The sequence below is a fragment of the Solanum stenotomum genome, chromosome 4, assembly GCF_019186545.1.
Source record: "Solanum stenotomum isolate F172 chromosome 4, ASM1918654v1, whole genome shotgun sequence".
In the NCBI taxonomy this organism is placed as follows: domain Eukaryota; kingdom Viridiplantae; phylum Streptophyta; class Magnoliopsida; order Solanales; family Solanaceae; genus Solanum; species Solanum stenotomum.
Genome location: NC_064285.1, coordinates 20,916,551 through 20,988,639, shown reverse-complemented (window position 1 = coordinate 20,988,639; position 72,089 = coordinate 20,916,551). Strand labels below are relative to the sequence as shown.

At 33.9% G+C, this 72,089-nt stretch overlaps 2 protein-coding genes and 1 pseudogene across 2 annotated transcripts in view; 2 read left to right on the top strand and 1 right to left on the bottom strand.

Annotated features, from left to right (window-relative positions):
- Window positions 1-32,098: 32,098 nt before the first annotated feature.
- LOC125861346 (uncharacterized) lies at window positions 32,099-32,917 on the top strand. The gene has a single exon (XM_049541266.1). It carries the CDS (start codon window positions 32,099-32,101, stop codon window positions 32,915-32,917), a length of 819 nt encoding a protein of 272 aa, XP_049397223.1.
- A 15,875-nt stretch (window positions 32,918-48,792) lies between these two features.
- LOC125861345 (peptidyl-prolyl cis-trans isomerase CYP59-like) lies at window positions 48,793-55,771 on the top strand (annotated as a pseudogene).
- Window positions 55,772-70,098: 14,327 nt separating this feature from the next.
- LOC125861207 (actin-related protein 4) overlaps window positions 70,099-72,089 on the bottom strand; it is a 16,701-nt gene continuing 14,710 nt past the window's right edge. Inside the window, exons 15-20 of the mRNA XM_049541152.1 lie at window positions 71,955-72,017; window positions 71,757-71,819; window positions 71,232-71,294; window positions 71,039-71,103; window positions 70,584-70,652; window positions 70,099-70,452 (exon numbers count right to left, since the gene is read on the bottom strand). Coding sequence (XP_049397109.1) covers window positions 70,407-70,452; window positions 70,584-70,652; window positions 71,039-71,103; window positions 71,232-71,294; window positions 71,757-71,819; window positions 71,955-72,017 — 369 coding nt within the window. The 3' untranslated portion in view covers window positions 70,099-70,406. The remainder of the gene's footprint in view (window positions 70,453-70,583; window positions 70,653-71,038; window positions 71,104-71,231; window positions 71,295-71,756; window positions 71,820-71,954; window positions 72,018-72,089) is intronic.

Here is a 72,089-nt window from a genome sequence, read left to right as displayed (position 1 = left end):
AGATACAGGTAACCAGGATCAACATCCAACGCATCATTGATTTTAGTTGAGCTTCAGAGTTTGTTGATGAACCTCCTTGCTTCCGTAGGATCCCTTTTTATTGCTTTTCAGTATTTTAGTTCATTAGGATGTTGTGGGTCTTGTCCTGACATCCATCTCAGTTATTAGAGGCTTCATAGACAGTTAGTTAGTTCATTTGTCACTATCTTGTTATTGGCTTATGTTGAATCTTGAGTTGTCACTTTGGCTAAGTTGAATGTTATTTAATACATTCTAAGTTATCTATTGAGCAGTTCAGTTTAATTTTTAAAGTATTTTATCATGAGTAAGTCTTCCGCTAAGATTTAAGCAAGGACAAGGGTTAGCTTGGGGCCAGCAATGGTTCTCGAGTGTCAGTCCCGCCTAGGGTATAGGCTCGAGGCGTGACAATACATATACAACAAGGCCTCAAACCGTGGCCAAAAGACTTTGAAAGTATGTAATCACCCAATTCTATTTAATAGTCTACGAGGGATTAAGTCATTTGAAGAATCATCAGAGAGTCTCTAAAGCGTATCGACTCCATTAAGTAAGCCTTAGAAATAACTAGCCTATAGGCTAAGACCAACAACAAGCTTCCAACAACAACAATACAAAAACTATGAAGCAAGACATTATCACACCATAATACTAGGCGTGCTTGAACACCCAGAACTACCTGAAATAGACCTAAAACATGAATTCTAAAGAATAAACATGATTCAACTATAAGCCCATCCCAATTCTAGCTATTCAATGTTAACAGTTAGAAGCTCAATCTAAAGATCAGTAAGACATAGCCTAGATCAATGCAAACTTGCACACTTTAAGTTTATAATGCTGGAGCTTTGCCCTTCTGAATGACCTCTGATCACTACCACACTACCAAAAAATGATTGTAACATCAAAACAGATGTTTATATACTAAAATCACAATATTTGGTGACAGGCACAAAATTAAGTCAAAATGGAATTAAGGGACCCACATCTAAAATCCCAAAATTGACTCCTTTAATGGGTGCTAATTAGCTTACTGAACTTGTGCCTCTGAAACGGGTACAATTCAAGGTTTGGAAACAACCGGCAACCAATCATGCAAGAAATTAATATAAAAACCACAATTAAAAGGGCTTGGATAGTCCTTCAGAAAGGAAATGTAATGACCCTAAAAATGAACTAGTGAAACTAGAGCCTAACGTGTGTGTGTTTGAATTTGGTGTGAGTGTGTCTTGAGTTTTGCAGTGGTTTAAGGTTGTCCCGAGCCATGGTTTAGGTGTTTAGGGGTTAGACTTCAAGGTAAGGCCTCCCAGGGACCACCCTGAGGGTCCTTGAGAAGGACCCTAAGTCTAAACCCCAAGACCCCAAGGAAACCATGGGGCTGCCCAAAATGGGGTGACCTACGGAAGAGGTCCACGCCCCGTGAATGGCCTTCGTAGGTCATGTACCCCTAATCCAAGCCACAACCTCAGTTGATGGATGGACAGTACAGTTTGTGACCCCATCCACGGACCGTGGATAAGGGTCTCGTGAACCATGTCTGCAATCTGTCAAGAGGCACGACCAAGTGAAGGGTGAAGTTGTAAATTCACCCTTTGCTTAGTTAAGTGTTTGGACGGTTATTTTGTGTTTATTAACATATTTTTAGAGTATTAAAACATTAAAATTCTATTTTAGATTTCATTATTTCAAAACCCCAAATCAAAACCCTTCCCTCCCAAAAGTCTTCTCTCTAGAAACTCGATTGGAGATCAAGGTCAAGATCAAGCTAGGGTTGGGGATTCCAAAGTGTTTCTTCTTCAATTTTAGTGGGGAATCAATAGAAAGGTATGGTGGTCTTGATCCTTGTCTAATTTTCCATTTAAGGAGCCAATTCAAATGTGATTTCAAATCATGAAAATCTAGGTTTTCACTCAATCTCATGGGTTCTTTCATCAAATGATTTTAAACATTTACTAATGTCAAATTATGATTATATTGATGTTTAATTGATGATATTAATCTATGAACCCATGATTCCTCTCAATTTCTAAATTGTGTCTTATGAAGTGGGTTTGTTGATATGAATGACTATTGAAGAATTATGCCTAAATTGATTTAGATTATTGAATTGTATCATTATCTATGCCTAATTATGGTGAATTGAGGGTTTGTGATCATAGCCTTGAAAGGTCAAGTTTGACCTAATTTCATGTTAAGTAGAATTGTGCTTGAATTGTTGATCCACTTGAAAGGTGGAGGTGTTTACTTACTATGTACATTGTGATCATGGCCTTTAAGGCATAGTGTGAGGAATTGAAGTATTATCATGATGTTGTATGTATGAATGTTATGTGAAGAATGTGTGTGATCTAAACGAATGAATTATGATCATGTTTAGGATTGAATGTTATCTCTCTATTAACACTTGTGGATGATGGTGATTATGTGAAAGGTTATTTTGACATACAAACACACATGAATGAATGAATGAATAAAGTTTAATGATAATGTTAATGATGAAGTACTATTTGAAAGGCTATTCTCATATTTTACTCGAACGAATGTTAATGACTTGTTGTGAAAGTAATTCCTCACAATAAGAGGGTTCTTAGGTGAAAGGCTATTCTAATCTTTGAATCTATGAGCTTTCCAATTAATGAATGTTGGGATGGGATGGATGCTCATCCGGGAGTTAAGGCAGAGAATCTAGTAACAATCCATATATCTTGTTTTAGTGAATGTTGGGTTTGGTATGGATGCTCATCCGGGAGTTGAGGCGGGGTATCTAATAGCAATCCCTTATCCCATAATGAACTAATATAATGAATGTAAAGTACTCTGTGGGGAATAATGCCAAGCACCAAGTATATATGAATTGGGGTGGATGCTCATCCGTGAGTTGAGGCGGGGTATCTAGTAGCAACATTTTGAGATGGATGCTGAACCGTGAGTTGAGGCGGGGTATCTAGTAGCAATATCCCTATCCCTTAACTATGTCCCCACATAGGTATAGCTAGTGGATCAAATTAAGGATAAACAAATGATGGTCCTACCTTAGGAAATTAGGAATCCCTTTATCAGGTGAGGATGACAACGGGATTCCATGTTAATCTCACACGGTCTATGTCGATTAAGGCTTACCCCCACAAAGAATGTTAATGAACTATGGCTTCTTAAGGGTGTACTACTTAGTGTGGGTGGTGGTATGGGATGCCATCTATGCATTACACAAGTAGGAATTTGAGAGAGGTCATGGTGTGTTCCTTATAATGTTAATGAATGAATGGGCTCTTGTGATGATGAGTTAATGAAGAGTGTTGATCTAATGTCTAATGAATGAAGGTGCTCTTAATGTAATGTAGCTAATGAAGAAGGTTGAATTAAATGTTTATATGCTTAAATGTAAAGATGCATGCTATACTTGGAGTGTATTTTGAGTTACTTCTTTGTCATGACTATTGTATATGAATGTGCCTTGCCTATGGTGACTTCAAAGGAATACTTAGTGTGAATAGTAGTATGGGATGCTAATTGCACATTGCACAAGTATGACATAGAGTTGTCTTAGGTGTTGGTCTTAATGTGATGATGTGATTCATTTGATGTTGCTGTTTCTTATATGTTTTATTTTGTAAAGGTGGAAAGAATGAATGGTAAGTTCACTTTTGGTGACCTTAATATGGTATCTTGGTGTGGATGGTGGTATGGGATGCTATCCATACATTGCACAAGGTATAGCATGAGAGTTACTTGAGGTGAAGGCTTAATGTAAAGGTAATGAGTTATATGGTTGATCATGTTCTAATGNGAATGGTAAGTTCACTTTTGGTGACCTTAATGTGGTATCTTGGTGTGGATGGTGGTATGGGATGCTATCCATACATTGCACAAGGTATAGCATGAGAGTTACTTGAGGTGAACGCTTAATGTAAAGGTAATGGGTTATATGGTTGATCATGTTCTAATGTGGTTAGATGACTTGTATGTTGCTTATGTCTAAATGAGAAAATATGACTTGCATGTTGGTTGTGATATATTATGCCTCTTTTTTCAATGTTCATCAACTTTTACTTAAATGGCATATATCATAACTTTCAAACAAAGATGCCCGTTTTAAGCATGTTTTTGCATGGCTTCCATATTTAATACATCTAATATTCCAACCCATATTTCTTCTCCCTTTTTACCAAAGTGTGGGGTTTGGAGATATTGGTGTTCTATGTTTGAAGGATAGGTTTCTAAGGTTCTTGAAGATGAAGACTTGGTAAGTCTTCATAGTTTCAAGGACAAAACCCATTATGTTCCCGTTTTATGTCTTTAGTTTATGTTAAGCTTTTGTATGGGCTAAGTCCCAATGTTGTATTCAAAGTATTAGATGGTTTGAGACATAGTATATAAGGTCTAGAAAGTCTTCTGCTTGCTTTTAATGAAAGATGTTTTCGATTGTAATGAAAAGTTTTAAATTCTTCTCTATTTTTCCTATGTTCTTATGTTGAAGAATGCTCTGAGGCTTGTATTAGACCCCTTCGGGGTCGAGTACCCCATGTTACGACTAGGGGTGCTCTCGGGTCGTGACAAATATGATATCAGAGCACAAGATTTTGGAATGGTCTTAGGATGTCTCAAACCATATCTAGTATAGTCTTGTTCATAATGTTAAGCGCGCCACATTATTAATGGGAGGCTATTGTGTGTTAAGAAAGTTTCACTTCTTCATTCTTCAAGTCGTGCCATAGAGTTTAGCTTTATAATGTCTCTCTCTTGTTCCTTATTCGATGATCTTTAGTGTGTGACCACTTGAAAGGAATATGTTAGAAGAGGTGAGGGAGGAAGGTTTAGTGATGTTTTGCTCTTATCTTAGAATGGAAAGAAGTGAAATTTGAAAGAGCTAGTATAAGCTTTCTCCTAAGTGGGGGATAATGTGCTTAGAAGGCCTTTGAGTGTCCTTGGTGTTCATGAGTTAGGCTTGATTTATGTTCTGACCTTAAGAGGCGTAATGAGTTTGAGGAGTTTAGCCCCGGTGTGGTAGACTTATATGAGACCTTGAGTGATGTTGGTAAGGTTGTATGTGGGCAAGGGTTGCTTAATGAGAACCTTTCTAGTTTAAAAACATCGGTATGTTGATGGTTTCTTGTAAGTTGTGAATGTCTTGATTGAGGTTCCTTTGTTATGTTCATGATTAGCCCTAGTTAGGTGTACTCCTAAGTGGGGGATAGTATGTTAAGTAGTAAGGTTGTTGAGATTTCTGATATCCTTACCTCTTTCTTTATGTGCTTAATCAAGCCTAAGACAAAGAGTTCCTTTTTGTCTTGTTTCATGTTTTGGGAGTCATGCGTGATATGTGTTTCCATGGTCTCCTTATATTATGCATGTTCTAATTGGATTCTAGTTTAGTTGAGAAAATGAGTTTCATGATTTATTGTTCCTCATGTTGATGTGCATTTAGTTTAAGTTGTCTATATGCTTCATGAAGTTAAATGTTGAACATGCCTAAATGTGTTTTTATGAAGAAGTTGCTTAATGTGCTTTTATAAGAAAAATTGCAAAATGTGCATAATGATGTTGTGATGAGCATGATGTGATTCGGATAACGAAGTTCCTCCAATGAAATGAAGAATGTGATGTTTTAATGCATAATGAGTTTGTAGATGTAGTTCCTACTTTCTTGTTGTGTTTTGAGCTTATTGATGTGGAGTTGATGTTTCCTCCTAATTGTGTGAATTTGATTATGATGTTGCATGCTTAATGAGATGCTAGTCTTGAGTCGTTACCCTTAATGTGTTTAAAGTGTCATTCGAGGACGAATGTTCCTAAGTGGGGATAATGTAACGACCCTAAAAACGAACTAGTGAAACTAGAGCCTAACGTGTGTGCGTTTGAGTTTGGTGTGAGTGTGTCTTAAGTTTTGAAGTGGTTTAAGGTTGTCCCGAGCCATGGTTGAGGTGTTTAGAGGTTAGAAATCAAGGTACGACCCCCCAAGGACCACCCTAAGGGTCCTTGAGGAGGACCCTAAGTCTAAACCCCAAGACCCCAGGGAAACCATGGGGATGCCCAAAATGGGGTGACCTACAGAAGGGGTCCATGCCCTGTAGTCCATCCACGCCCCATGGATGGTCTCCGTAGGGCATGGGACCCTAATGCAAGCCACAGCCTCAGTTGACGGATGAACAGTACGGTCCGTGGCCCCATCCACGGACCGTGGTGGGGGTCTCATGAACCATGTCTACAATCTGTCAAAAGGCACGGCCAAGTGAAGGGTGAAGTGGTAAATTCACCCTTTGCTTAGTTAAGTGTTTGTACGGATATTTTGCGTTTATTAACATATTTAAAGAGTATTAAAACATTAAAATGCTATTTTAGTTTTCATTATTTCAAAACCCTTCCCTCCCAAAAGTCTTCTCTCTAGAAACTCCATTGCAGATCAAGGTCAAGATCAAGCTAGGGTTGGGGATTCCAAGGTGTTTCTTCTTCAATTTTTATGGGTAATCAATAGCAAGGTATGGTGGTCTTGATCCTTGTCTAATTTTTCATTCAAGGAGCCAATTCAAATGTGATTTCAAATCATGAAAATCTAGGTTTTCACTCAATCTCATGGGTTCTTTCATCAAATGATTTTAAAGGTTTAATAATGTCAAATTATGATTATATTGATGTTTAATTGATGATATTACTCTATGAACCCATGATTCCGCTCAATTTCTAAATTGTGTCTTACGAATTGGGTTTGTTGATCATGAATGAATGTTGATGAATTATGCCTAAATTGATTTAAATTATTAAATTATATCATTATCTATGCCTAATTATGGTGAATTGTTGGTGAATTGAGGGTTTGTGATTCATAGCCTTGAAAAGGCAAGTTTGACCTAATTTCATGTTAAAGTANATATTGATGTTTAATTGATGATATTACTCTATGAACCCATGATTCCGCTCAATTTCTAAATTGTGTCTTACGAATTGGGTTTGTTGATCATGAATGAATGTTGATGAATTATGCCTAAATTGATTTAAATTATTAAATGATATCATTATCTATGCCTAATTATGGTGAATTGTTGGTGAATTGAGGGTTTTTGATTCATAGCCTTGAAAAGGCAAGTTTGACCTGATTTCATGTTAAAGTAAAATTGTGCTTGAATTGTTAATCGAACAAGGTGGAGGTGTTTACTTACTATGTACATTGTGATCATGGCCTTGAAGGCATAGTGTGAAGAATTGAAGTATTCATGATGTTGTATATATGAATGTAATGTGAAGCATGTGTGTGATCTAAACGAATGAGTTATGATCATGTTTAGAAGCTAATTGTGTTAGGATTGAATGTTATCCCTCTATTAACACTTGTGGATGATGGTGATTATGTGAAAGGCTATTCTCTCACACACACATTAATTAATTAATTAATGAATGAATGAAGTTTAATGATAATGATGAAGTACTATTTGAAAGGCTATTCTCATATTGTACTCTAACGAATGTTAATGACTTGTTGTGAAAGTACTTCCTCACAATAAGGGGGTTCTTAGGTGTGATATACCGTTAGTTTACGGTATTTTTAATACATTTCACTTAAGAGTTGTGTGTGTCTAGGGCCATTTTATATTAATACTAATGTGTTTTTATCATGTTTTCAGGGAATAAATTCGGACGCAAAAGTTGAGAGACACACTACAAGAAAACAGTCTCTAAGGAAGGGAAATCTAGTCCCTGAAAGTTCAAATCTGGTCTCAACTGAGCAACTGAGACTAGAAAAACCTGGTCGTCACTCGTCCTAGAAACTACCGTCACTACTGGTAAGTAAGGACGAGTTCAAAAATCTTGTCCCTAAATGGTTTTGAGACGGGCCAAAACTCTAGCCGTGAGAACCTTTTAGCGACAATATATCTGGTCTCAATTAGACCATTTATATCATGGTATTAATGTCGTTAAACCTCTTTGCGACTGTACGCAATATGGTCCTAATATAGTTTTAGAGACGAGTGTGACCTGGTCCTAAAATAGCATTAGAAACCATCAAAAATCTGTTCCTAGAACATCTATAACGACCTTAATAAACTTGTCCTAGAGTAGTTTTAAAGATGATCAACAATCTGGTCCTAAAATAGATTTACGACAAGCATCATTTCTAGTCCTAGCTTATACATTAGAGACGAGCAACAACTTTGGTCCTAGATTCACCATTAGAGACGAGCAACAACTTTGGTCCTGGATTGACCATTAGAGAAGATCAATAATTGTGGTCTCTAACCGACCACCTTTGATCCTAGAGCTATTATTCACAATAATCTAAATTCATCAACAAATACCAAAATGATTACTACTAAGAACATAAATACAAAAATATCATATTGCAAAAGGGGGTAGGAAGATAGAGATAACCATGCGATTGATAACAATAAATTGGCTAACATCCCATGATGTTAGTTTTGATATTTGTTTAACAAAAAAACTTGGATAACATCAAAAGTTTTGCAAAACATTCATAGCAAACTAATAATGAGTTAGTGCATCTTCTAAACTTGCAGAGTTAGTGCATCTTCTAAACTTGCATCTTCACTGAAGAATGAACAAAAGTCTGGCAAAAAACTTAAAGATTTCAGTCTTTGTCAAGTGATATCCAAAAATGTGTCAACCTAAACTGCAAGAAATAAGAAAAATTTATTAGAAAACTATGAGATACATTAGTCAAGAATCCAACATCTATTTTAAAGAATCACAACTAAATAACATTTTGTAGATACTAGAAACAAATGGAATGAATTAGCATAAAAGACGAGCTAGATTAACAACACCACGAAAAAAAGCATTAAAACAGAGTAGCTGGCAGCGATATTGTTGAAGCATAGTAGAAAATTTCAAAAACAAATTTATGCCATTATGAAGTTGTGTAGAAAATAAAAAATAGAGCAAAGATATGTACAGTTGTGGTTAATTCAAAAATTAATGTACTATGTTCTAAATGTTGCGCCTTCTTATCTCTCAATTCATCTCGTATTGTCTCATCACCTCACCTCAACTCGTCTCCTCCTCTAACATACTTTATTTAAATAAATTAAGAGTTCAAATGTAACTCCAACTATTCTCTAAATAATTACTAACTTTGCATACAACTATAGAAAAGTATGAGTAGTAATGCTAGGTGCAACTAAAGATGGGTACTGCCGGAGTCGAGATACAAATTAAACACAGATGGCTCTTACAACGGCTCTTGGATAATAGGTCTCTCAGCAAGAAATGTTCTCAAGGCTCTACATTCGGAACTACTAGCTCTAGTAATAGGACTGAAAATGGCAGCTCGACAGAATATCTCCAATCTACAAATTGAAACTGACTCAACAGAAATAGTGCAGATGATTCACAAAGGTCATGATTCATACACTAATATAATTTTTGGATGCAGGCAGCTACTCCAGAAGCCGGGGAACCCAAGGATCAGCCATAGTCGCAGGGAGAAAAACATGGTGGACTGTAGTATTTCTATTGAGTCGATTTCAAACGGACTAAATGAATACCTTAAAAGACAAGCTAGAGTAACAACATATTGGCAGAAAACATTAAAAAAGAGCAGGTGGCATCAATCTTGCGGTAGAGCAGAAAATTAATGTACTATATATGTTCTAAATGTTGTGCCTTTTTATTTTTATTCGAAGGCAATGCATCAGTCTCTCGCCTTACCTCGTCTTGTCTCGTCGCCTCTCTTCAACTCATTTCCTCCTCTAACCAACTTTGTTTAAAGAAATTAAGAGTTCAAATTTAACTCTAACTATTCTTTAAGCAATCACTATTTTTGCATATATTTATAGAAAAGAATCCAACATCTATTTTTAGAAAACACAACTAAACAACATTTGGAAGGAAATAGAAACAAACAGACTTAGTGAATAACATAAAAGACGAGCTGAAGTAACAACATATGGGCAGAAAATGTTAAAATAGAGCAGCTGGCAGCAACTATTTCCTCCTCTAACCTACTTTGTTTAAAGAAATTAAGAGTTCAAATTTAACTCCAACTATTCTCCGAACAGTCACTAATTTTGCGTACAACTATATACAACATTGGTCAAAGAACTCAAATTCCTGTAAGCATAAACTAATTCTGTAGGGACACTGAATGTGATAGATATATACATGAAAACATTAAAACAGAATAGCTGGCAGCGATATTGTTGCAGCATAGTAGAAAATTTCAAAACAAAATTTATGTCGTTATGAAGTTGTGTAGAAAATAAAAAACAGAGCCAGCAGAAAAGATATGTACAGTTGCGGTTAATTCAAAAATTAATGTACTATGTTCTAAATGTTCCGCCTTCTTATCCCTCGACTCATCTCGTCTTGTCTCATCACCTCACCTCAACTCGTCTCCTCCTCTAACTAACTTTATTTAAATAAATTAAGAGTTCAAATGTAACTCAAACTATTCTCTAAATAATCACTAACTTTGCATACAACTATAGAAATGTATGACTAGTAATGCTAGGTGCAAACAAACGTGGGTACTGCCGGAGTCGAGATACAAATTAAACACAGATGGCTCTTACAACGGCTCTTGGATAACAGGTCTCTTAGCAAGAATAAATTTTCTCAAGGCTCTACATTTGGAACTACTAGCCCTAGTAATAGAACTGAAAATGGCAGCTCGACAGAATATCTCCAATCTACAAATGGAAACTGACTCAACAGAAATAGTGCAGGTGATTCACAAAGGTCATGATTCATACGCTATTATAATTTTTGGATGTAGGCAGCTGTTCCAGCGACCGGGGAACCCAAGGATCAGCCATAGTCGCAGGGAGAAAAACAAGGTGGACTGTAGTATTTCTATTGAATCGGTTTCAAACGGACTAAATGAATAACATAAAAGACGAGCTAGAGTAACAATATGTTGGCAGAAAACGTTAAAACAGAGCAGGTGGCAACAATCTTGCACCAAAGCAGAAAATTAATGTGCAATGCATGTTCTAAATGTTGCGTCTTTTTATTTTTATTAGAAGGTAATGCATCAGTCTCTCGCCTTACCTCATCTTGTCTCATCGCCTCTCCTCAACTCATTTCCTCCTATAACCAACTTTGTTTAAAGAAATTAAGAGTTCAAATTTAATTCCAACTATTCTCCGAACAGTCACTAATTTTGCGTACAACTATATACAACATCGGTCAAATAACTCAAGTTCCTATAAGCATAAACTAATTATGCAGGGACACTGAATGTGATAGATATATACATGAAACAAGGCAACAATTATAAGCTATAAGAATTCACTGACTTTTTGATTTATATACATAGAAAGAGGTAAACTATAGACTACACCTCAAGCTTTATAGAGGACTATAGGACATCAAGAATTATAGACTTTTTGAAGGCGACTAGAAAAAATCCTCACACAATGTAAGATCCACCTATGAACTTAAAGGTTCCTTACAACAAATCAAAAGTTGTCCAGATATTTCATCAATTAGATGAGACCAAGATTCATTTTCAATATTGTATCTTTTTCTACTACACAATTAACATAACAGGAAACAAGTTTGTTATTCCATATTTCTTGTAGTTTTCTGGTGTGACTAGAAATATTTCCTTTTCACATTGAAAGACCCGTATATTCATATTTAATCACACATTGATTATGGTGTTACATTTCAACAAAATAAATTAAAAAGTTGGGTATATTGTTACTAACTTTGTTAGCTGAAAAGGTAGTGGTCATTCAGTTGAAAAGGACGATATTGTAGCTGGAACATGTGATTGATGAGCTAGGAAGAGTTCTTTCATTTTCATTACTTCTATCATCTCATCTTCTAAGGTAGACAAGCGATTGTTCAAGGATTTGTTTTCCTCAGTCAAGGATTTGTTCTCTTCATTCAAGGATTTGATATCCTCTCGCGTTGAACGTAGCGCAGATAACAATTCAGCTTTTGAAGAAGTTCCACCTTTCAAGTCTTTTGCCTTTACTCCACCCCCAAATCCAAATACGTGGCTACGTGTTTGAGGTCCACAACATTTTTCAACAATCTCTATGGTAGGTAGAGATGGATCTGCTTGAACCATTTCTTCGAGTTGAGCCTACAAAATAGATCAAAGAACATTTTCTATTATAACATACAACAATTTTAAGTAATTAACATATTTAATTTACAAAACGCACATGTTTTTCAATTTCTTCAGGTTCAACAAGCTTGTTATATTTCTTACGAGTCTCAAAGAAAATAGTTGCCAAATCTGGTGGATTTCCATCTTTCCCGCCCTTTACATCAAAGTCAAACATGTCAAATAACACACACCTCATAAATATCACATTTAGAAAACTAATTTTATGATAATACCTTTTGATAAATAATCTCTCGAATAGGCTTGCTACCAATATGATGAAGCATCTTCAACTTTGCTCGATTTGCTGCATTCCTAGTGCTTCTTGCTTGTATTTGTTCACAGTAAGCTTTTAGTGCAAGTACTTATAAAATGTAGATCACCAATCTTATGATCTTGAAAGTTGCTTATAAATGAAAGAAGCAGCGAGTTGATCCTAAGAGGATCCATGGAAATAATGAACCATAGATAGCTAGTACAATTGTGAATATGCTCTCATAATGGGGCTCTGCTCTTGAAAAAATTGGTCTATACTTCATACAATGAGTTGATAAATGTGGCTTTGCTAGATTCAAGAATAATAAATTAGGCATGGATTAGCTATTTGGTGTATCAAGAATACTAAGACACTACATAGTAGAAATGTTCTATACTTAGGTTTGTTTTTTAAGGTCTATTAGGTGCTAAGGAGGGAAATCAAACTGTAGAAAAGAGTAGAAAAGCAGACTATTAACTCAATATGCATACCTGAAAATTTTCAGAAGCAAAATGTTCCTTTACTAACCATTCCCATTCTTTTTTGTCTACTCTTCTTGGGACATTCTTAAGAGACTGTTGTATAGGCTTGTCCTTCACATATTTTGCATGCAAATGTCCTCTCCATTTGTTCCATAACTCATTCATCCATCCCAAGATATGATCACGATGATCATTCATATCAACACTCTCAAATTTGTGCTACAACAATTGAAACATGAGTTGAATTATTATTTTCAGAAAAAAAAAAAAGAGTCATCATAAGATGTACATCCTGTTATATGAACAAGTGCACATTACATTTAAAACTTCAGTTAATGAATGATATAAATCAGAATCAGGTGTATAATGGATTCAAGATTTGTACAGCAACTGCTATATTGACAAGAACATTGATGTAGCAGTTAACACTGCAAAATCAGAATCAAGTGTATAATGGATTCAAAAGTTGTACATTAAGTGTATATTTGTTACCTCAACGGCTATGTCACGCCCCAAACTCAAGGGGGCGCAACTGACTCCTAATGCCAAAACCCAGGCCCAAGCCGACCCTGCTGAACCATTTGCTACCAGCGCATGGCAGTCACATGCAATTAAGAAAACAAACAAGTATATCTCGGCTTAAAACTAAGCCCTCGGCCGGCAAGGCCCTTGTCAACAGATCTACAAAAGAAACAGCTACTCCCAAGAATTCATATAAAGAAATTGTCAACTAGAACAGAAGTCCTGATTGGGCCGTCAAGGCCACCATGATCTCTATACCAAAACTGAAAGTATGCATATAACAAGACCACGCATCACACAACCAGCAAGCTTCAGCAAACCAACAAAACTAGGCCAGCATGGCCATAACGTAGTTATAAACCCCACACACTAGTCTGCAAGCCTCTAAGAGTAGTAAAGATTGGTGGGACAGGCCCCAGCCTACCCATGAGACTATATACAACAAAAGGTAACAAACCTCCCAACTCTGGCAGCTCCGGAGGAAAGAGGCTGACCAACCGGATAAAAGTCAATCCTGCTGATAAGGAGGTCTACTCGGTCGTCTATCAGGACCTGCATGCATGAATGCAGCGCCCCAAAGCAATGGGGCGTCAGTACAAAATAATGTACAGAGTATGAAAGGCAATAGACTATGATGAGGTATCTTGACATACTTGAATAATCTGATAAATAATTTAAGGATAAGATAATTGTACTGACCTGCTTCTAAATCTAAATTTATCAAAAATAATAAAACAACAACCTAACCAAGCCCCCACAATCTCGGTAGGTACAAACAGCACACAAAACCACCTACTCAGGCCCCCATAAGCTCGGAAGGTGCCAATCAGCTTGTATACCCCTATCGATAGTCTCCTAGCCCCGCAGGCAGTCACATAGCCCTCTTAGGCATCAACATAGCTTATAGACAACTCATAGCCCTCTTAGGCAACAACATGGCCCTGTAGGAAGCACATAACCTTCTTAGGCTTCAATATATATCCCTGTAGGCAACTCATAGCCCTTCTAGGCATCAATATAGCCCCGTAGGCAACTCATAGCCCTTCTAGGCATCAATATAGCCCCGTAGGCAACTCATAGCCCTTTTAGGCATCCATATAGCCCTGTAGGCAGAACATAACCCTGCTAGGCATAGATCACATTCCTGCAGCTAACCACAATAGCCCAAAGGCAACAATAACAATCCAACAACTAAAAGTGAACAATTTAGTTATAGGCAACCTATACAAATAGCCTCTAAGTCGTGTCCAACATACGAATGTTACTACAGAATAAGAATCTCGATAAGAGAGGATTATACGCACTCGAGCAGCCAACAATCAACAATAATGGCTACAAGTATAACAACGATAACAACTCAATTACATTGCTCCTAAGCTTTAAGGAACATGCCATAGGAAGAGAATAGCCTTAACATACCTTTTTCGCTAAATTCACGTGGCCTAACGACTTTAACTCATAACTCCCTCGATACTACAACAAGGTAGGACCATAATCAACACACAAAATAAAAGATACCATGACAATACGATAAAAGAGATGTATTTCCGTCGCAAATTGCTATTTGCTGCTTATAAAAGCTAGAGTCGATGAAAGAAGGGTCTTACCTCGATCTTAGGTTCGTAATTCACATCAAAACCTTCAAATATATTCGAACCCCTGCTGTCCCAACACTAAAGTGTGAAATGCTACGCAATCGATAGAACAAATTATACCACGATGATGAGCTCAACGCGTAGAACAACTTTCGTCAAGGACTTAGGTCGAGAAAATGTATACTCCACTTGATCCTAGAAATGGGTTTCTATGTTTTCTCTGTATATTTAGCTTAAAATGAAGAAAAAACTCGAAGAAGAAGATATATACAACTTTCCACCGACCTAGGGCCCCACCTCACGTGCTTGCTTGCGCAGTCCTACGAAAACGCGAATATCTCTCTATTTTGAAGTCATATGAACAAATGGTTTGATGCGTTGGAAACTATACTCGTAGACCTTCGATTCGATATTTTGTGGGCCCCATAACTCTTTATAGATTGGGAGAAAACCTCCAAGACATTTGACCCAAATTTCAGAGAAATCTTTAAGAAGGAACTTACGATAACTTCCGCCAACTTTTATTTTGCCACTTACCTAACTTCAAAACTTGAGATGCAACACTTGAACACTTAAAATAGGACATACCACATCATTCTTAATTTATTACCCACCCTCCTTGTCTTTCCATGGAGATATGAGTTAATTTAGACGTTTTGAAAAGTCGAAGTGTTACAGCTGCCCACATGTGATTCAACTTTTCTTGCTTAATATCATGCCATGATGATACCCCCAAGGGACAAATATTACGATCACGCAAAATTTTTCCCAAATGCCTCGAAAAAAGATTGCTATTTGTTCCAACCGTTCGATTATTGTAAAAGGTAACTTTTAGCTTTTGTCCAATTTCAAGTGAAGCAACTTGTTTGCACATGTTACTTCCTCGAACTCTTCTTACCTTTGTAGGATTAGATGAACCTACAACCACATAATTTGATAAAAACTATAGCAATCAAACTCAGTTCTAAAACTTAATAACATATGAATTCAAGTATCATACCTTTTTCTATTTTTTTAGAGTGGTTCATAACTTGATCAACAGATAGAGGTAATGTAACATTGGTTTGCATATCCTCTTTCTCAAGAACAATTTTTTTCATTTTTTGTATTTCATGATTAGAAGACATGTTAGAACTCAACTTTGTGCACTTAGAAGGAGTTTCCATATGCTGATTATCAAAATCAGCACTCTTGTTGAAAGATCCCACCTCATATTCAGAAATTCCCAAGGAGGAGCTCAAAGATCTAGTTCTTTTCTCTAGTCCCTTTCCTATAACACATGGACTCACTTAACATGATATTAAAGTTTACCAAAAAAATTGAAAGCACAGTATATTTGTAAAAAGTATAACATTTCTTTAAAAATCTTACTTGTTTCAACTTCTTGGGTGTATTTCTTAACTTGATTAGTAATAGGAGATGAGGTATTAATTTGCATATTCTCTTTCTTAGGAGCCATGGAGTTCTTATGCATCATTCGTATTCCTTGACTAGTGGACATGGTAGAGTTTTTATGTCCTTGTCCTTGGCCCTTCCCTATAGAACCTGAAAAAAAATAAATCATACAACCAATATTTTAGCACTGTATTTTGGAGAGCAAGAAGCTGAAAATGATTGAATATCAATAGGTTCAGCCCTTTTCGTGTAAAATGATTGACATTCTAAATCTTCTCCTCCAAGACAAAATACAGAAAGTTGAAAAAGATATTTCTTCTCAATACAAATAATGATTTTGCTATGCCTTGAAGTGAAAAAAATACAAAATATCTTACTTGCTTCAATTTCTTTGATGTACTTCTTAACTAGATCACTTGATTGAGGCAATAAACTCTTAGATGGCAAACTTCCTTTCTCACCCAAAGATTTAAGCCCTCGTCCTTGTCCCTTTCCAATAGCACCAGGCACAACAAATGTAAATCTTATAGTACTCTTCATATTAGAATCAGCCTCATTTTCAGTCTTCAATGATTTCATCCTGAACCTGCAAAATGAGCCAAAACATTAAAACTTAAACCTAAAAAACGTCTAATTATGTAGTAATAAAAGAAATTGTGTCATCATAACGTTGAATAATGAAATACTAATTCATAAAACATACTTCACCTCATTAGTTCTTTTTCTTTTCTTTTGGGAAGGACTTCCTAACTCTATAATATCATCATCCATTTGTTCCACAATCTCAAAAGAATCACGAGGTTGAGTCTTCCTCACTACTTTCCAACCTTTGTTGGAATTATCATTAGCATAAAACACTTGAGATGCTTGATTCGCTAAAATAAATGGCTCATTTATTTTCAAAAATCTACTTGGATTAACACTCACAAATTCATACTCATCCTTTTTAACTCCTTTTATTTCATCATACACATCGAACCAATTACATCGAAATAAAATCACTCTTCTATCCATGACAAATTGCAACTCAATCACATCTGTTAAAACTCCATAATAATCAAGGTTCTCACTGTCTTCATCATTCTCACCCAATACAACAACACCACAATTTTGAGTCCTTAACTTGTTATCACAATCTTCTACATGAAATCTATATCCATTAACGACATAACCATTAGAACACATTGAATATTTAGTGGGACCACGTGAAAGTGAGAGTAGATCTTCCATGATCTGACTATCATCTTGTTTGTGCAATTGTGCGACCTATCAATAAGATAACATTTAATATTTTAGAATGAGTATTAGAATATTAAAATATCTACTTTTGATAATTATGTATTACTTACCCTATCTTTAAACCATTNCCATTAACGACATAACCATTAGAACACGTTGAATATTTAGTGGGACCACGTGAAAGTGAGAGTAGATCTTCCATGATCTGACTATCATCTTGTTTGTGCAATTGTGCGACCTATCAACAAGATAACATTTAATATTTTAGAATGAGTATTAGAATATTAAAATATCAAATTTTGATATTTATGTATTACTTACCCTATCTTTAAACCATTCAATAAATTGTCGGCTCCATTCTGCATCAAACAAGTGTCGTGCATTCTCATGAGTTTGTGCAAACTCTCTACAAAATTGAAGTGAACCATAAGTCTCGTACTGAAAATTAACTAACCTAAAAGAAATAAAATTAATGAGATGATATAAAAGAAATCTTCATACTTGAGATATGGTAAAACTTCTTCACAATTCTTCAATATGTATATATATGCTTGTTCTAGTTCATATGTTTCAAGCTCACATGGATCTTTAGCTCCTAGAGTTTTTCTAGGTTGACTAAAAATAGATTAACCACCATTCGATTATTTTAAACCACCATCATAAGTTCGTTCAGGACGATTGAATCTTGTGTCAACTCTATGCAAATACCTTGAACATAAAGTCATACATTCATTTGCAATGAGCCCTCTGCAATACAACCTTCTGGATATGCCCTATTACCAATGAGAGATTTTAAAAAATATAACCATCGCTCCACAGGATACATCCACTGATAATGAATCGGTCCAGCAATCTTAGCTTCAATAGTTAAATGAACAGGTAAGTGCACCATGACATCAAAAAATGAAGGAGGAAAGACCTTTTCCAACTTGCAAAGTGTTATGGGTATTTGTGCTTCAATATGCTCCAAGTTTTCAATTCTCAACTTTTTTTATCCAAGCACACTAAAAAATATAGACAATTCAATAAGAGGTTCCCACACTTCTTTGGACAACATACCACAAAGTGCAAGAGGGAGTAGATGTTGCAAGAGAACATGACAATTATGACTTTTCAATCCAGATATCTTGTGATCTTTCAGGTTCACACATTGAGAAATATTGGATGAAAAACCATCAGGAACCTTTAGATTCTTTAAGAAAAGGCACAATTTGTGCTTATCTTTGGGAGACAATGTGTAGCATGCTTTTGGAATTTCAATTTTCTCCCCTTTTTGGATAGGGTGCAATTCTGGCATAATGTTCATCTCTTGTAAATCTAATCGAGTGTTAATTGTGTCCTTGGTCTTTCCTTTGATATTCATAATTGTCCCCATGATATTATCACATATGTTTTCTCAATATGCATAACATCCAAATTATGTCGCAATAAGAGACACTTCCAATATGAAAGTTCAAAAAAGATACTTTTCTTGTTCCAATTATCCATTCAATTTTCATGTGATATCTTCTTTTTTATCTTAGGATCCTTTGATAACTGTACCCCTTCAAGATCTTGCACTTGATTAAGTATCTCAATACCGGAACACACTTTTGGTGGAGGCCTTTTCTCTATTGTACCATCAAATGAGCCCTTCTCACTTCGCCATTTGTGATTTTGAGAAAGATAACGACGATGACCCATAAAACACTGCTTCTTACCCTTAGATAATCGAATTGAGGAAGTGTCTTTATTGCAACATGGGCATGCCAATTTTCCTTTTGTACTCCATCCCGATAAATTTCCATATGCTGGAAAGTCATTGATGGTCCATAATAAAGAAGCATGCAACTTAAAACTTTGCTTAGTTGATGCATCATAGGTCTCGATACCAACTTCCCACAACTCCTTCAATTCCTCTATTAAAGGCTGAAGATATGTATCAATTGCATCTCCTGGACCATTTGGACCTGGAATAAGCATTGACAAAATAAATTTTTCTTGCTTCATACACAACCAAGGTGGTAAATTATAAGGAAGAAGAACCACAGGCCAAATGCTATGTGAGGTTTTTGAATTTCGGAATGGTTGAAATCCATCACTAGCAAGTCCAAGTCAAACATTTCGAGGCTCGGCCGCAAATGAAGGATGAAGTTCATCAAATGACTTCCATGCCATTGAATCAGCCGGGTGCCTCATCATTCCATCTTCAACTCTTTTATCCTTATGCCATGTCATCAAAGTAGATGTCTTGGTAGACATAAACAATATCCGAAGTCTATACTTTAAAGGAAAATAGTGTAACCTCTTTAATGCTATCTTTTTACCTTTTTTATTCCTTGTTTCCCCGCTATGTGTATTTATTTTCTATCTCGACGCACCACAAACTTTGCAAGAGTCAAGTAAGCTATCCTTCTTCCAGTATAACATGCAATCATTAGTACAAGCATCAATCTTATCGTATGAAAGACCAAGTTCTTTAATTATCTTCTTTGCCTCATAATATGAATTTGGCAAATTAGCACCATCAGGCAACAACTCCTCTTTCAACATTTTCAATAGCATTGTAAATGATGCATTACTCCAACGACCCATACTTTTGATATGAAGCAATTTGATCAAAGTGGAAAGCTTTGAAGCTTTTGAATTTTGGTATAATGGCAACTCAAAATCCTTCAATAGGCTGTAAAACCTTTTTGCTTCATCATTTGGTTCCTCTTCAAGTAAGTCATCAGTATGTGTAGTTCCTCCATCAAGATTAGGATATAGGTCTCTCAATAGTTCTTCTACTTCATCTTCACTCTCACATTCTTCTATTGCATCATCGTCTTGTTCTTCATCTTTATATTCTAATTCTGATAATGGCTCACCCAAACGTTCTCCAAGATGATACCAAAACGTATAATTGCGAATTATTCCATGTACTAGCTAATGTGTCTCAACTGTTTTACAAGTTCCTAAAGTTGTATTGTAACATTTGACACACAGACATCGTATTTCATATTCTTCTCCTGTTTTTTGAAAAGCATAATCCAAAAGCGTTTGCACACCGATCAAGTAGATTTCATCGAGACGATTATCAACAAGTTACATCCACTGCTTACTAGGTGCCATAACCTTTATGAGGACATAAAAAATTCTTTTAAAAATATGAAGAATAACAAAAAATATAAGATGCAAACAACTTTTTACGATCAGATAAACACAATAGGGTTGAAATCTAAGGATAGATGTCACTAAGAATTATAAAAGATTATAAGTTTACTTATAGAGCTAAGATGTTAGTTCCTAAAACATGATTTTCCTTTAAGCCTACCAAAGATTGGAGCAAGTAATTACACAAAACAATATATATTACGACATAAGATTATCTAAATAGTCATTTGATACTAAGAAAACTACTTGTTTATAGTTACTAAATAGTTAGTTTACTTGAATCTTCAAACAGTACATGAAGAAAGGACTAAGAAAATTACAAAATCACTAAAGATGTGAAACTAGTATGTTATTCATACAATAATTAATTTTTTTAAAAAAATTATATGCACTTTACATAAAATAATTGTCTATAGATAAAACCTGCAAAAGCAATCATAAAAGAGATGAATATAACTTGAAAAAATGATAGGGAATGTTATCCTATATACATCGTTACAAGCTACAATTTTTTTTTTACTTCCTGAAACACATAATCGCTAAAACCCCACATGGAGTTAGTCTCTGGAAACTCATAAGCAAGACTTAATAGAGATTAAAATCTCTAGTTCCCCACATACATTTAGCTGTCGATATTCATAAACAACAGAAACATTGGGATTATGCAAATATATGTTATTCACAAAATAATTAGGATTTTCAAATACAACATACTGTCAAATCGGAGGGTCAATGCCTTGGAGAATGTTGTGAAGCCTCGGTTGGAGAACATGGTTCTTTACATCAAGGGGGAACTTAATGAACTGGAAAGGGAGAATTTCTTCCGTTTGAAGAAGATACAAGGTTACAAAAAGAGGGAGGTAGAGAAACAGATGGCTGCTGCCAGGCTATATGCAGCAGAGAAGGCTGCTGAAGATATTTCTTTGAAGAGAGGTATTTCGCTTGGTTCAGCCCATAACTTACTGTCCCATGTTTCACAGAAAGATGAGGATGTTGTTTTCTGATATAAAGGTAAGTTTTTATTAGTCGCATCTGTTGTCAAATATAGATGGATAATATAATTGTCAGATGGAGAGATTTTTCCTGTTCAACAAGAGTTCTGTGCATGTTTGTACTTAAAAAAAACACTGCCAAATTATTAGTTCAATTGCTTACTCCTTATACTCTGTTTTAAAACCATTCCTTGTCCAATACTGATGATCAAGAAACAAGAAAACATCAAAATCGAGTCAACTATATATATTAGAATGCTCAACCCAATAATCTTTCACTGACAAATACAAAAACATAGCAGATTTCCTTGTCCAATACTGATGATCAAGAAACAAGAAAACAACAAAATTGAGTCAAATATATTAGAATTATCAACCCAATAATCTTTTACTGACAAATAAGAAAACATAGCAGATTTTGAAACTTTTAACCTATTTAATGTTAGAAAAGAGGAAGAAGAAGATGACTAACTTGAGTAAAACAGCAAAAAAATCCATCAATACAATTTATGGAAGAAGCAAGAAACTCGATTTAGAAGAGGAAACAAACCTGGAATTCCTTTTTTTCGCAGCTAAGCAGCAACTACACAATGAAGAAGACAAAGGTGCTCTGAAAATTCACTGGCAAAATCGAGTCAACTATTAGAAACCACAATCCAATAATCTTTTACTGATTCTAAGGAAGAAAACAGAGCATATTATGAAAGTTTTAACCTATTATGTAAGAAAAGGGGAAGAAGAAGAAGACTAACTTGAATAAAATAAGAAAAAATGCATCAATCAATCAATGGAAGAAACAAGCAACTCGATTTATAAGAGGAAACAAACTTGAAAATCTATTTTTTCACAACTATATGCAGCAGCTACACAATGAAGAAGACAACGCTGCTATGAAAATATATTCACTGCGTTGAGATTGGGCAGTGTCGAAGCAATCTTATTGATGAGGTGATGATTTGAAGAAAGCTAGGGTTGCGACCATATACACTATTCTGAAAAAAGGAAGAAGGAAAGACTATTCCTATTCCACATATGTTTATTAATTTTCTGAAAAAAAGAGCGGGTCTTTTTTTTTGGCTAATGAAAAAACACTTAGCGCCAAAATTTTGGTTAAAACAAATTACAAGTTTATTTTTTTAATATTTCAGTATTAAATTTTGGTGGATGTAATTCCCGCTAATTCCTTCAATTAAAATTTGGGACCAGTTATTAAGTTCTTTAGGGACCGGATTTAGTATCTTCACTATAAAATATATATATAAGGACCAGAATATAATATCGTCCCAATACATATATCATTAGGGAAGGGATTACTAGCTCGTCACTAAATGTTGGTCTTAACAAACTTTTTTTCTTGTAGTGACATAACTGAGGAATGTACAGAAAAGACCATTACGGATGTGATTCACGGACCGTGGGTCAATTCATGTTCCGTAGATGATGATCATAGATGGACTAGCAAGGCATGGAGGAAGATCAGGGAATTTTTGACCAAGTGTGGAACCACGGTTTCAATCGACGGACCGTAGATTGATCTACGGACCGTACTGCTGATCCATCAAATGATTCAGAGAGAGGTTCCAGTACCTGATTTTGAAGATTCTAAGTATGGAGCTACAGAGGAGGATCCACGGACCGTAGATCAATCCACAGTCTCTACTGGTGATCCGTTGTTTGGTTCAGAGATTTGAAGATTTTGAAGTTAGAAATTTGCCTATGTCCTAAGTCACGGAAGGGACCTATGGACCGTAGATCAATCCATGGTCTGGAGGTCAGTATCATCGATCAAAACCGCGTCCTGAAACATTATTTCCTTAATTCGTTTCCTTTTTAGTTAGGACTTATTTTTCTATATATATATATATATATGGCATGTAAACCTCGTTTTTGGGGTTAGACTTTATTACTTTTAGTTCTAGTTTTTGGCTTTGGAGATTAACTTGCAGTTTTAGCAATTCTTGATTTCCTAAGTTCGTTTTGAAGATTTTGACTTTGAAATTCAAGTTGAGATTCTAGGTTTATTCTTCTCATTACGTAAGTTCATGATTTCTTCATCTAAAAATATGAATTGTGTTCTTGCTACTATGAGTGACTAAATCCACAACTAGGGTTGTGGGAACCATGAGCGATTAACAAAGTATGAATAGTAACTAAGTAATTCTTGAATAGTGTTGTTGCATGCATTGATAATTCTTTCGTTTAGAATTTTTTTTAACGAGTGCACGCGTTAGAACTCACCTTGTTGCTACTTGCCGGACCAAGGAGGTAGTTAATAAGAAAAGAATTATCAACATAGATTTAGTGTGATACTATCTAATAGTCTAATGTCGATTGGTGCAAGGGTGAAAACTAAGACATACATCGATGTGATGTCTAATATGAGGTAAAGGTAAGGATTAGTAAATTATACACACGTAGCCGGGCTAAGGTGTGGGGTGAAATTCTCTAGTTGTCGGACCAAGGAATTAGAGATACCTAACTTATCACTTTGCATGTAATACACTAGGAAAGAATTGCTATTACTAGGATTACCATGTTATGAGCTTAAAGGGAACACGTACACCCTAGTTTCTCTCTCATCTTGATAACAACAAAAGTTTGAATCTTGCTCACTGAATACTTACATAATTTCCTGAATTTGTTTCACAAATCCCCCCTTTTAATTATTTGTTTCGGAAGTACGTTGACTAAACGAATATAATCGTGGGTTAAAGTTAAGTCTAAACCATATTCCTCATGGGATCGATCCAAACCTACAATTGGGTTCATCACTTGATAATGATCGCTTATACTTCTTTAGGGAGGTGTAATTTGAGTGTATCAAATTTTGGCGCCGTTGTCGGGGAATTGGTCTTTTAGATTAAGTTTAACTACATTAATGAATTTTAGTCAAATATTTCCTAATTTTACTTTTCCTTTTGTTTTTGTCTCTCTCAGGCTCCCACTCTAGTGTATGCCAAGTATACGGAGTCAAGGAGAACCACTTACTCCCTACGATCCAGAAATAAACTAAACTTTATGGATTTGTTGTTTGGTTCAGAGATTTGAAGATTTTGAAGTTAGAAATTTGCCTATGTCCTGAGTCACGGAAGGGACCTACGGACCGTAGATCAATCCATGGTCCGTAGGTTAGTATTGTCGATTGAAACTGCATCCTGAAACATTATTTCCTTATTTCGTTTCATGTTAAGTTAGGACATATTTTTCTATATATAGAGCATGTAAACCTCGTTTTTGGGGTTAGACTTTATTACTTTTAGTTCTAGTTTTTGGCTTTGGAGATTAACTTGTAGTTTTTGCAATTCTTGATTTCCTAAGTTCGTTTTGAAGATTTTGACTTTCAAATTCAAGTTGAGATTTTGGGTTTATTCATCTCATTACGTAAGTTCATGATTTCTTCATCTAAAAATATGAATTGTGTTCTTGCTACTATGAGTGACTAAATCCACAACTAGGGTTGTGGGAACCATGAGCGATTAACAAAGTATGAATAGTAACTAAGAAATTCTTGAATAGTGTTGTTGCATGCATTGATAATTCTTTCATTTAGAATTCTTTTTAACGAGTGCACACGTTAGATCTCGCTTTGTTGCTACTTGCCAGACCAAGGAGGTAATTAATAAGAAAAGAATTATCAACATAGATTTAGTGTGATACAATCTAATAGTCTAATGTTGATTGGTGCGAGGGTGAAAACTAAGTCATACATCGATATGATGTCTAATATGAGGTAAAGGTAAGGGATAGTAAATTATACACACGTAGCTGGACCAAGGTGTGGGGTGAAATTCTCTAGTTGGCGGACCAAGGAATTAGAGATACCTAACTTATCACTTTGCATGTAATACACTAGGAAAGAATTGATATTACTAGCATTACCGCGTTATGAGCTTATGGGGAACACGTACACCCTAGTTTCTCTCTCATCTTGATAACAACAAAAGTTTTAATCTTGCTCACTGAATACTTACATAATTTCCTAAATTTGTTTCACAAATCCCCCCCTTTAATTATTTGTTTCGAAAGTGCGTTGACTAAACGAATATAATCGTGGGTTAAAGTTAAGTCTAAACCATATTCCTCGTGGGATCGACCCCAACCTACAAGTTGGGTTCTTTACTTGATAACGATTGCTTATACTTCTTTAGAGAGGTGTAATTTGAGCGTATCAAGGTGAAAGGCAATTCTCATCTTTGAACCTATGAGATTTCCAATGAATGAATGTTGGGATGGGATGGATGCTCATCCGGTAGTTGAGGCAGAGCATCTAATAACAATCCCTATATCCCGTTTTAGTGAATGTTGGGTTTGGGATGGATGCTCATCCGGGAGTTGAGGCACGGTATCTAGTAGCAATCTCTTATCCCATAATCAACTAATGTAATGAATGTAAAGTACTCTGTGGGGAATAATGCCAAGCACCGAGTGGATAAGAATTGGGGTGGATACTCATCCGTGAATTGAGGCGGGGTATCTAGTAGCAACCTCTTGAGATGGATGCTCAACCGTGAGTTGAGGCGGGGTATCTAGTAGCAATCTCCATATCCCTTAACTATGCTCCCACATAGGTCTAGCTAGTGGATCCACTTAAGGCTAAACAAACGATAGTCCTACCTTAGACAAGTAAGAATCCCTTTATCCGGTGAGGGTGACACCGGGATTCCATGTCAAGCTCACATGGCCTATGTTGGTTAAGGCTTACCCCCACAAAGAATGTTAATGAAATATGGCTTCTTAAGAATGTACTACTTAGTATGGGTGGTGGTGTGGGACGCCATCTATGCATTGCACAAGTAGGCATTTTAGAGAGGTCATGGTGTGTTCTTTATAATGTTAATGAATGAATGGGCTCTTATGATGATGTGTTAATAAAGAGTGTTGATCTAATGCCTAATGAATGAAGGTGATCTTAATGTAATGAAGCTAATGAAGAAGGTTAAATTAAATGCTTATATGCTTAAATGTAAAGATGCATGCTATACTTGGAGTGTATTATGAGTTACTTCTTTGTCATGACTATTGTATATGAATGTGCCTTGCCTATGGTGACTTCAAAGGAATACTTAGTGTGAGTAGTAGTATGGGATGCTACTTGTACATTGCACAAGTATGACTTAGAGTTGTCTTAGGTGTTGGTCTTAATGTGATGATGTGATTCATGTTATGTTTATGTTTCTTATATGTTTTATTGTGTAAAGGTGGAAAGGTTAAATGGTAAGTTCACTTTTGGTGACCTTAATGTTGTATCTTGGTGTGGATGGTGGTATGGGACGCTATCCATACATTGCACAAGGTATAGCATGAGGGTTACTTGAGGTGAAGGCTTAAAGCAAAGGTAATGGGTTATATGGTTGATCATGTTCTAATGTGGTTAGATGACTTGTATGTTGATTATGTCTAAATGAGAAAATGTGACTTGCATGTTGGTTGTGACATACATTATGCCTCTTTTATCAATGTTCATGAACTTTTACTAAAATGGCATATATCATGATTTTCAAACAAAGATGTTTGTTTTAAGCATGTTTTTGCATGGCTTCCATACTTAGTACATCTAATGTGCTAACCCATATTTATTCTCCCTTTTTACCAAAGTGTAGGGTTTGGAGATATTGGTGTTCTATGCTTTAAGGATAGGTTTCTAAGGTGCTTGAAGATGAAGACTTGGTGAGTCGTCATAGTTTCGAGGACAAAACCCATTATGTTCCCATTTTATGTCTTTAGTTTATGTTAAGCTTTTGTATGGGCTAAGTCCCAATGTTGTATTCAAAGTATTAGATGGTTTGAGACATAGTATACAAAGTCTAGAAATTCTTCTGCTTGCTTTTAATGAAAGATGTTTTCGATTGTAAAGAAAAGTTTTAAACTCTTCTCTATTTTTCCTATGTTCTTATGTTCAAGAATGCTATGAGGCTTGTATTAGATCCCTTCGAGGTTGAGTACGCCATGTTACAACTAGGGGGTGCTCTTGGGTCGTGATAGGAAATCANAATGAAAGATGTTTTCGATTGTAAAGAAAAGTTTTAAACTCTTCTCTATTTTTCCTATGTTCTTATGTTCAAGAATGCTATGAGGCTTGTCTTAGATCCCTTCGAGGTTGAGTATGCCATGTTACAACTAGGGGGTGCTCTCGGGTCGTGATAGGAAATCACATGTGAAACAAGTTTTTTATGCCTATCTGATAATCCCAGTACAAGGCTATACAAATCCCGACAATACACAACAAAATTAACCAAAACAGAGCTCCACAACTCCCATAATAGGAATTTGAAATGTGTAACTAAGTTGAAATTATGACTGTTCTTTATTATAGAGACTAGTCAAATGACCTCCGAGATCGTGGAAGGACAGGCCTCCAAAGTATCCCAAACATGGTGTCTAACAAACATATATGAAAGGTAAGCTTTATTGCCTACGCAATCACGGTATAGGAATGCAAACGCGATGGCCAACCTCGTAGGCCTGATTAATGCAGACACCAAGACTATCAATCACAACATATATCGCCTGAGGCGCACAAACATGAAGGGTAAATGGAGGTAGCACTAGGTTATGCACATCAGTTGATTCCCCAAAGTTCAAAATCCCTGATGGGGTACTCGAGATTCATTCGGAACCCCGTACACACAAATAAACTATGCTACCCCACCAAACATAACTTTTTTTTAACTTAAGTGAGATGTCGAAACTTCTAATCGAGGTATTCTCGATGAAAAGTTGGTCTCACACTGAAACTTCATTTTAAGTTATTGCCACAAGGTTGCTTAAAATGAGCCTGGAAGCCTCAAGAATTCTACCTCGAGCACACGCAATGGAACCATAGACAGTCAAGTAAAATCCAATCCAATCCATGAAATAATTTGATCTATGGACAGCATTGTTGTGGTAAAGATCCACACTGAAGGTTCTTCTAGGTTAAACTCGACGTTCCAGAGCTAATAGAATCATCAAACTTGCATTTTGAGACCGTCTACATGAAGTTTTAACTGAAGTCAACCATTAACTTAAAAAGATCCAAAATACAGAAACTTGCATAAAAACCAAATGAATGACTAGGTGACCGAATTGTCAGTCCTTACAAGTCATAAATGATCTGGGGTCGCTATAAGAATGTTCTAAATGCCAAAAAGAATGCAATAAGAGAAAATAGTCTGAAGGATTATTACATGTTTACCATTAAAAACCTCTTGATTAATGAGTAAAAATCACAACCTAGTGTGAGTAAGATTTTTGGAAAACATCACCAAACTTCTAAGAACGATTTCAAATTACAACTATACAATCTATAAGACTAACTCTAGTACACCCAACTCAATAGTTTACTCTTGGTATGCCTCTTCAAAGAATATAAACTCTTATATTTGAAACTTTGAAGTATTACTTACACCACAACTACCACTTAATCAAGAATAAGACTAGTAAAGTAAGTAACAACTTCAATTTCAACTTACAAACTCAAACTAGACAAAAAAAACCTATTCGATTTAGTTCTTCACTTTCAACCTTAGATTCAACGAACAACTCCTTAATTTGATGACTATTGTTTGGTAGAGAACTATGTTATAATGGATGCAATACTTGCTTTAATTGTGTCTAGTAATAATCCTTTTATCCAGATAAACAAAAGGCAAAATAATTAGGTTGTTGCTCCGGAACATATAATTATTAAGTATGAGAATACTATCTTAATGGGATAACGTTTCCTTAATAGATGTCTCCTCATAAGATTCTTTCCTAGTCATGTCTGCTTAATTGTCTCAAGAGATTCTCTACATCTTCACTTATCATAAATAGTGTGTTGTATGAGCATGGTTCACATGTCATTACATTTACACATATATGCTCTGTGAGTAAACCTGTTTTTTTTATAGATTATTTATCATTTATCAAATTAGTATACAATATAAAATAAGGGCATTAGCCACCCAACACTAACTAGATGTGTATGGATTAGTGGTAGTAAAATATTAAATCAAACTAACCTTGAAAAGATTTTGACAAAATTAGAGCCTTGCTTTTAAAAAGTAATCATAATAGTATTTTTCCATGACATTAAGTTCAAGTCCTTTGAAAATCCTTTTCCAATACACAATACTATTTTAGTGCTAGCCGCACATCACTAGGGTAGGTACAAATTCAAATACATTCTTCTCTTCGTGGGCATACAAAAATGAAAACAATAAATATTTATAATTATTATTAAATTATTCATAGTCAAAAATCTTAAAACAAATAAAGCCTCGTAGTTTGAAATCGTTGTTTTGTGAAAGCACCAAATAATTAATATATATGTAATTCTTTTAATAAAATTAACTATATAAATTTTCATGCGCTTATTCCATATGTCAACATAAATTTTACTGCTTACCATAGATCTTATTCTATTAGTTTTCATAAAAATAGAAAAAATTAATATATAGGCATTTAAACAAAAATGTTGATTCAAAAGGAAAGTTATTATCAATCCTTCCTTATGGCCCTTGGAGTTCTTGACTTTCTCAAACTGCATCAGAAAATGCATATCGAATGTAGTATTTTATTTTAAAATTTGAGGAAACCTATAAAAATTATTTGTCAAGTATGTGTCATGACATTTCAAACATTCATATTTATGTGGCAACAATTTCTAGCAAATAAATTTGATGTTAGCTTGAATTTGTAGTTAGTGAAATAAGAAAACAAGAGAAGATATTTGGAGTTGATAGTCAACTCATTTAGTAAATCCCATCACTTTCTATCATGTAGGTGAAAATATTGATCTGTTACATGCATCCTAACAGTTAAACTTTGTCGCATATTAGGTTTTAAATCATAAAATATGTTACGAGAGTTAATTATAATGTGTTTATTAATCAAGGAAATAAACTTGAGAGTGGAACCAAATGAACTAGATTACTCAATGAAGCTAAGCAATAAACATAACTAAAGTGAGAACTTCTTTAGGGAGGAAATTAAACAATTTTTTGAGACATAATAAATATGTGTTGAACTACTGTCATTTTTGTTCGTCACAAGAGCAGTAAAAGTGAATGTTTTGATATCCACCACTGAACAAATGATGTTGAGTATTAATAGTTTTTACATCTATGCACATCATAAGTTTCACAATAAATAAAGCATTTTCTTAAAGAAAATTTCATTATTCATACAACATTTTGAATTTTCGATAAATCGTAAATTAATATTGTATGTTTTCTCAACGTAGTCTTTCAACAAGTATGAATAATCACAAAGCATAATTCTGAAAGTTTGTGCTAAAAAGGATGATCCATTATACCAAAAGAATTAGTGGTAGTATCTTTTGAACTATGATCTTGAATACTTGACCATAGAGGTTCTACCCCAATTTATGTCTGAGTTAACAAAATTCACTTTTATCAGACCAATTTTTTAACACACTTGATTTATAGGGGTAGCTTTTTTAAAATATGAAGTATAATTATTTTATCAAGCTATTTAGAAATATATCAAGTTGTTCTAAATATATGTATTCTTTAAAACTATTTCTCCCTACGTTAACAAGATGAAGTTCATTTTATAAGTAAAAGAGAAAATTTATGTCTTCTTACATTTTGTGATTATGTAAGCGATCCTAGGTGGTATGAACTTTTATTTTCTAATTATTTTTTGTATAGGACATGTGTGAAGTTGTGTCAACATGACTTCTAGAAAGATCACCAGCATTTATTACAACCTACTCTGCAAGTTTTTTTCTTTAAATGTTTCTAAAATTGTAATTACTATCATGGACTATTTTTGTAAATGCTTCAAAAGTATTAATTACTTCTCTTTATTTTGGTAGAACACGGATAAGAGCAACTTTATTAGAACTTTTCTCAATGAGAGTTTTTTCACCTATAAATTATTAGGTTGGGTTGAATTGGATTGTCAAGCTGAGTTCTTGAGAATAACCTTCTCCTGGTGTTACCTTTTGGTTTGTTCTTCCTCACTTTATGCCCTTTTACTCTTTTTGTAGCCTAAACTTCCCTTTATTTTGGATTGAATTAAATCTTTGCATAGATGTAAATGTGCATTCCTAGATAGGTTATTGGAATACCCTCTCTGATTGAGTTTAGGTTCCAAGACTAGGCCTTTTAATCCTCATGTAGGATTTTGTCTTAAGTTTATTTTCTTTCCCCCCTACATCTATCATTTGATTGTTTTTTGTTACACTACAACAAAAGAGCTAAATTTCTATTAGGATCACAATAATTTTCTTAATACTAGAATCTTATTAGTTGATTTTTCTTGTTCTATTATCAATTATATTCATATTTGTCTGATATAATTATGGCAAACTTTTTTAACTTGATTCTTTCTAATTCAATTTTTGGTAATTTTAGGTCTGATCACTACAAACGTGAGTTGGTATTGTTGATAATACTTCTCAAATCACTATGGAGGAATTCGGTCATTTTCCTACGATTGTACGAAAACTTTATTCTCTCCTTATCATTGACCTTCATCGTGATCCGTTTGAATCTATGAAGGTATTGGCGTTGTGGATTTGGCTTGAGCACACTTGCCTTTTCCATGATGTTATCAGAAAGATCGCATCCTTCACTGAATTTTTTATTAATCAACTTGCTGATGAGGCTGTAACCTGTCTCAAATGCATCGACGATACTGAGTTTCTTCTCTCAACCAATGCAAATGAGATTACGCTAACTCAAAAACTCACTAGAAAGGATTTATCTCTCTTATTTTTCTATCAAAACCGAAATGGTACAACTAGTGGGATAAGAAAAATTGTAATTGAGGTTTGTCTTAAGATATTGCCGGATATTGTGAGGGAAGCCTTGAATAGAAGTTTTGAACAAACTTCGATGAAAAGAAATATGTCAATGGGGCCACCTCTTGATGAGTCATATTTAATTAGAAGAATTTCTCAGTTGGGGCTTGAAGGTGACATGAAGGGACATAACATACCATATGAAGAACTAACAATGTTTGTTACTTTCTCCAAGGACTATTCTATTACTGAATTGGAAATCAAGGAATTCATTGCACCGGTTTTTGGAGAATATATTGAGTACATTTTAATGCAAGAGGTGAAGTCCCATGAACAAGCTCTTTATGCTCGAATTGTGTTTTCTATACCTGGAATTATAGAGTTTATTCTTCAGAATGAGTCCAAAGCTAAATTTAGTATCAACGGAAAGCAGGTGTGGATGCAAAAGTTTGTCCCAAAAAATGGGAACCCTTCCTTCCCTTAATTGCTTCCTCCGAATTTGCCTAAAACTATTTAGTCCTTTTAAGCGTGTAGTTCCTGCAGATCACTTAAGGACCCTAAATCTCCTATGCAATAAATGTATTTGTTATAGCAATGAATACAAAGTTTCTTATTATCTATGTATCTAAATATTTTTCTATTCTGTCTTTGGATTCTACTTTTTATATTCTAAAGAGATTAGAGAGGGAAAATCATGAAACATTCCACAAAAATTCTTTTCGGAATAGGCCAAAGATCTTTGAGTCCTCTAGCGTATGTTGAGAAAACACATAAATTAATTCAACAATAATATGAATTATTGTGTTATTGTAATAAAAGCTAATTAAATTAAAGTAACGAAGAAAAGTTTATTACATAACTATTTTTTATAAATTTAAAGTTTAATAGACATGATTTAAAATCTAAAAAATGATACATGTCTTTATTTAAGAAATAAGATGTAAAATCTAATAATTGAATTAAAAACTAGTGAAATCTTCTTATTTGACTATAGAAAAAGAACATATTACAAGAATGAGATATCAAAAGTAACTGGAAAAAAACAATCAGTGTACAATACAATAAAAGCCTTTGGACGTATCTAAGATAATTTGTCATAATTTTCTTTTATGGTTAGGACAGATGTTGAAGAAGTTGATTAGCTCTGCTAAAATTTATTTTTAAGAGTTCAAACCTTGAGATCAACTATTGTTATGACATGAAAATAACATTTAATATACTTTTCAAACAATTTTACTCATAGTTATTAAACCTAAACTGTTGTACTTATAAATTAACTAGTTTTGAGACACGTGTGTTAAACGTGAATATCAAATCATGTAATAATTATATTTAAAAAAATAATGTCAATATTACTAAATCAAAACTTTAAGTAAACAATTATAAATGGAATATTAAAGTATAAATTCCTATGAATAATGGAAGTAAACTTTCTTATGATTACTACTGAAATTATCAAATCAATATCTGAAAACACCTATAACTATTTATAATATAAAACTAGATATAGATAAGATAGTGTGACACCTCTCTATGGTCTTTAATTAGATTTACCATTTTTCTTTTCTTTTTTACTTTTTTCTCATTTTAAAATTAATTGTTATATATAAAATACAAAATATCACTGTTAAAATCTCTTAGTTACACCTCTTAAACATAGTTTATCCCCCTCCTCAATAGTGTGTTCCATAGTTATATTGTATGTTGGAGTTCCTGCTCTTAATGTATTATAAATAAATAAATATTGATATAAAATATAGAAGATATGCTACAGTGAATGTTTCTAGTTGGAGTATTATATTGATTCAACATTTAAGTTATGGAGTGTTCAAATTCCACTGAACTTGATATTCTCAACATCTGTAAATCACACTTGAGTTTTTAAAAAGAGAAGAATAGAAAACTTAAAAAAAAGTCAATAGTTTAGAAATGTGAGGAAACCCCTCTATTTATAGTTACAAAGGGTAGTATGAACATGTGTTAATCTATCTTATATATAATAGGAGAGGAAAAAAGTTCACATGTCAGCACCAGAACAAATAGATTTTTAATTTATTAAATAATAGGATTAAATAATAAATTACTATTTTATTTTCTGTAATTATTTTAAATAAAAAATTAAAAAAAAACAAAATAGAAACTTAAAGCAGTTCTTAAAATTATCATTTTTAAAACTTATTTATATTCGATTCACGTAAGTTTTCTATTTATTATTTAAAATAATTACAGAAAATAAAATAGTAATTTATTATTTAATCTTATTATTTAATAATTTAAAAAATATATTTTTTGTGGTGCTGAGATGTGACGTTTTTTCCTCTCCTGTTATATATAAGATAGATACTATTGTTTTATAACTAAAAAAAGGTAGAGAAGAAAAATGAAATAAAAAAAATGTTGTGCATAAGCCATTTTAAATAAATACATAGAAAAACTACCCTATTTAAAAAAAAAATACAGAAAAATAGTTACTTTTGAAGTTGAATTTAAAGTGGTTACCTATAACTGTTCTATTCATTGTCTCTATTTTTAAATATGCGTGTTTTTTAATCACCTGTGTTTGAATATCCTTCTGCGAAAATGAGTTGTTAATTTCCCCATTGCAATCTCTTAAGTAGATATAAATTCTAATCATGTTCTCCAATGACTTTTAATGTTAAAATATTGATTATGTACTCTATTGTAATGTAATGTCATAATTCAGCTATTCGTGATTTTATAAATAGTGTTTTTTTATGACATAATTGTTGAAAAATATTATGGTATGTAGTTTGCCCAATCTTCATGCTTATCAAAAAAATTTTAAAAAAAATATTAGCACGCAATGATCAGTGATGTGGCTGATGGCATATGCAAGAAGTAGAAGAACAACAAATTGAGTAAGTTAGATATATATATATTATATTATTGCATATTAGTTTTCTTTTTCGAAATTGATTATAAGTTATTATCGTTTGACTCTAAAAAAGGAAACGATGACAATAAAAGTGGACGAAGGGAGTACAAGATTTACTGTATTGAATAGATGAAATAGCATTAAAATTTCATAGAGTTTCATCTATTCAATATTTTCTTTAAATCTTTACAATAATAGATCTATTCAGATGCTTATTTTGGGTTTAGTGATATAAAATATTATCTTGCAAATTTTAATATATTGAATTACAAAATTAGTATCAGATATTGATGATGAGCACATCAATATTCAACTTGTATTAGCTAACTGAAATTTTGTATAAATGTTCAATTTTCGTAGGTTTAATTTTAAAGATGTTATTGTCTCATTCGAGTGGAGAATTTTTTTTTTTTTACCACACTTAGAAGCAGAATCCAGAAACTAAGTTAAAGTTGAAGAAAATTTGGGATGATAGAAGATGGGTCTATTTCAATTTTCATGAATTCATTTAAATTTTGCATTTTTCAAATTATTGTGTTAATATTATTAATTATCTTTTGATATTGCTTTTTTGGTCTAAATTTTTACCAGATACGTTCGTGTTGAACTTATATGTTTATTTTATTTATTTATTTTTACTATGCATGATAATTGTTTAAAAAGATACTACCATTTTAAAGATACATGAAATAGCATAAAGAAACGGTGAGTAGTGATATATATTAAATATTAGAAAGTAATTTTGGGTCGTTAATGACTTTGAAATTTTATAATGTGTAGTTACTTTAATATTTTGCTATATTTATATTTTTATTAGGTCAATAATATATTATTGAATTTTGTTCATTTATTTTGAAATTTCATTTTATTCTAGCTATGTAGTTTTTCTATAGTTTCTTAGTCTCTCTCTATATAGTTTCATAGTCTCATTCTATTATTAAAATGAGAGGGAAAAGTCCCCACATCAAGTGAATTGACAAGTTAATAAAACGCCATTTGCCAATTAAATCTTCTATTTATTTAAGTGATATGTTCTTCATCATTTACATGATATTTACTCTTCATTTATGTATGCCACGATCTTATATTATTGAATTTATGTGACTTATTCATGCCACATTTGTTGTGATATTATTTTCAATATCACAACTTTATACATATATCTTAGTATGATTTGAATGGTGGATTTGATATGTGTTTAGCAACACATGACATTTTGAGTGCATTAATTTGTTCCAAGAGCGTTAAGATATTAAATTTAAAGATTTTAATGTTTTTTTCTCTTCTCACAAATCACAATGTATCTTATATATAAGTTTAGCTTATTCTTTATTATCCCTATACTTATTCAATCACAAATTAGAAAGAAAAAGAGTTACATATGGTAATTTTGTTACTTTTTCTTCTACTCGTTTTGAAATTTGTTTTTTTTTTTTGAAAGAAATATAAAAAACTATAAAGAAAAGAAAATAAAAAAAGGACCAAATAATAATTTAAGTATTTGAGATTTTATTAGTTTTACAAAATAATGCTAATATACCATGTATTAAAAATTAGATTAAATTGATAACCATCACTCTGGTATAAAAATTATTAGAATTTTATTATTTTTTTCTAAAAAATGGACAATAAAAAATTAAAATAAATATCAAAATTCACCATCACTCTAATATAACAAATATTAGAATTTTGTTTTTAAAAAAATTAACTGTAAATAATTAAATAACTATAAAAATTTAAAATAAATAGTAAAATTCGATTTTATTTAAAATTAAAGGCAAAAAGTAAATTTCAATTTAGTGAGTTTGAAAATCAATTATAATTTATTTTATTCCAATTTTTATTTATAGGTGATCTAATTTTATTAATTTTTCCTAAATCAATTTCTAGAGTCTTTCTATGATGGGGAATGTAATAGGAAGTTTTTAAATATTTAGCATTAAAAAATATGATAAATTCCCACAAAAATAAAATAAATGGTCTTATTAAATTTTTAAATTTTCAAAAGTAGTGTAATCAATCTGTATTTATTTTTCTATAAATAAGGAGTTGCGAAATATGGTTGAAATATTTTGCATTAAAATATGATACGTGCTTATTAAATATTCTTTTCTATAAAAAAGGAGTTTAAATATTTATTTTGGAAAAGTTGTTCTATTATAATTGCTTATTTTAAATTCACGTTAATTTAAGTTAATATTTTTAAAAATTGTGTATTAGTTAAATACAATTGTATAGTTACATCACCTTTTTTTTAGAACTGTTTTAAAGTTATTTTCATTTAACTGTAAAAAATTCTTTAAAATCGTTTTAAAAAGTGCATAGTAATTTATTATTTAATTTTATTACATGTAATTAATTTTTACATGTAAAATAGTATGCTAATATGAGTATTAATAGTATTTAAAAAATCTATTTTTTGTGGTACTAATATGTAATCACTATTTGAATAATAGGTGATACGTTTTACTTAGTTACTTTATGTAATTTACATATATTTTGATTTAGCAGTTTTTAAATTTAATATTCGTGAATATGTAATAGTATGATTGAACTGATATTTTACCGTCTTTTTTTTTTTTTTGTTTTCAAAAGTTGTTATTGCAAATTAACTTGATAATTTTATACTATGTCTATATCATATTTATTAGAATCAAGTTTCACATGCATGGTCAAAAAAAAAAAAACTTACCCAACATTAAAACATCATAAAAACGGAGACAAAAGAAAAAATCTGCATAAAACTAACATTCTTTAATCTATGTTTCATGTGCATGTTTAAATTTATATATATATATATATATATATATAAAAGAGGTTACTAGACCATTAAAAACAACACAATATTGGGGATAAAATAGAGGATGAAATACTTCATTAGAGGAACCACGTAATCTCACATGCATGGTCAAATTAAAAAAGGAAAATAGAAAATAAATAAAAAATAATCAAAAATATTTTAAAGACCACAACATGAATAAAGGAAAAACTAGATGTAACAATACATCACCAAAAAAATTGAACTTAACCAACTTGACCGCTAAAAACTGAACTGCATGAAGATAATCTTTTTCAAATTCATTTATCATATTCATTTTCAAATTATAAAATGAAAAAATAAATAATTAAAACAACTTTTACTACAAAAATTCTTAAAAAAAGGTAGATCAGATAAACAATGAATCAGTCGAAATATATCACCAAAAAACTAATTAAAGAGACGATCTAGAGCAAGTAAGACCATCTCCAATCACCTCTATTTTACTCTCTATTCTCCCATATTTGGAAAGTAAAATAGAGAATGGATTTTCAATCATGCATGCATAACTTTTGAGTGTATCTATGAGTTTTATTAAAATAAAAAATAGTTTATTATTAATAAGTGATCAGAAATAATTTATTATTAATGAGTGGGATCACTCATCGACCTTTTCAAAAAGAACCGAATCCTTAATTAAATTTATTATTTTCCTTTAATTTATTTAATTTGTAATATAATTTATATTGCAGTACATATTAAACTAAACCCAATTCCTTTTTAAAAATGATTAAGTATAAAATGAAGCAATTGCATAAATATTTATATTTAATTAATTACATTGATTTTTTTTATATGTTCATGTTTGTTTTTAATATACTATGAATTATTATTTATTGGTCATTCTAATTTAATTCATTTTCCTATTTTAATTTTAACATTATTAATATCATAAGGAATATTTTTGATTTTTTTGATTTTGAATAAATCAAATATAAAATATACCAAAATATCCTTTAATCTTATGATATGTATTATTTTAAGTGAAAAGTTATAATTATAACTTCCTAACAAGGAAATAATAGTTTTTACTTTAAAATACATTTTAAAAAATAGTAGGAAAATAATATTTAAACATACGAAGTATTAATTTTTTTTATCAAAATAAAATAATTTAAAATTTAATGTGCTAAGTAAGTAACTTAATAATTTATATCATTAATTTTTAATATATCTTATATTTATTTTAAATTAAATAAATTAGTACTTTTGAAAAATCGTGCAACGCGTGGGTACGAATACTGATTGTGTTTAGTTGTAAAAGTTACAACCCTTCAGAAAAGTTACAACCCGTCGAAAATGTCATAACTCATTGGAAAAGTTAAAACTCAATGGAAAAGTCGTAACCATTCAATGCGAAAAGGTGTGTGCTTTTAAAATAATATAATATAAATAAATAAATATAATATAAAATATAGAAGATATACTAAATTGAGTGTTTTCAGAAGAAGAACAACAATAGAAAACTTTTAAAAATGTAATTTAAAATTATGAGGAAATCCCTCTTTTCATAGCCAACAAAGGGTAGTATGAAATAATGTTTATTGTGTATTATCAAAAAAGGCACAACCCTTTAGAAAAGTCACAACCCTCTAGAAAAGTCATAACCCTTCGAAAATGTCATAGCTCATCGAAAAAGTCATAACTCTTTGGAAAAGTCACATCTCTTTTGTAACACCACAAAAAATTTCTAAGTCCTGAACTATTCTTCATTTACATGTAAGGTCGTATCGGGTGATTCTTAAATTGACCATATGTGTAAAGGTAAATTCTTTAGTGTGAGAATGATTTTAGATATCAATTAAGGTCACTAGAAACTCCTAACACAAAGTTGAGTTAAAAATTTCCTTACCGATTAAGTTTTGATTTAAGATTCTCTTTGGGTCAAATTCAAACGATTATATCTCTTAGAATATAAAGAGTTACGTGGCCCATAACCTATCAAATTAAAGGTATTTGAATCTTCTTTCCAACACCACAAATTTGGCAACAATCTGAGTTTTGAGTAAAAAGTTATGACGATTTTAGTAACCTGATACAGTGCAATGATGAATTAGCGGTCGGGAAAACATTAAAAAGGATCGTTTTTGTCTTTTTACCTCTAAGAAAACCCTAAACGAATTTCTTGACTAATTAAAGACCCAAAACAATCAGATTTTCATCTCTTAATACATCAGTGTCTTCTCTCTCAAACCTTAAGGCAAAACCCTAAGGAAAAATCAAAGTAGAAGATTTCATTCAAGATTCTTTCCATCTTTTTCAAGATTCTTCTTCAAGGTAAGTCATTCTCCAAGAATTTCATTCTTTCCAACTTAAATTCCTTCATACAATTATGAATCATTAATGAAAATCATAACTCTTAGCAATAGATATTTCAAGAAACTAATTCAAGAAAAAATGGTTTTCTTGGTTGTTCTCCTTCAAGCTAGGGTTTCAAAGCTTCCAATCAAGTTCTTCTTCAAGATTCTTCAAAAATCTTATTCTTTCAGGTATGTAAGGCTATCATAGTGTTGGACTAGTTCATCCTCACGCCTTACATCTACTTCAAATCAGTAAAAGAGAAATCTATGATTCTACCCCTAGATTTGAGTATTCTTGAGATGAGTTGATTTTGAGTTCTCGCTCGAGTTCCTATTTCTTTTTGAAATTCTATTCCTAATTATTGAATTGTTATATTNAATTATGAGGAAATCCCTCTTTTCATAGCCAACAAAGGGTAGTATGAAATAATGTTTATTGTGTATTATCAAAAAAGGCACAACCCTTTAGAAAAGTCACAACCCTTCGAAAATGTCATAGCTCATCGAAAAAGTCATAACTCTTTGGAAAAGTCACATCTCTTTTGTAACACCACAAAAATTTTCTAAGTTAGACCTGAACTATTCTTCATTTACATGTAAGGTCGTATCGGGTGATTCTTAAATTGACCATATGTGTAAGGGTAAATTCTTTAGTGTGGGAATGATTTTAGATATCAATTAAGGTCACTAGAAACTCCTAACACAAAGTTGAGTTAAAATTTTCCTTACCGATTAAGTTTTGATTTAAGATTCTCTTTGGGTCAAATTCAAACGATCGTATCTCTTAGAATATAAAGATTTACGTGGCCCATAACCTATCAAATTAAAGGTATTTGAATCTTCTTTCCAACACCACAAATTTGGCAACAATCTGAGTTTTGAGTAGAAAGTTATGACCATTTTAGTAACCTGATACAATGCAATGACGAATTAGCGGTCGGGAAAACATTAAAAAGGGCCGTTTTTGTCTTTTTACCTCTAAGAAAACCCTAAACGAATTTCTTGACTAATTAAAGACCCAAAACAATCAGATTTTCATCTCTTAATATATCAGTGTCTTCTCTCTCAAACCTTAAGGCAAAACCCTAAGGAAAAATCTAAGTAGAAGTTTTCATTCAAGATTCTTTCCATCTTTTTCAAGATTCTTCTTCAAGGTAAGTCGTTCTCCAAAAATTTCATTCTTTCCAACTCAAATTCCTCCATACAATTATGAATCATTAATGAAAATCATAATTCTTAGCCATAGATATTTCAAGAAACTAATTCAAGAAAAAAAGGTTTTCTTGGTTGTTCTCCTTCAAGCTAGGATTTCAAGGCTTCCAATCAAGTTCTTCTTCAAGATTCTTCAAAAATCTTGTTCTTTCAGGTATGTAAGGCTATCATAGTGTTGGACTAGTTCATCCTCACGCCCTACATCTACTTTCAAATCAGTAAAAGAGAAATCTATGATTCTACCCCTAGATTTGAGTATTCTTGAGATGAGTTGATTTTGAGTTCTCGAGTTCCTATTTCTTTTTGAAATTCTATTCCTAATTATTGAATTGTTATATTTTATGCGTTAAGATTTTTGACTTGATTCGTTCATAAATATATTTCAACATGAACCCTATGAATTGAGTATTCTTGAGATGAGTAGTATCCTTGAGTTCTTCCGTTCTTGAGTTCTGAGTACTGAGTTTCCATATTTCTATTAAGACCCCTGAGTTGAGCCGTTCATGTCCATAATTCTAGATGAACCCTATGAATTGAGTTATAAATTTTGAGAAGCTTTTTAAAGCCAACATTTGAGTTTTTAAACTGAGTTTTTGAGAAAGTAAAGATGAGTTTTGAGAAAGAGATTTTAAAACATGATTAGTATGACAATCGAGTATGTCATTAATGTTTAAGCAGTATGATAACTAGTTATGCCATCAATGTTTATGCAGTATGACTTCCCGAGTCATCAATGATCATATCACAATATGATTTTGATATATTTTTGAGAAAGAGTTTTCAAATATGAATTGAGTAAGAGTATAAGGGAACTAAGTACCAAAGGTATTAGCTTTTACATTGATAAAAGAGAAACTTTGATTTCTAAATGAGTTATGAGTTCAAAGATATTTCAAGAGAATATACCTCTTTTAAGAGGATAGTTTGAGTAATTATATCAAACCAGAGGAAGAGTATGTTTTTTTAAACATTGAGCATGAGTATATATTATTGGAGTAGTATTGAGTACCGATATGGGGATGAGTTCAGACAACTAACATTTCTCATAAACCATGTATGCCAACATGGGTACAGGATCATACTTTTTAGATGAATCATAAGTGCCTTCGGGCAGAGCTTAGTGGATCCACTTAGTTGAGGTGTTCTATACCCCGGCAAGGTATAGGACAATACTAACAGCATGGGCGAGACATTGTATCATTATGTAGCTCATAGTGATGGTTGTCGGTTAGAGAATCTCCCAATAGAGTTAAGGTATATTTTCATATATCACTTATTATATTGAGTTTAGAGATGAGAAAGTATTTTGTAAAACTTTAAATGATTTAACTTCATTATTTCTTTATATTTAGTTGAGTATATATTGATATTTATTGCAGTCTTTTCATTCAGTTATTTGTTATTCAACTATATTACATACTCGTACATTCAATGTATTGATGTCATTCGACCTGCATCTTTTAATGATGTAGTTACAGGTTCTTAGGATCCTCAACAAGAGTCTGTTGAGATCACTTCATCCGCTCGTCAGCTTTTGAGTAAGACCTCCTTGCTTCTGGAGGACTCCAGTTTTGTGAGTTATTAGTAACAGTTTTTGAGGAGTCGTGGGTCTTGTCCCGACACTCATCTTTATACAGTAGAGGCTTCATAGATAGATAGTTTTGGAGAGTCTTTCAGTTTTCAGGTGTTTTATTTAAAATTATGTTTCATACTCAGTATATTCAGCTAAGTTTTGAGATCCAGTCAACTGCTTTTAAAAATATTTCTTTCAGTTAGATGCTTATGTATGCTTGAGTTAGTCTTTCGCTTGTAGTTAGCCAGGATGAGGGTTCGCTTGGGGACCAGCAATGGTTCTCGAGTGCCGGCCACGTCTAGAGTGTGGGCTCAGGTCGGAGGGCATTATAATAATTTAACATTCAAGTTAGGGAGTTCATGTTTTAAGGTAGTATAGATAGATACATTAATATAAAACATGTTTCTTTTACAAACAAAATATGTCAGTATGTGGTGAACTCTTTTCATTATCGAACAGTCTTAGTTTTTAGGCACAATCAATACCCTTTAAAATGTAAATTGTTCAAAACTATGAGTTAAGAAAATGAAAATGCATTTTATTTAAAATATTTATTTACATTGAACTAGAAGCTTAATTTTATTTTAAGAAAGCACAAATTCTAACTTGATTAAGTGCCAAACAAAAGATTAGCTTAGAGTGGGTGGTTTAGTCAAAGGGGGAACATGAAATGATTAGAAAGCTAATATCTTACTATGACATTTACTATAATAAAATATTGAATGATAAGTGGTAATAAGGTTATGACCCAAAATTAGGGTCATGATAATCCTACCATGACCAGACTGTGGGGAATCCAACCCTTTTTACAAACACAGAAAGATAAAGTAGATGTGGAATAGCGCGTTCAACTTTCAACCATATTTTGGAGATACCTGATAACGTGAACGACAAAAGTGTGAGTCTCACATAGTTCAATGAGACTCCAACAATGATATAAGTGTTATTTCATAACATGATTTCTCAGGTCATGATGACATCTACTACACCTAACGAGTAGGTAAGCCTAACCCCATAGCTTGGAACCAGGAGTAACAGGCTATAACTTGGAATAAAACATTGGGGGAATGGGGAACATTATCAAGATAGAAGAAGGAAAATGTAGAAATATATATACATGCAACAATTTTCAAGACCTGACATCAGTCGGTACTCGAGCTTCTAATAAAAATAGAAGTACAAGGCATTACAAATATAAATATATATGAAATTGCCACTGAATGTAAAATAGAGAATAGTCCTAGACAAAATAGAAGAAGATCGAAAACTCTAAATGTCAGAAGCTCAACCCAGTCTCTCAATCCCAAAACCTGCTCCTCACGAGATCCAAATCAATAGTGAGAACTCGTATTATAATCTGCAGGGTGTAGAAAAGTAGTATAAGTACCAACAAGCATTACTTAGTAAGTATTGGCCTATGAGCTCCAAATTAAAGAAAAAACAAGTAAAAACAACATGTAAATAAGAAAAGCACAACACAAGTATCTAACAAGGAGATATAACTTGATAATACTAGTAAGAATGAAAGGATATAATACATTGAGTAAAAGACCAAGTCAATGGAACATACCTAGAGGAGCAAGCCCAATACCCTAATAATTATTGGGTATTAAGTGCCCTGATTTTCTTACCATATATAGATTTTCCTTTTAGGAAAAGATTTAGGAGTGGCTAGTCCTTTTCTGGTAGGAAAAAGTTTAGGACTCTATAAATAGAGGCTTGTTCCTTCTAATTTAATTAGCATTCACAATGTAATCCTAGGGGTTTTGAGAGTTTTGGTTAGTGGGAGAATTTGTGGGTCACAAGTGATACGTTATCACTTGTGTGAACCTCCCATGTATTCCACATGAATTGTTTGAGGTTATTTCTCTCTATATTTTGTACTCTCACATTCATTGTGGATTTCTCATCTCCTTTGTAGACGTAGGTCGATTACCGAATCACGTTAAATCTTTGTGTCTTATGGTATATTTTTTGTTTGTCTTCTTACTCATGTCCTTTAAAGGTTTGCTTTGCTAGCTTTTGCATTACACCTGTTTTTTCGATCCTAACAAGTGGTAGCAGAGCTAGGTGTAGCTATATCCAATGATTCAATGATGGAGTCAGGTCCAGTGGTTCGATAATCGATGATTGAACCAGGTTAAAAATTAGGTGTTCCTTGGCGGGTGTAGTTCTAGCCGCAACATTTATTACAGTAACAAAGATTTTTGTTGGAGAAATTATTTCAGAGAGGTTCTCTGTGTTGAGACATAGATTTTACAAAGGAGTTTATGAAGAGGAGATGCAAGCTATTGAAGATTATGCGAAGAAGGTGGACAAATTTATTTTTGTCTGAAATTCAGGCAAAAGGGAAGATTTGTTGGGTATTAATTGCCCTGAGTTTCTTACCAGAAATAGGTTTTCCTTTGAGGAAAAAATTTAGGAGTGACTAGTTCTTTTCTGGTAGAAAAAGGTTTAGAACTCTATATATAGAGGCTTGTTCCTTCTAACTTAATCAACATTCACAATGTAGTCCTAGGGGTTTTGAAAGTTTTGGTTAGGGGGAGAATTTGTGGGTCACAAGTGATACGTTATCACTTGTGTGAACCTTCCATGTATTTCGAGCGAATTGGTTGAGGTTATTTCTCCTATATTTTATACTCTCATATTTATAGTGGATTGTTCATCTCCTTTGTGGACGTAGGTCGATTAACCGAACCATGTTAAATCGTTGTGTCTTATGGTATATTTTTCATTTGTCTTCTTACTCGTGGTCTTTCAAGGTTTGCTTTGCTAGCTTCCGCATTACAGATGCTTTTTTTATCCTAACAAGTGGTTTCAGAGCTAGGTGTAGCTAGATCCAATGGTTCAATGATGAAGTCAGGTCCAGTGGTNCTGAGTTTCTTACCAGAAATAGGTTTTCCTTTGAGGAAAAAATTTAGGAGTGACTAGTTCTTTTCTGGTAGAAAAAGGTTTAGAACTCTATATATAGAGGCTTGTTCCTTCTAACTTAATCAACATTCACAATGTAGTCCTAGGGGTTTTGAAAGTTTTGGTTAGGGGGAGAATTTGTGGGTCACAAGTGATACGTTATTACTTGTGTGAACCTTCCATGTATTTCGAGCGAATTGGTTGAGGTTATTTTTCCTATATTTTATACTCTCATATTTATAGTGGATTGTTCATCTCTTTTGTAGGCGTAGGTCGATTGACCGAACCACGTTAAATCGTTGTGTCTTATGGTATATTTTTCATTTGTCTTCTTACTCGTGGTCTTTCAAGGTTTGCTTTGCTAGCTTCTGCATTACACATGCTTTTTTTATCCTAACAAGTGGTATCAGAGTTAGGTGTAGCTAGATCCAATGGTTCAATGATGAAGTCAGGTCCAGTGGTTCGATAATCAATGATTGAACAAGGTTAAAAATTGGGTGTTCCTTGGCGGGTGTAGTTCTAGTCATAACCTTTTTTATAGTAACGAAGATTTTTGTTGGAGAAACTTTTTCAGAGAGGTTCTTTGTGTTGAGACATATATTTTGCAAAGAAGTTAATGAAGAGGAGATGCAAGGTATTAAAGATTATGTGAAGAAGGTGGACAAAATTATTTTTGTTAGAAATTCAGACCAAGGGGGAGATTTGTTGGGTATTAATTGCCCTGAGTTTTTTTTTTACCATAAATAGGTTTTCCTTTTAGGAAAAGGTTTAGGAGTGGCTAGTCCTTTTCTGGTAGGAAAAGGTTTAGGACTCATTAAATAGAGATTTTTTCCTTCTAACTTAATCAACATTCACAATGTAGTCCTAGGGGTTTTGAGAGTTTTGGTTAGGGGGAGAATTTGTGGGTCACAAGTGATACGTTATCACTTGTGTGAACCTCCCATGTATTCCGAGTGAATTGGTTGAGGTTATTTTTCTCTATATTTTGTACTCTCATATTTATAGTGGTTTGCTCATCTCCTTTGTGGACGTAGGTCGATTGACCGAACCACTTTAAATCGTTGTGTCTTATGGTATATTTCTCGTTTGTCTTCTTACTCATGGTCTTTCGAGATTTGCTTTGCTAGCTACCGCATTACACCTGCTTATTTCAGTCCTAACAATAATGATAAGGTCCTACCACAAAATTCATCTAACCAAGGCAAGATCCACAGTAACACCACCACTCCACATAACCACAATCGAATCAAAGAGCACCAAGATAAGGGCATAACCAACTATTTAAGCAACTAACAATCAACCCAGCACAATATAAACAATTATAGTCAAACAATAACCTAATCGGACCTCCATAAGCCTGGAAGGTACAAACAACAAACATAATACAAATGTCTCCCCATAAGAATGGCGGGTGAAAACAACAGCCAATTATACTTCTGATAAATAATGCATATGAATTCAGGTAATGCAGTAGAAACTAGTTGAGCCATCAGTACCAAGTGAGGATTTGCACATAAAAAAATAAATATAAATTCTAATACAATAAAATTCAATGTAACATTTGCACTAATCTTTACTTTACATTATTTTTTTTATTTGTACTTTTGCATTAATTTTTGTACCTCTCTATAATAGTTAAGTACATGAATTTTCTAATCATTTGAGATTTCATATAAACAGGAAAAAGTACAAACATGTTATTTTAAAAAGATATATGATAGTAAAAAAACAAAGAAAACATAACTATAAATGTTTATCAATTACTCTTTTACGGATCTAGTTGTGAAAATATATTGCGGGATTTAACATGCTTACCCTCAAGTACTAATGTTTGCATTAGAGTAGACTGTCTACATCACACCCCTCCCCGCTTAGGGTGCGACCCTTCCTCCGACCCTGCTAATACTGGATGATTTGTACACAACTATAAAAAAAACAAAGAAGACATAACTATAAATGTTTATCAATTACTCTTTTACGGATCTAGTTGTGAAAATATATTGCGGGATTTAACATGCTTACCCTCAATTACTAATGTTTGCATTAGAGTAGGCTGTCTACATCACACCCCTCCCCGCTTAGGGTGCGACCCTTCCTCCGACCCTGCTAATACTGGATGCTTTGTACATAAAGCTACCCCTGTAACCTTGAATGGCGTGCAAAATTGAGGAGTCATTGCCATATAATTTACTCAACCTGTTCAGTCCCTTAATTACACCTTTTGCACGGTTCGAGTGAATAATTTATCCTTGTAATAAGTTTTATGTTGGTGAGTTTGCACTTATTATTTGAAAGTAGCCATTTCTTTGTTCCCTCTTTTTTTGGCTTTGTTTTGTAATTATTTTTAAATTTAGTCGAAAATTATTTCCCAATCCTTCTCCAACAAGGAAATTAAATCCTAAAATCCTATTCCTAAAGAATGTAGGAGAAATAAATAAAATAGGAAACTTTACATTATTTCCGCCTTAAGTTTCAATAAAACAAACTAGGAATATCCATCTCTCTATATATATAAACTCTCTTCCTTCTGATTATACTATTTTATAGTCCTACATTATTGTTAGCCATATGTTATTATACTTCATATTCAATAAAACCATAATTTAAAGCTAGTCCTCTGTTATTTCTTTCGGAAAAATCGTCCTCCGCTATGTCAGTGATGATTGTGACAAGTTTGGGGACATGGTAGTGGATTTGTTCACCGATCGATGCCCTTTATGTCACGACCCGAGAGCACCCTCTAGTCGTAACCGGCATATTAGACCTCGAAGAGGTCAAATACAAGCCTCATGGATCATTCATATATATATATATATAGAGAGAGAGAGAGAGGAGAAATTTAGAGCTTCCTTTACACTCGAAAGAACACCTTTNACTATTTTATAGTCCTATGTTATTGTTAGCCATATGTTATTATCCTCCATATTCAATAAAACCATAATTTAAAGCTAGTCCTCTGTTATTTCTTTCGGAAAAATCGTCCTCCGCTATGTCGGTGATGATTGTGACAAGTTTGGGGACATGGTAGTGGATTTGTCACCGATCAATGCCCTTTATGTCACGACCCGAGAGCACCTCTAGTCGTAACCGGCGTATTCAACCTCGAAGAGGTCAAATACATGCCTCATGGATCATTCATTGCAATATGATACAAAAAATATATATAGAGAGAGGAGAAATTTAGAGCTTCCTTTACAATCGAAAGAACACTTTTTAAATAAAAAGCAAGCGGAAGACTTCTAGACTTTATCCAAGATGTCTCAAAACCATCTAATACTTGAATACAACAATGGGACTAAGCCCACTCAAAACTATAACAAAACTACAAGACATAAAGGAACATGTTGGTTATTGTCCTCGAATATATGAGGACTCACCAAGTCTTCATCTTCAAACATCTTAGAAACCTATCCATCAACCATGGAATATCAACAACTCCAAATCCCTACACTATAGTCAAAAGGGAAAGAAAGGGGTTAGTACAATTAAGTACTAAGTATGGAAACCATGCAAAAACATGCTAAAAAGGACATTTGGTTGAAAGTCATGCCCTATGCCATTTTAGTAAAACTTCATGAATATTGACATATTAGACATATTATAGAACATAACCAACATATAAGACATTAACCACATTATAGGCATACTCAACATTTTCACCACGCAACTCATTTTATCATCCAAGAACCCTTATCTAAAGTTACCCTAAGACACACTTGAGTGAGACATGAAGTGGTCGCCCATACAACCTCTTCATACACACCTAAGTGTTCATCAAGGCTACTATAGACAAGAACCATCATGCTTCAAGGTAGCATACTAAGTAATTCACTTCATTAACATAAGTTATTCATTCAACAAATCATTTAGACAATAAGTCAACATTCTTCTTTAAAGTCATTTAGGACACAATCATGCATTTAGAGGACTTCACACTATAGTCATATAGACTTAGGGAACTCATTTTGGCACCTTCAAAGCCTACTCGTGAAATGTGTAGATAGCATCCCATACTACTACCTACACGTTGTAGTACCTATCAAGTTCTACATTTAAAGATCCAAGTGTCAAGAATGCTCATAGCACAAATTTCCAAGAGATTCAATAACGAGGCTCACCCAATATATACATCATGTCGTCACACCAAGCACAAGCAAGTATCAAGAAGGCCCGACACCCGGTATCAAGAAGGGTCAAGCCCAATAATCAAGAGAACCAAGAATCATATTAAAAACGGCTTTCTAATTCGTACTTAAAATGGACAACTTCCATTCATAAGACGGACTAAAAATCCTGAGTCAAGATGGCAAGTGATCCGAATCAAGAGGCATGCCAAGAGTGACAAAGTCACAGCCACAAGAAGGACAAGGTCCCAACAAGAGTGCCAGGTGATCAAATAGTTCGTACAAGTGGGCGAGTTACATGAGCATCTTTAACATCTTAAAGGATACCAACATGACAATGCAAAGTGACAAGAGGTAGCCAAGGTACCAAGATCAACTTTCAAATATTTTCGCAGTTAAAAGAGTGAAAGTACAAGTTTATACACAAACTCTGTGCTTTAGCAAAGAACCAATCCAACACAACTTTGCGAGTTCAGACCGTAGACCAACCAACGTTTCAAGGTCCTCAACTTGTTCACGAGTATATACAACCTTAAAAATACAATTAAACAACTTCTTTAACATCTATTAGCTCAGTAATGTTGACGTAAAATAGGATCATCATCACAAGTAAGCCTACAACTATGCTCCCAAAACAGTGAATCTGTCCAGCCTGGTACCTCAAGTCGCAACTTAGATTTGAAAAGGAAAATGGAAAAACTAAACTTTATAACCTTCATGAAAGATGTAGGTACATCTCTAAAGGTTGCAAATAAACAAGAATCACCACAAAATATATTTTGTACAAAAAGATATATTCAAAACACTACAGTTGATCATACAGGATTTCAATTTCCGAAATCTGGGCAGAACTTGCCCTATGTTGCGTCCCATATTTCGTGTCCATAACAGTTAAATTAGTGTTTTACATAAACATAAGAGTTGGTAAATGAAGTTCTAGAGAANCACAAGTAAGCCTAGCATGTACAAATATAACTATGCTCCCAAAACAGTGTATCTGTCCAGCCTGGTACCTCAAGTCGCAAGTTAGATTTGAAAAGGAAAACGACAAAACTAAACTTTATAACCTTCATGAAAGATGTAGGTGCATCTCTAAAGGTTGCAAATAAACAAGAATGACCACAAAATATATTTTGTACAAAATGATATATTCAAAACACTACTGCTGATCATACAGGATTTCAATTTCCGAAATCTGGGCAGAACTTTCCCTATGTTGCATCCCATATTTCGTGTCCATAACAGTTAAATTAGAGTTTTACATAAACATAAGAGTTGTAGGTATACGAGTTAGCTTTCCAAATCATATTTATTCATTGTAAACGAAGTTCTAGAGAACAAGATATGCATAAATTACCAAACACTACCCAGATCAGAAACAAAGTTCATCACTTACATATGAAAGGAATGTCATAGCCTATCGATTTATATTCAACATAGCTTTTCATTTATCAAGAAGAGCACCTAAGTCTACCAAGTCAAGAGATGACATTCAACAATATAAGGCACTTCATATTCCATCATCTTCATTCATAAGTGTTAAGAGAGAACATACTTTTAATCACAATACAATAATACTTTATTCAAGCTCACATTGGGATCATATGAACACATTTATATTCACAACATGATTACCTTTACTTCATTAGATTCTCATTCAAATCCTTTACATCACATTCACATATATGATATCATGTTAACACTTCAATTCCTCATATAATGCCTTCAAGAACATAATCATAATACATTCAAAAAGTAAACACCTCCACCATAAGTGGATCACACATCAATCTATCACAATTCTATATCAATTCTACATTAACAATGAAGTTAGGTCAACTTACCCTTTTCCAAAGCCACAATCACCATTCATCAATTCTTCAACAATTCTCAATAGACAAACATAGATAAGAATAAAAATCAACTACTCAACTCAACCTAAGCGTTTTTCCATCATCATTCAATCATAAACATTCAATCCACTTCATAAGCCAAATTTAGGAAACTTGGAAAGACATGGGTTCATGAACTTTTCTTTGTTAAAACCATCAATAAACATCAATAAATACATAAATCATCATTAAAAATCATTTAATGCAAGAACTCATGCTAGAACCGAAATTAGGACTTTATTGAGTTTTTGAAGAACTTTCAAAACACTTTGATTTGGCTCCTTGAATGGAAAAGGAATCAAGGATAAAGGATCCTCATACTTTAACCTTCATGAATCCCACAAAAATTGAAGAAGAAACACCATGAAATCCTCAACCCTAGCTCCCACTTCATCTTCTTCTTTGAGTTAGAGAGAAATATAGAGAGAGGGAAGACTTTGGGATTTTGATATTGGGAAAAGAGAGTAAATGACTTGTTAAAAGACTTAAAACCTTGTATAAGTCATTTAATTAACTCCTAAACGACCCCCTAAGCCCTTAATCTAATAACTAATTAATTCCCAAAGCCCCAACTAAAAATTAAAATGTCAAAAACTGACAGCATCTACGGACCCCAAATCTCTTTGAACTAAACTCAAAAAGCCAATTTACATTATTTAATCAAGTTACGAACTTCAATACACATGTGAGGCTCTAGTTCTTTCTATTTCATTTTTAGGGTCGTTACATTATCCCCCACTTGGGAAGATTCTCGAATGACACTTTAAACACATAAGGGGGTAAAGACTCAAGACTAGCAGTCCACAATCATACATACAACATTATAAACATAACACATATCTAGGAGGAACATCAACTCCACATCAACAAGGATAAAACAACTTCATGCAATTCAAGAAAGTAGGAATACATCTACCAACTCCTTATGCATCAAACCTTCACATTCTTCATTTCATTGGAGGAACTTTGTTCTCCAATTCACATATTTTTCATCATAACATCAATAGACACAATATGCAATTTCCTCATAAAAGCACATTATGCAACATTTTCAAGAACACATTTAAGCATACACAATAAGTCAACTCATGCAACATTTAAGCATGTTCACCATTTCACCTCATGAAGCAAATAGACAACTCATACTAGATGCACATCAACAAGAGGAACACCATTCATGAAAACTCATTTTCTCATTTAACAAGAATTCAACTAGAACATGCATAACATAAGGAGAACATATGGAAACTCATTTTTCACACAAGACTCCAAAATATAAAACAAGCTACTAGGAACTCTTAGTTTTAGGCTTGAATAAGCACATAAAGAAAGAGGTAAGGATATCAACACTTTTCAACAACCTTACTACTCAACATACCATCACCCACTTAAGGGTAAACCCAACTAAGGTCAACATGACATAACCCAGGAACCTCAATCAAGACATTCCCAACCTTCAAGAAACCATCAACATACCGGAGCTTTTAAACTAGGAAGGTCCTCATTAAGCAACTCTTTCTCATCTCAACCTTACCAACACCACTCAAAGGTCTCATATGAGTCTACCACATCGGGTCTAAACTCCTCAACTCACTACACCTCTTAAAATAAAACATCAATCAAGCCTAACTCATGAACATCAAAGACACTCAAGGGCCTTACCATCTAGTCACATTATCACCCACTTGGGAGAATACTCATACTAACTCTTCTAAGCTTCACTTTTTCTTCTTCTTTTTTCAATTCTAAGGTTGGAGCAAAACCTCACTAAACCTTCATATGCATCACACCCAAGCATTTCTAAAACATCATATTTCACTAACTCTTTCAACACTCCTCCAACTCATCATAGCTAAGCCAGATTCTACCAACAACTCATAATCATAAGGATCTCCTTCAATCTCAAGTCAACATCACCATCTTCCCCCTCACATCTATCAAGTCACTAAGCCATAGTTGGCGTCACAACCAACCTTTCCTCCCCCTCAACCCTTGCAATACAACTCTGTCAAGGGAATTCACACTCTAAGGACCATCATATAAGGAACCAGAGAAAGACATTATAGAGCGAAACTCTATGACAAGACTTGAAGAATGAAGAAGTGAAACTTTTTTAGCACCCAATAGCCTCCTATTCATAATGTGGCGCGCTTCACATTATGAACAAGACTCTACTAGATGTGGTTTGAGACAACCTAAGACCATTCCAAAACCTTATGCTCTGATACCAAGTTTGTCATGACCCGAGAGCACCCTCTAGTCGTAACCAGTGTATTCAACCTCGAAGAGGTCAAATACAAGCCTCATGGATCATTCATTGCAATACGATACAAAAAAAATATATAGAGAGGAGAAATTTAGAGAGAGGGAAGACTTTGGGATTTTGATTTTGGGAAAAGAGAGTAAATGACTTGTTAAAAGACTTAAAACCTTATATAAGTCATTTAATTAACTCCTAACTGACTCCCTAAGCCCTTAATCTAATAACTAATTAATTCCCAAAGCCCCAACTAAAAATTAAAATGTCAAAAGCTGGCAATATCTACGGACCCCAAATCTCTTTGAACTAAACTCAAAAAGCCGATTTACATTATTTAATCAAGTTACCAACTTCAATACACATGTGAGGCTCTAGTTCTTCCTATTTCATTTTAGGGTCGTTACACTTTAACGTGCAAAAACTTTCTGAAATAATTCAAGATAAAGTATTACCATAATTGTCTCTTTCACACAGTTCGGAAGGATTTCACAATGTAGACGGGAGATCCAATCGAAACAGGATTCGGAGGGGATTCGATATACAATTTTTAATACGGTAATCAGGCTCGTTTTTTCAATGATGAGATTCATTCTGACTTGAAGCATTCAAAGAGGAGAACTGTAGCAATGGCTAGTGCTGGTACTGGTACTGGTGAGAAGAATCTAAATGCTTCTCAGTTCTATATCACGTTACGTGATGATCTCGACTCCCTTGATGGGGAGCATACTATTTTTGGAGAGATTACAAAAGGATTTGACACATTGAATAGGATAAACGAAACTTATGTGGATGACAAGGGAAAGCCTTATCAAAATATCTGAATTAAACACATTTACATATTGTATGATCCTTTCGATGATCCTTTCCAGTTAGCCGACTTGATTCTAGATGCTTCACCTAAAAGAAAGCCCAAAAGATGAGATTGATGATGATGTTCGACTAGAGGATGATTGGATGCCAAATGATGAGGAATTAGGTGTTCGTGAAGAGAAGGAAGCACACTCCCGAGAAGTAATACTTGAAAGTGTAGGTGACATTCCTGAGATGAAACCCCCATACAATATTCTCTATGTTCGTAAATTAAATCCATCAACGGAAGAGGAAGCACTGTATATAATCTTCTCACGCTTTGGAATCGTGACATCTGCTGAAATTATCAGAGATCACAAGACTGGGGATAGTCACTGTTATGCTTTCATTGAGTTCAAGGACAAGAAGTCTTGTGAGCAAGCATATTTTAAGATGGATAATACTCAAATTGATGATCGAAGGATACGAGTTGATTTCAATCAGTGTGTAACAAAGTTATGGTCCCAATATCGACCTACAAAAAGGCAGTGGCCGTTTCAATAATGGTTTTGTTTATGCCATCAAACAATAGAAAGAAGACAACTACCAACATGGCGGAGATGGTAACTCAAAGTACTCAAAATTTCTGAGAACAAGAAAAGAGAAAAGAAAGAACAAAGGGAGATAACACCGGCAATTAACAAAGCCACGTTAAGGCTGGTCAAATAGATTCAATTATGCTTATTATGTCATTCACACTTTTTACCCATGTCATTCCGCATATAACAATGTGTGTACTGATATTGACTTGTTTTATTGGAATGGTCCCACCTTATTGCATAAGATTTGGATGGGGATGCCCCTAAACTGGCTTAAAAACAATATGGTGTTGTTAGATTAATGTACTATTTGAACCTAAATCTTGAAAATTTTGGTGATACTTTTAATTGGTTTTAAGAGTAATAATTATATAAATAATGAAACCTTCATGGTGATTGGTGTCTTATGACTCTTGTATCTGTAAATTCTAGATAAACCTCTTGTTTTATTTTTAATTTTCTCGTTGAATGTCAATTCCGTTAATGGTTTGCTCAGACCAAGAAAGCTCTCCTTGAGAAGGAGGAACGAAAATGGAATGAAATAGAGGCGTCACTTATATCATCTATTCCTAATATTGGTAATAGAGAGTCATCAACAATGGCAGATGTAGTTCATGCAGTGGGAGGAGATTTTGTTCTTGAGGACTCTTTTGCAAGGGAAAGAGTTTCAAGCATTGCACGTCGTATTCGTGCTGCTCAGCTATCTCGTCGAGCACTTCAGGTCATCCCTACCCTCTAGATAAATCGCAAATAAAATAACAAACTGTGATGCTGAATTCTACTTTATGCCTTCACAAGTATGTCATGACCTAAACTATGGAGTTGTGCCTGGCACCCGCCAAGGGCCTTAACTCTGTTGTAACAACCATCAATAAAATATATGGTGGGTTCCAAGAGTCCCTTTGCCATCATTCAATGCTTTGATTAAAAAAAATCAAATACCCATGCAAATGACCAAAGGCATAACATGTCTAAAATGAGTATCTGCCTTAGTCATACTACTGTTACTTTTTGAAACTGTATATACTTATCCACAGTGAGTTCATGGAGTTTCTATGAGATACATTACATATATGTCATAATGATGGAACAAAATGACAAGGGAAACCTCCATAACTCTAGTCTGGGCTTAGATTAATTACTAAAACTGACAAGCAAACTACTGTAAAGGAATGGAGTAAAAGCGCCACCAGTTTAGCAGATGGAAGGTTCGCAGGCTTTTCCGCTTTGTTCTAATGTGAATTGTTGTGTAAAGATGTTTGTTGGAATTGCTTAGGACTTCTGTCATTAGAACACACCAAGCATTATTTTGCAGGTGGCATATCATACAAGAAACAGTACATAAATTCCCTAAAATAAAAACAGAGACGCCAGTCTTTTTTCTTTCCTGTTCCTTCTTCTTGAGTCTTAAGTGGACTTAGATGGTTGTCTCACATGTAAATGCATTATTTTGCAGGTGGCATATCATCACATTGACTATTGATGCGGATTTGGGTGAAGCAACTTGCTACCTGGATGTATATATTTGATGGCTACCAGACGGGGCTACCACTTAGAGTGGCTAGTTGCATACGGGAGCTGGGAACGGATGTCTGGGTGGGCATAAGGCCGCCCATTGATGTTGATTCTTTTGGGAGGTCAGATAGTGAATGAGCCAAATCAAAGGTGCACATAATGGATGTATTTCTTTGGGGAAGGTACTTGACTGAAGATGAGATTGTGGCGCTTCCTGTGGGTGTAGATCTTTATAACATAGATGATGTAGATTGGGATGGGCAGTATTCAAGTGGGAGGAAATGAAGGTCAGATCGTGATGGGGTTGTGTTGGACATGGATTCTTTTACTCGGAGGTTGAGGAAGCCTCGAGTAGACACACAGAAAAATATCAATCAACACATGCTTTCAGTGAAAATAGCTGTGAAGGAGGCTCTTTTGCCAAGAGGAGAATCACATTTCACTGATCAAGAGTTTCCTACCAATGACCGGACCATCCTCCATCTAAATTAGCGGTGAGTCCATTGGCAACACTTTGCTCATAGTTTTATTGGTTTTCTAGGTTCGATTATGATGTGTGGTACGTTAGCCGATACTGTTGGGTTTTGGGCCTTTTTCCCTTCCTATGCGGATAAATAAAAGTCCAAGGTTTTGGTTCTTCCTTCCTTTCCTTTGTGGATAAATTCAGCCCAAATTTGACTAGCCACTTTTGCCCATAAGCCCAATATTATGGTGCATATATAAGACTTTCTTTTACGTCTCATTTGAGATATATCACAAGAGATTAAGATCATTCATATAGAGAGAAAAGTGAGAAAGTACAGATTTTTGCACAAGCCCTAGCAGCCAATTTCAAATCGTGATTCCCGCTTCGTTTCTTGTTCGATTGAGCTGATTTTTTGACAACTTGTTCCTTTCAACTTGATATTTGATTGGGAACTGAGAGAGAGTTATTTGGAGTCCTGTAGCTCCATATTTTTGCTCGTGAACAGTAGTTGCGGTTTGGTATTTTTGCTTCTCTTATTTCTCTAGTTTTTGGTGCTATCTTGTAGTTGTGTTGCCCATTGTTTGGCACATTGCTGGTGACCATTTGGAGAACACTTTTGTAACTCTTGTTGATTTTAGTGGAGTTTTGGCCTTGTGGCTTTTACTTTTCACACCGAAGAGGTTTTCCACATTAAATTTTGTGTCTCGTGTGTTGATTTGCTTTGGTTGCTTTGGTTGATTTGTTTACTGCCCCTAAATAACTTATTCTTACATTATTTTTTCTTCTCTTGGTTCAAATAGAAAGGAAAAGTTTTACCGGGTTTTCTTCCGCTATCGCCCTGTCGTGCACATTTATTTTGTGCTTGCCTTTCCCAACAAAGTGGTATCAGAGCATTTGTTTGTTGTTGATTATCTATTTGAATGATGGAGTCAAATATGAGAAAGATGATTTGTTTCAATGATAGTAATTATCACACTTGGAAAGGCAAGATGAAAGATCTTCTATATGTCAAGAAAATGCATCTACCTGTGTTTGCTTCTAATAAACCAGAATCTATGAATGATGGGGATTGGGAATTTGAGCAATTACATGTTTGTGGCTATATCCGATAATAGGTTGAAGATAATGTTAGAAATCACATTGTGAATGAGACACATGCCAGAAGTTTGTGGGACAAGCTCAAGACACTTTATGCTTCAAAGAATGGCAATAATAAATTGTTTTTGTAGAAACAATTGATGAACATCAGGTATAAAGAGGGCATTCCTATTTCTGATCATATTAAAGATTTTCAGTGTGTTCTTGACCAGTTGTCAGGGATGGGTGTAAAATTCGATGAAGAAATTCAGGAACTATGGCTTCTTAATATTCTGTCAGACTCTTTTAAAACACTTCGTGTTTCTTTGACTAATTATGCTCCCAGTGGTGTTGTGACCATGGAATATGCTAAGAGTGGTGTCTTGAATGAAGGGATGAGAAGAATATCTCAAGGTTCATCATCTTCTACTTCACACTCTGATGTTTTGGTTATTGAAGACAGGGGGAGAAGCAAGTTCAGAGGTCAGAATTACACAGATAAAAGTAGAGGAAAGTAAAAGTCTAGATTTAAGAATGTTACATGTGACTATTGCCACAAGAATGGACATATCAAGAAATTTTGTTTCAAGTACAAGAGAGATATGAAACAACAAAAGAGAGAAGGTGATAATGAAAATCGTGTTGTGGTTGTTGCTAACGATGACCTTCTTCTTTCTTGTGATGAAAATGTTGTTAATCTTGTTTGCGATAAGTCTAACTGGTTTGTAGATTCTGGTGCTACTTCTCATGTCACGCCCAGAAAGGACTTATTTTCTTTTACATACTAGGTAATTTTGGGATGTTGAAAATGGGCTATAATCATGAGGTTGCGGTTCTTGGTATTAGGACTTTTTGTTTGGAAAGTAATAATGATTCCAAACTAGTTCTCAATAATGTCAAGCATGCTACAGATGTTCGCTTGAATTTTATTTCTATTGGATACCTTGATGATGAGGGTTATGTTAATACCTTTGGTGATGGCTAGTGGAAGCTTACAAGAGGTTTGATAGTGGTAGCCCATGGGGACAAGTTGTCTAACTAGTATATTTTTTAGGGATCCATTCTCAGAGGCTCAGTAAATGTGGTTGATAATGATACTTCATCATTGTTATCGCATAGAAGGCTGAGTCATATGAGATAGAAGGGGATGGACAATTTGGCTAAGAAGAATTTTCTTTCTGGAGTGAAACAAGCAAAGTTGAACAAGTGTGTTCATTGCTTCGCCGGTAAATAGAAAAAAGTTTCTTTTTACAGTCATCCGCCTTCAAGAAAGCTTGATTTGCTGGAGTTGGTACATTCTGATTTGTGTGGTCCTTTTAAGGTAAAAGCTCATGATGGTGCACTTTACTTTGTGACTTTCATTGATGATCATTCGCGTAAACTCTGGTATTCTCTTTGAAGTCCAAGGATCAGGTACTTGATGTGTTCAAGAATTTCCAGGGATTTGTTGAGAGACCGACACGGAAGAAATTGAAATGCATCCGTTCTGATAATGGTGGTGAGTATATTGGTCCTTTCGATAGATATTGCAGAGAGCAGGGTATTCGGCATCAGAAAACTCCTCCGAAGACTCCTCAGCTAAATGGTTTAGCGGAGAGGATGAACAGAACTCTTGTTGAGAGGGTTAGATGTATGTTTTCAGATGTTAAGCTGCCAGATTCCTTTTGGGCAGAAGCACTTAATACTGTTGTCTATGTTATCAATTTATCTCCTACTATTGCTTTTAATGGTGATGTTCCTGACAGAGTTTGGTCTGGTAAGAATGCTTCTTATGATCATCTTAAATTTTTTGGGGGTAAATCCTTTGTGCATGTTCATAAGGATGAGAGCTCAAAGTTGGATGTTAAAACTAGGCAGTGTATCTTTGTTGGTTATGGTCAAGATGAATTCGGCTATAGTGTCTTTGATCTAGTTGAGAAGAAACTTGTTAGAAGTCGTGATGTTGTGTTCTTTGAAGACCAAACAATTGAAGATCTTGACAAGGATGAGAAAGTTGATTCTCAGAGCAGTGAAAGCCTAGTTGATGTTGATCCAGTTCCTTTGACTATTCCACCAGGTGAAAATCTTCAAGTTGATATTGAAGATGGTGATCATATTCAGAATGACCAGTATGCCATTGATGCTCCAGTGCAAGGCGATGTAGTTGGTGAGGAACCAACTATTATTGATGCTCCTGAGAGTTCTCTCGGAAGATCTACTAGAGAGAAAATACCTTCATCTCATTATTCTCTCAATGAGTATGTACTCTTGGCTAACGAAAGAGAACTAGAGAGTCTTGATGAGGCCTTGGAAAGTGAAGAAAAAGAAATGTGGTTTGATGCTATGGAGGATGAAATGAAGTCTCTATATGATAATCATACCTTTGATTTGATTTTGTTACCTAAAGATCGAAAAGCTTTGAAAAATAGGTGGGTTTTTCGGGTGAAACATGAAGATAGTAACCCAGTTCCATGGTACAAGGCTATATTAGTTGTGAAGGGCTTTAACCAAAAAAAAAAGAACTGATTTTGATGATATATTCAATCCAGTTGTGAAGATGTCATTCATCCGTATTGTTCTAGGTTTGGCTGTAAGTCTGGACTTGGAGGTTGAACAGATGGATGTTAAAATTGATTTTCTCCATGGTGACTTGGATGAAGAAATTTATATGGAAAAGCCGGAAAGTTTTGAAGTCAAGGGAATACAGAATTATGTTTGCAAGTTTAAGAAGAGCTTGTATGGTCTAAAACAAGTTCCTAGGCAATGGTACAGGAAGTTTGGCTCTTTTATGAGTCAGTAGGGCTTCAAGAAGACTTCTTTAGACAATTGTGTTTTTGTGCAAAAATTATCAGATGGTGACTTTATTATCGTTTTGCTTTATGTTGATGACATACTTGTTGTTGGTCATAATGCTTGCAAGATTAAAGAGTTGAATAAGTCTTTTGTTAAGAAAGACTTGGGACCAGCAAGACAGATTCTTGGCATGCATATTATCCGTGATAGAGATGCCAAGAAGTTGTGGTTGTCACAAGAGAAGTACAATACAAAAAGTACTTCGTAGATTTAACATGGACAAAGCTAAGGTTGCCAGTATACATTTAGCTATGCACTTCAAATTGAGTACTAGACATTGTCCTTCCAGTGAGGGTGAGAAGGAGGATATGAAGAAAGTTCATTATGCTTTAGTTGTTGGTAGTTTGATGTATGCAATGGTGTGTACAAGACCAGATATTGCTTATGATGCTGGTATTGTTAGCCGTTTTCTTTCTAATCCGAGAAGAGAGCATTGGAATGTTGTAAAGTGGATTATGAGATATCTTTGTGGCACTTCTAGTCTGAGTTTGTGTTTTGGGATAGGGAAACCTATTCTTTGTAGTTATACTGATTCAGACATGACCGGTGGTGTTGATACTCGTAAGTCTACTTAAGGCAATTTGATTACTTTTGCAAGGGGAGTTGTGTCTTGGAAATCTAGGTTCCAAAATATGTTGCTTTATCTACTACAGATGTTGAGCTTACTGCAGCTGTTGAAGCTTGCAAAGATTTGATCTAGATGAAGAGATTTTTGGGGGAACTTGGTTATGCTGAAAAGAAGTATGCGCGTTATTGCGACAGTCAAAGTGCTATTCATCTTGGCAAGAATTCTACATTTCATGGTCGGTCTAAACACATTGATGTGAGGTATCATTTGATTCTAGATGTGTTGGATTCTAAGTTGCTTGAACTTCAGAACACCAATGATAATGGTTCTGACATGATGACTAAAGCTTTGCCAAGAGGGAAGTTTGAAGAATGTTGCATGATCACCGGGATGACGGTTTCCTCCACATAGCCAGTAGGGGGAGAATTGTTGGGTTTTGGGCCTTTTTCCCTTCCTATGTGGATAAATAAAAGTCTAAAGTGTTGGGTTTTCCTTTCTTTCCTTTGTGCATAAATTTAGCCCAAATTTGACTAGCGCACTTTTGCCCATAAGCCCAATATTATGGTGCATATGAAAGACTTTCTTTTAGGTCTTATTTGAGATATATCACAAGAGATTGAGAGCAATCATACAGAGAGAAAAGTGAGAAACTGCAGATCTTTGCACAAGCCCTAGCAGCCAATTTCAAATCGTGATTCCCGCTTCGTTCTTGTACGGTTGAGCTATTTTTTGGACAGCTTGTTCCTTTCAACTTGATATTTGATTGGGAACTGAGAGAGAGTTATTTGGAGTCCTGTAGCTCCATATTTTTGCTCGTGAACAGTAGTTGCGGTTTGGTATTTTTGCTTCTCTTATTTCTCTAGTTTTTGGTGCTATCTTGTAGTTGTGTTGCCCATTGTTTGGCACATTGCTGGTGACCATTTTGGAGAACACTTTTGTAACTCTTGTTGATTTTCGTGGAGCTTTGGCCTTGTGGCTTTTACTTTTCACACCGAAGAGGTTTTCCACGTTAAATTTTGTGTCTCGTGTGTTGATTTGCTTTGGTTGATTTGTTTGCTGCCCCCAAATAACTTAATCTTGCATTATTTTGTCTTCTCTTAGTTCAAATAGAAAGGGAAAGTTTTACTGGGTTTTCTTCCGCTATCGCCCTATCGTGCACATTTATTTTGTGCCTGCCTTTCCTAACAAAGTGGTATCAGAGTGTTTGGTTGTTGTTGATTATCTATTTGAATGATGGAGTCAAATATGAGAAAGATGGTTTGTTTGAATGGTAGTAATTATCACACTTGGAAAGACAAGATGAAAGATCTTCTATTCGTCAAGAAAATGCATCTACCCGTGTTTGCTTCTAAAAAACCCGAATTTATGAATGATGAGGACTGGGAATTTGAGCAATTACCTGTTTGTGGCTATATCCGACAATGGGTTGAAGATAATGTTAGAAATCACATTGTGAATGAGACATATGCCAGAAGTTTGTGGGACAAGCTCAAGACACTTTATGCTTCGAAGACTAGCAATAATAAATTGTTTTTGTTGAAACAATTGATGAACATCAGGTATAAAGAGGGCACTCCTATTTCTGATCAGATTAATGATTTTCAGGGTGTTCTTGACCAGTTGTCCGAAATGGGTGTAAAATTCGATGAAGAAATTCAGGGACTATGGCTTCTTAATACTCTGCCAGACTCTTTTCAAACTCTTCGAGTTTCTTTGACTAATTCTACGCCCAGTGGTATTGTGACCATGGAATATGCTAAGAGTGGTGTCTTGAATGAAGAAATGAGAAGAAGATCTCAAGGCTCATCATCGTCTACTTCACACTCCAATGTTTTGATTATTGAATACAAGGGGAGAAGCAAGTTCAGAGGTCAAAATAACAGAAATAAGAGAAGAGGAAAGTCAAAATCTAGATTCAAGAATGTTACATGTGACTATTTCCACAAGAATGGACATATCAAGAAATTTTGTTTCAATTACAAGAGAGATATGAAACAACAAAAGAAAGAAGGTGATAATGAAAATTGTGTTGTGGTTGTTGCTAACGATGACCTTCTTCTTTCTTGTGATGAAAATGCCATTAACCTTGTTTGCGATGAGTCTAGCTTGTTTGTGGATTCTGGTGCTACTTCTCATGTCACTCCCATGAAGGAATTACTTTCTTCTTATTCTTCAGGAAATTTTGGGATGTTAAAAATGGGCAATAATCATGAGGTTGCGGTTCTTGGTATTAGGACTGTTTGTTTGGAAAGTAATAATGGTTCCAAACTAGTTCTCAATAATGTCAAGCATGCTCCAAATGTTCGCTTGAATTTTATTTTTGTTGGATACCTTGATGATGAGGATTATGTTAATACCCTTGATGCTGGCCAGTGGAAGCTTACAAGAGGGTCGATGGTGGTAGCCCGCGGTGACAAGTTGTCTAACTTGTATGTTTTTCAGGGCTCTATTCTTAGAGGCTCAGTAAATATGGTGGAGAATGATACTTCATCATTGTTATCGCATAGAAAGCTGAGTCATATGAGCGAGAAAGGGATGGACAATTTGGCTAAGATGAATTTGCTTTCTGGAGTGAAATAAGAAAAGTTGAACAAGTGTGTTCATTGCTTAGCCGGTAAATAGACAAGAGTTTCTTTTTAGAGTCATCCGCCTTCAAGAAAGCTTGATTTGCTGGAGTTGGTACATTATTTGTGTGGTCTTTTTAAGGTAAAGTCTCATGGTGGTGCACTTTACTTTGTGACTTTTATTGATGATCATTCGCGTAAACTTTGAGTATTCCCTTTGAAGTCCAAGGATCAGGTACTTGATTTGTTCAAGAATTTTCAAGCCTTGGTTGAAAGACAGACACGGAAGAAATTGAAATGCATCCGTTCTGATAATGATGGTGAGTATATTGGTCCTTTCGATAGATATTGCAGAGAGCAGGGTATTCAGCATCAGAAAACTCATCCAAAGACTCCTCAGCTAAATGGTTTAGCAGAGAGGATGAACATAACTCTTTTTTAGAGGGTTAGATGTATGCTTTCAGATGCTTAGCTGCCAGATTCCTTTTGGGCAGAAGCAAATCTTCTACTGTTGCTTTGAATGGTGATGTTCCTGACAGATTCTGGTAAAAATTTTTCTTATGATCATCTTAAATTTTTTGGGTGTAAAGCCTTTGTGCATGTTCCTAAGGATGAAAGGTCAAAGTTGGATGTTAAAACTAGGCAATGTATCTTTGTTGGTTATGGTCAAGATGAATTCGGCTATCATTTCTTTGATCCAGTTGAGAAGAAACTTGTTAGAAGCCGTGATGTTGTGTTCTTTGAAGACCAAACAATTGAAGATCTTGACAAAGCTGAGAAAGTTAACTCTCAAAGCAGTGAAAGCCTAGTTGATGTTGATCCAGTTCCTTTGACTATTCCACCAGGTGAAAATCTTCAAGTTGATATTGAAGATGGTGATCATATTCAGAATGACCAGTATGACATTGATGCTCCAGTGCAAGGCAATGTAGTTGGTGAGGAACCAACTATTGTTGATTCTCCCGAGAGTTCTCTCGGAAGATCTACTAGAGAGAAAATACCTTCATCTCATTATTCTCCCAATGAGTATGACTCTTGACTAACGAAAGAGAACTAGAGAGTCTTGATAAAGCCTTGGAAAGTGAAGAAAAAGAAATGTGGTTTGATGCTATGGAGGATGAAATGAAGTCTCTATATGATAATCATACCATTGATTTGATTTTGCTACCTAAAGATCGAAAAGCTTTGAAAAATAGGTGGGTTTTTCGGGTGAAACATGAAGATAGTAACCCAGTTCCATGGTACAAGGCTATATTAGTTGTGAAGGGCTTTAACCAAAAAAAGAGGATTGATTTTGATGATATATTCAATCCAGTTGTGAAGATGTCATCCATCCGTATTGTTCTAGGTTTGGCTGTAAGTCTGGACTTGGAGGTTGAACAAATGGATGTTAAAATTGATTTTCTCCATGGTGACTTGGATGAAGAAATTTATATGGAAAAGCCGGAAATTTTTGAAGTCAAGAAAAAAGAGAATTATGTTTGCAAGTTGAAGAAGAGCTTGAACGGTCTAAAACAAGCTCCCAGGCAATGGTACAGGAAGTTTGGCTCTTTTATGAGTCAGCAGGGCTTCAAGAATTATGAGAGCATTGGAATGTTGTAAAGTGAATTATGAGATATCTTTGTGGCACTTCTAGTCTGAGTTTGTGTTTTGGGATAGGGAAACCTATTCTTTGTGGTTATACTGATTCAGACATGGCCGGTGATATATACCAAATTATAACCAAATAAATTTTTAAAAATAGATTCTTAAAGTTAATTTTTTATTATGTATTTAAACCTACATTGGTGTAAAAAATGATTTAAACAAAAAAACTGAAGAGAAAGAAATAAAAAAGAACAGAGAAAATTTTCAACAAATAAAATGGGGTAAAAAATGATAAAAATAAAAAGAAAGGAGAGAAGAGAAAGAAATAAGAAAAGGGGAGAGAAAAAATTTTTTAAAAAAAAGGTGGAGAGAGAAAAAAAGAATCTGTAAAAATATTAAGAGTGATAGTGGGAGTAGATATTTTAGGAAGAAAATATTTTTAAAAAGAGTATTTTAAGGGATAAACAACATTTGTTTTTATAACCCTTTATAATATTTTAGTATTTTCCGTTTTTATTTTTATTTTTTCTAATTTTATTCTGTTCTGTAAAAAAATTATTGTTATGTTGGTGAAAAGTCAAACTTGTTATATAGGAGTAATTTGAATGCTTAAATTGTATATTTAAATTTTTTGCCTTTTTTATTATTGTTTTATTCATCGTCATATTATTATTCACTGGTGAAATAATAAAGACCAAAAGAGACTTAATAGAGTTACATTTTGATAGGATTGAAGAAAACTCAATAGCCCATGTATATAAATATTCCCCCTGAATTTGTCCCGAAAAGTCAGTTAAAAACTTAAACTATTGCGATGACCTATTACATACCTAATCTTATTCAAAGTGATATTAATACCCTCTTAGAAAGTGACATGGCACAGAAAATGTCTTCACCTTCCTTAAGGTGTGTCGGAAGAAAAAAATTTATGTTAAAATGACAAGTTTAAACACGGGCACTATTTTATTGGTCATTATATAATTAAGTTTTATAATTTCTAATATATTAATTATGTCTTCTTTTTTTCTTTTTATTGGCGACCCCAATTTCTTTAAAGCTTTTACATTTTTAATTTTTTTTTAAAAAGTTCTTCTTCTTTACAAACTCTTTATCACCATTGATGATTTCTTCAAATATCCATCACTCTATCTTAAAAAGGAACTCTAAATAGAAGTAAAAAATAGTGGGGAGGATGTTGATTTCCACCAAAAAGTTGATAATTTTAAATTAAGGTTCATGATTTTTATTCGAATTTGCCGGAGGATTCATTGGAAAACAACGCCAAAAAAAATTATGAGAAAGATAATGGCTTCTATTGAAAATCCTATGACATTTATGCACAAAATTCATGTTTCATTGCCTACATTTTTCAAAAATTCATGGAAGAAAATTATTTTCCATCTCTGTCTTCTTTATTCTCGCCGGAGCACCACCCACAACCATCACAATGTTATTTTTTACTCAAGCCATCAATAGCATATTTGATTTTATACACAAAGAATACTAATGAAATGCTTGATTTTCATCCATAATTATCAAGATTTCAAAAGAACTTTTACAGATTTGAAAGTTTTTATTTGTTTCACCGGCAACAATGGTGTTGCCCACCGCCTATCGTCACCGCCAACATCACTAAACTTCATAATCGTCTTATTGTCTCATGTTCTCTCTTCAAATTTCTTGTTTTCCCTTCAATTTATGAATAATGAAGAAAAAAGAAGAAATGAATTTTAAGAAGAAAGAAATGTAAGGTGAGAGGAGGAAGAAAATCTAGGTTTCTACTTTTTGCAAAAGTCTAAGAAAATATTAAGCAAAAAAGGTTTAAAAAATTAAAATAATCTTATTTACGTGTCGTGTATAACATATTTTCACACAAAATTTGGTATTGTCTTTGGAAGGGGGTATTACTTTCACTTTAAACAAGATTGAGTGTGTAATAGATCGTCATGATAGTTTAGGCGTGTAACTGACTTTCTGAACAAGTTCAGGGGAAAATTTATGTCTTTTCTCTATTATACTCCATATAATAACCATTTAGAAAGTTGAGAACACATAAATAGTAAAAATCGAACCAAAAATTGAATTAAATCGCAAATCGAGTCAAACCGAAAAAAAACCCAACTAATGGTTTAGTCTGACTTTGTTTGGTATTAGAAAAAAAACCCGATTATACTTGGGTTGGCTTGGTTTTAAATAAAAAAAGTCAACCCGAGACCAAACCAACCCGACATTATATATATAATTTTTAAATTTTATTTTATACATAAAAGTATTTACTTTGATGTAATTTCTAAATATTACTTATACATTTTTATAATTTTATCTTTTAACATATTTTTTCAAGTTTTTTAAGACTTAGGATTTTGAATGGTCCAATAAAGGTTATAGTCCATAGATATTAGTAACTCTAATAAAGCTCAATTCAAAATCAAATTAATATTAATGCTAACAAAATAAATTAATATAACACTAAGAATGACAATAATGTTGAATATGTTCTTTAGTTTTACATTGGTTTAGACATTTAAAGTACATAACCTAATTTTAATTCTTCTGTAATGTTTAATCATGTAATTAATACTTATTAGACTCAATTTAGCATGATTTAGTACTTTTAAATTATGATCATTTTTATTATGACTTATCAATTTGCAATATTTATTTTATACGATTTCATTATTATTTTTTATTGAATATTTTAGTGTCATCACTCATCTCATATTTTGTGTAATTTTCTTAAGAAACACCTTTGATAGTTGAATTTAAGTTGGACTAAAGAAATATTTGGAGCACAAGTTACTTATATGTTTGTATGAAAACTTTACCGGGAAAATCCAAAAACCCGAAAAAATTTGAGGTTTATTAGTTTGGTTTGATTTAAAAAATTAAAAATTCAACACAAATGATTTGGTTTGGTATTTGAAAAACCCGAACCAACCCGAAAAATCCGAAGTTGAAAAACCAGATTTTATTAGTTTGGTTTGCTTTATAAATTTAAAAAGTTGACACAATTGGTTTGGTTTGATATTTGAAAAACTCAAACCAACCCGGTCATGTACATACCCCTAGTGTAGGGGCTCCATTTGGGGGAAAATGCTCTCTACCAAAGATTTTTCTATATTCAAGATTCAAACTCGAGACCTATGATTAAGGGAGGAAAGCCCCATCAGCTGCACACATCCTTTGATGATGTCTTTTCTAATGTTTCTTCTATTGCTATCTGGAAAAAATATATATAATTCAAATTCACTATTTTTGTGACACTTTTACGATGAAATTGATGCAATTTGAGTTATACATTGAATTCTAATGAATAATAAATATACATTGAAGAATTTATTTTTTAATATGAATTTGGGCCTTTAATTAGATTAAGCTCAAATACGCGTCTTTTGTAGTATAACTAATATTGTGCAGAGGTATATGCTCTAAACAAACTAAGATTTGTAACATAGGAATTAATCCAAATGTTGTCATTTATCACAAGCATAACATTTCTAATAAAAAGAGGAATTCATTCTAAAATAGCCATCGAACTCAAGTATTTTTATTTTCAAGGAACTTATTTTCTTAAAAATATTGTTTCTCAAAATATTGACCAACCCAATATGAAAACATCAAAGAAAATATTCATCCCAACCACAACAAACCCAGGAATAAAAACAAAAAGGAATTTTGTCCACTTAATTGTCAAACAAGGTTCTTATCAATTAGCACATATTACTTTCGTCATTGTTTGTAGGGTGTTTAATCTAGCATTTTCACTAAAAATCTTAAATAGCAAGTCGCTGATTTATATTACATCAAGACATCGATGCTAGTTCGATATGGATGTACATAGTGCATTGCAGAATAATGACATCCACTGATACAGATTCCTAATAATACAAGACATGAACTGAGGAGGTAAGTCTGGGAAAACAGCCTTTCTTTGATGCTAGTTCAATAAATAGAGTGTTAACCGCAAAATATAACAGCTAAATCGTATTTCTTAAGGGCATTTTCTTTGAACGTAAGATGCCCCATGCTCTTCGTACCTGTCATTAGCATAAACCAAAAGGTGTATTCACTAAGAGAACTATAGTTATAGCAAATTCGCGGTGCTACTTTAAAGGATACAAAACAAGTGTAGTATTGTATTCAAGCCTAAGAGAGATGTAAAACTTACTCGGACTTTGAAAACCACATTTGTTGGAAGGAACCAAGAGATGCCAATATGCTGCCCCCTATCCAAACACTGCACAATAACTTGTTAGTTCACTCGTGTGAAGAAAGCTTCTCCCCATTGCTAAATGCAAGAACCCATCATTTATGTCGTATATCATCATCAAAAGCAGTTAAAATAAATGGAAGTATGTTTACTGCTTTCTCAACTCTCCAATTAAATGGGGTAAGGGCAGGGGAGACCAAAAAACAAGATACTTGAAATTGTACTCTCGCAAAATGTAGTCAGCTTAAACTTAGAAGTAACAAATATGGGGAGAAGTCCAACCCAGTCCGTGAATGTTGTTACATCCAGATGAGGAGTACAAAACACACTTTATACACTCAACATCAAAAGGAACTATTACCATGAAGAGAAACTGAGAAACAGTAAAGAGAACTACAGAGTAATAATTTAACCTGAATCTCCTTTCTGTAGCATTTCCACTAGCCAGTACTTTGACTCTCGCTGCCTGAGGAGACTCCTGGAAGAAGAGGATACAAGATACAGACTTAGGCTATTCAAGCTAAGGAGATAAAATGAGAATGCTATCCTTGAACACGATTGCGTGCATGAATGAGGGATGGTTAAGATTCAAAAGGGAAACGGCACCTCTAGCAAGTCCTTCTCCAGACGTTCTTTGAGTTGTTGCATCGATGATGTTCCCCCAGCAAGCTGTAGTGGACAGTGTAGTCAAACTAACATCTCATCTAAAGTTTCAAACTCAAATAGACAAAATAAAATAAGTCTTAGGAAATTCATATGCTCTTAGTGGGTACATGACCGAAGTTAATTAATCCAGTGATAAATTTGAATATTGGTTCTAATCTCCTATTTTGAACTTTCATATTGTTATTCTTTACATAGTAATTTTTATGTACTATGGCATAAGGAGCATCAGTCCAGTTTTAAAATTAAAGTCACTTAGTCATACAGTTTCCATACTCTTCTCCTGAAGGAAGCATCCTCTCAGCTTCAGTGCATACAATGTGAAAATGAGGATTTGAATGAATTTACTTTGTCAGGTGACTTAACAAGTATTACAATGTAAACAACGAAGGAAAAGAAGGGAGGCACACAAAAAAGGAATTGATGCCTCATCGTTAAATAGATTGCAAGAAATGCTGATGGCTTTACCAATATACTGCTAAAAAGCTCTCTTCGAATATCCACATCGCACTTGTTTATGCTATCTATAACCTGAAAAGTTTTGAGTACAATTACTGATTGAAAAAAAAAAAGAAAAGAGAAGGCGTAAGAAGCACATTTTGAAGGACTCATGTCCTTAACCGATATTTTATCTATACGGACAAATTTGAGAGAGAAAGGACCAACCATTTGTGGTAGACCACGAAGGGAAGCAGCAGTTTCAGCAAAACTTTCCATACCGGGAATAGTCTGTGACATCAGTAAGGAAAATACCAAAGTAAAGACTAGATATATGAAGGATCTGAAGGAGCTAGCTTGAGA

Bases quoted from the DNA above. Each gene is read 5' to 3' on its own strand.
- LOC125861346 (XM_049541266.1), top strand. From the start codon at position 32,099: ATGGAGGAATTCGGTCATTTTCCTACGATTGTACGAAAACTTTATTCT.